Source organism: Terrapene carolina, unplaced genomic scaffold (assembly GCF_002925995.2).
Source record: "Terrapene carolina triunguis isolate 2854851 unplaced genomic scaffold, T_m_triunguis-2.0 Scaffold66, whole genome shotgun sequence".
NCBI lineage: Eukaryota > Metazoa > Chordata > Testudines > Emydidae > Terrapene > Terrapene triunguis.
In genome coordinates, this window is record NW_020664417.1 from 38,295,932 (window position 1) to 38,368,020 (window position 72,089).

A 72,089-nucleotide genomic window follows, 5' to 3' on the forward strand; every position below is an offset into this window, starting at 1 on the left:
GGTGGGTTTTTTCCCTTTCATACCATATTTATCAAATATGCTATCATGTCAGGTCAGAGGGACAAGGCAAGATAATCAGACAGCTTCATAGGTGAGAAGGAAAAGCCTGAGTGGAGATGAATCCTGCGTGGAATGGCTTTTGAATTTTTACCTTATGGCTAGCCTGCCTTTGAATCTTCCTCAGAGATGGAATTTTGTATTAATTGGATTAGGTTAAGTGCTTTGGTTTAAGTTATTAGAAACAGTGAAATTAAAACATTTTAAAGTGTCCTAGGATAAAACTTTCACAAGCAGCAAGGAGCCTATGTCATACTGACAGTCTTTTGGCTGCTTTCAAAAAATTTACCCCTCTCACTGATTTAATTTTAATATAATACATAAAACAAAAATGTTTTTAACATCTTATGAATGTGTTACAACATTTTTCTGTGATTCATTCAGTGTACTGTAGACACATTCTGAATGTCGAAGAGCAAAGAGAATATTTACAAACAGGCATCCAAATTGAAACATGACTTTTTGTAGAAGGAATCATGTTGTTTCTCCTTTACAAATAGGGCCCATACTCTGTATAATTTATTAAATTTAAAATACTAAAGTATGATTAATCCAAGAGATTTAGAGAAAACTTTGTGAGGTGCTTTTGTTTCATTATTACAATGTAATTTCAATATTTCGCATTAAGATTAGGTGTTTTCACTCTCTAAAGATTTATGCCAAAATTTTCAATAGGTTGCATAGGGCAAGTGGCTATTGCCTAATTGGGACATGGATTTTCAGAACAGCTTGCTAGTCAGGCCCAAATGCCCTGATTAATACAAGAGGGTAGTATCAGGACACGGTTAAGGAGCCATCTGCTCAATCTAGATTTTCAAAAGCCACAGGCTTGACTAAGTCAGCAGGTTCAGTTTTTACCATTCAGTAGTCTAGCCACTCATTTGTTCTGCAAACCTGGGATCATAAGTGCATTCTGATTAAACAACCAAACACACAGGAGAGAATGAGTGAGAGTGAATCTGTTAGAGAGCAAGCCAGCAAGATAGCAACGAAGCAACAGTTACTATAAGGGTCTTGGGGAGAAGGGTTGGGACAGAGGAAATAGGAGACTAGCAGGGAGAGTGGGGAGATAAGGGAGATGGTATATCTTGAGAAAATAAGGGAACACAATATCTGACGTGCTAGGATGGTATATCTTGAGGAGGAGGAGAGCCAAGTTTTCCCCAGAGATGCCAATACTGTCCATGTAACCCTCTGAGCCCAGGAAAACTTAGTATTACCTGACTGAAATGCAGGCTCACCCACAAACCATTATACACCTTTGTGATTAGTGAGGATGACATACAGAAGTTTTATCATCAAGATCATCACAACCTTGGGCATATTAGCCACTGGGTCCTCACAGAGGATACCATTGGCATCAAACCAGCTTCTTAGAAGCTCAATGACACGATGAAGCCAGTGACTGAAACACTGACTGAAACAAATGACTGGTGATTATGAAGGAGATGAGTTTGCCTGCTGTCCAGAATAAATGGCTCTTATGGCATACTGGCAATGGTATCTGCAGAAGAGTCAGATTGCTCACCATCTCCTGCAAAAGGCAGGGCACTAGGGTCTAGGGTGCCCTTTACATGAGTAAGGATTCAAGGCATTAGCAGGGGAGCCAATGGTAGGATCACGGTCAGGCAACAGTGGTGTCGATGTGAAGACATTTTCTGTTTCCTTTTCAGGGTTATGCCAAAAAATATGGCTTCTGGGTCTCCAATTAACTGTGGTAGTGGAAGTGGTGTTGGAGAGGAACGGGGAAATCACTTCACCTGTCCATATACTTGTTTGTTCTAAAACTGTGTGCTGGGGAAAGGGGAGGAGGGGGTTGAAATGAGTTCTCATCAGTTGTCATTTATGAATTGCCTATATAGGGAAAGCAAGAAAGAAAAATTGAGACCTATTTATTTTTCCAACTTATAGAGCGCACCTATTGCCATGTATTTCTAGACACAAACAACAGATGTTTACAAATATACAATAATAAATCCAAACTGACAAACTCACCAATACTTGTAAAGGAACTCTGTGAGGTTTCAGATGTATCAAACAGATTATAACATACAAATACAATTAATTATCAGCAAAATAGCTAATTAGTAAGTGTTAAGCTAAAGCTAGCTATACAATCATTTCCCAGAGTATTAGCACACTTCATCTTACTCAGTTGTATTAGCACCTTGGCACCGAGTCGTTCAAGGGCTCCCAAATATTGTTACATCACGACTCCTGGTGTCAAAGACTTAGTATAGTAATATGTAAAAGACTATTTCCTCAGAAGTTCTTCATGTGAACATTCAGTATACAGACAAAACAGTACTTGTTCAAGTTTCTGAAGGTTAGCCACTATTTTATCTATACTGTAAAAAATCCTTCAATATTGTTGGCAACTGAAGTTGGGGGATAAGATGCAGTCTTGCTCTTCCTATGCAATTTCGGATACATAGTCGGCAGAGTTGGCAAAGAGAGCATGGAGTAGCTACAAACAGATAAGAGATTTAATTAAGTAAATGTTCAGTATCCTTAGGAGTTTACAACATGGGGTATATTTAATATTATGGAGTACCTAATAAACATGCATTTTTAAAAATTCTATATATCAGTCTTATTGACCTTACACAGTATAGTTTCTCAAAGATATATAACAATAAAAATTATGCTACTCAAACTTTATTAATGATCAAAGAAACAGAAAGAGCAAGGAAACTTGTATTTAAACTAAATATCCAGAAGACTACATAGTAATTAACTCATGCTGTTGTGTTTATATAGCTAATACTTTTTAATTTAAAAAAATTGTTTTTGTGAAAGATCCTCTGCTGACAACTCCAGAGATTGAAGTTCTTTTTATTTATAGTATAGGTACAATATATGCTACACAAATGCAAGTTTCACCATCAATATATTTCAGCCCTTCCCTGTAGGGACCACTTTTAGGAGTTAAAGGGAAGTTCACCTTTCATGCCTATTCAGTTTTGCCCTCTTTGCAGAGGCTTCCAAAAATGCTGCTGGCTGTGATTAGTGTGTGTAAAGGACATCTGACTACTAAGAACTAGACCAACAGCCTTCAGATGGTGATACTGGAGTTGAATTAGTGCCAGGGACACAAAGCTCCCTCAATGGTCACCATTCAAAATGCATCAGTTTTCCCTTATAGAGTTAGCTACTCCTTTAGGGCACCGTGTTACGAAGAAAAGGTTGGGGGGTTGATTTGATCACAGTCTAAGAATCTGCCTGGGGAACTTATAGTTGGTAATGGGCTCTTCAGTCCAGCAGAGAAAGACATCACAAGATCCAATGGCTGGAAGTTGAAGCTAAACAAATCCAAACTGGAAGAAAGGCTTTTTTGTTTTGTTTTACAGTGAGAGTGATTAACCAATGGAACAATTTACCAAGGGTCACAGTGGATTCTCCATCACTAATAATTTTTAAATCAAGATTAGATTTTTTTAAAATAAGATGCTCCAGTTCAAAAGAATTATTTTGGGGAAGTTCTATTGTCTGTCAGACTAGTTCAGGGATCGGCAACCTTTGGCACACGGCCTGTTAGGGAACTCCGCTGGCGGGCCAGGCCGGTTTGTTTACCTGCGGATGCTGCAGGTAAACAAACTGTCCCGGCCCGCCAGCAGAGTTCCCTGACGGGTCACGTGCCAAAGGTTGCCAATCCCTGGACTAGATGATCAGTGGTTCCTTCTGGACTTGGAATCTATGACAGAGAGTAGGGAGAGCAACCCTATGGGCAAGGCTAGGAATTCCACCTGGCCCTCACACAGGCTATGCAGGGAGAAAAGTTGAGGCTACTTGTACCCTCTTTTCCACTGTTCTCCACATATAAAGGCTTGGCAGAATCTGACTCTGAGACATTATTATTATGACGTGTCACAGCTGGAGGTTCATGTTAGATTATCACCGATGTTTTCCCTCAGTTTTCTGGTTCCAAAGCAGACCTTTAATATTTATTTAATGTAGTATTTTTGGCAATGTTTTACTTGTATTTATTTAAGCTGTTAAAGTTAAGGTTGTATATATCAACCCTTCTTTCTCAGATAGTTAAATTCAACTATAAACATTTATTCCACAAAGAAAGTTAGAGTACAAGACTTTAATCTAAAATAATATTCCACACAGGACAGTTTTAAAGAAAAAAAAATATATAGGGCCTGATTTCCCCAAAGTCTCTCTCACATGCATAGTCTTTAAGAGTAATACATTCGGTGGTTTTAAAGCTACATAACAATTTATTAAAGTAATATTTTTGTGCCCGTATGACTCAAATAAGTCTGCTCTTAGATTTTTTTTTTTTTTTTTTTTTTTAACTCAGTACTACTTACTCAGTAATAGAGTTGTTCCTCTTCCCATTCTCTAAACAATTAAATGCAACTACTTAAGAATAAATTTCTAACCCATACGCTGGAAGACACCTGTACAATGCATTTTTTTTTTTAAACTGGGTTTTTATCTAAAAGAATACATAGTACTAAACTGTACTTTCAATCTCTTGGACAAATGATATTTAAAATTATTCTTTAGGAAATTATATTTTAAAAATCAATTAATAAAAATGGATAGGCAAATTGAAGAATTTGATGAAATAATATTCTATTTATGACACAAATCAATAAATGCTAGGACACCAAACAGCACATTTTCAAGACAGGAGGCCCAAAGCTTGTGCACAAATGCACGCAGAATATGCTTGAACTTGTTTGGGCGATGTGATTGCACACAAATAGCTAGGGAACTTAAATAACCATTTATAAGTGCAATCGTATGAATTGCACACACAAATTTAGGCATGTAAATCCATGTAAAACCCAGGCCTCCGGCTTTGTAAATATGCCCTAAAAATTAAGTCTGGGCACACATCTTTCCATTTCCATGAACTATTTTTTAAAAATGAAATTAAAAAAAAAATCCAAGTTTTTTTTGTTTTTTTTTTTTTAAATAAACTGCATGTTAGCCATAAGTTGAAGCTATTTGTTTTTGTTGGTTTGTACCATCACCTGTTAAAGCGAGGAGGCCACATCTTCAGCTGATATAAATTCAATAGTGCTCTGTCAACTTATGTCACCACCTGAAAAACTGGTCTATTTAAAAATATTTTCAATACTTTACATAGCTGGAGGTAGAATTTTTAACTGAGTGTAAACAATCATTTTATAAACCCATTATCAGACAACTTTTACTGATTCAAGTTTGTCCAAGAACAAAAACTATGTATAGAATGATGAACAAAAGTATATTTGTCCCACTTACCTTCATGCAGAAGCAACATTCTCTCCACCAAACCGCTTGGGGCAGCTAAATCTACGGGCCGTTCAAAATCTGTATTCTTGGCATTAATGTCTGCCCCAAATTCAAGAAGTAAATTTACTATCTCTGTACTGGGTTGCTGAGCCGCTGCATGTAGTGGCGTGTCCAAATACTTTCCTTTCTGTACATTAGCTCCTATATAAATATATTGGAGAGACAGAGACAAATAGATTAATTAATGTTAGTGCTAAAAGTTAATGCTTTAAAATCTGGAACAAGATTTTTAAAAATAAGTGTCTGAAGTTACATTCCTAAATTTATAAATAGATATCTAAATAAATGGTCAGAATTTCAAAAGTTCGAAGCACTCCGTGGTCAACGTGAGCTGCTGGGTTGGATCCAGGCCGGGTCACACAGCCCCTTATATTTAACTAGTTTAAAAAACATTCTATGGGTTTTAGAACCAAATTCCTTTTAACTCTCCTCTTCCCTTTCTAGCTCAGCCTCTGTTCTTTGTAAGCAGATATACTGGTATGGAGAAGGGGCCTTTTAAGGATAAAAAGAGAGGCAGACAAACTGCTGAAAAACATTGCAGAAAGGGCAATGGCAGCTTATGGCTCTATACCCACTTTAAACTTTCACTTTCATAGAATCAGAGAAATGTAGAGCGCAAAGGGACATTGAGAGATCATCTAGTCCTCCCTATTCTGAGGCAGGACCAAGTATACATAGACCACCCCGATAGGTGTTTGTCTAACCTGTTCTTAAAAACCTCCAGTGATGGGGATTACTTTTATCCAAGCTAATTTGGGAGCTATTTAACTTTACTACCTTCATTTTTACTATAGAAAAGAAGGAAGTGGCCACTGGTGCTGAAAATGCTTGATATCAGACCACTCAGAGTTGATGTTTTCTTTCTTCCACCCCACATACTGTAAATCAACAACCAAAAGGTTTCCCCTAACAAAAAATATGTCTTAGCATAAAGTTAAAATTAGAGTCCTGCAACTAGAAGCTGTGATAAATGAAGGTGGGGGGGGGGAAATAGTTCCCTTTTATGGACACCCAGCCAGCCAGTTAGCTATAAAATCCCTCTTAATAGCTGTTCTCTCTAATTACTTTACCTGTAAATGGCTAAAAAGTCTCACTGCTATGCATACGTAAAAAGAAGTGAGTGGGCACCTGGCCAAAAGAGCCAATGGAAAGGCTAGAACTTTTTAAAATTGAGAGAAAACTTCCCCTTTGTCTGTCTGTGGTTCTTCTCGGGGAGAGGCAGACAGGGAGTAGTTATGCTGTGAAAAGCTTGGGCCAGGTATAAAAATTTATGAGTATCATACCTAGAAACTATTCATCTAAAACTCCAGATATGTAAGTAGATCAGGAAATGTCTAGGAAGATGCGATTAGGTTTATCCCTTTTATTTCTTTATGGCTTGTGGCTTCCTTTGTGCTAACCCCAGGTGCTTTTGTTTTGCTTGTAACCTTTAAGCTGGACCTCAAGAAAGCTATTCTTGATGCTTAATCCTTGTAGTTTTTTTTTTTTAAATCTAGCAAAAGTCTAAGTCCCAGATGTATTTTCTTTTTTTATTAATAAAATTTAGCCTTTTTAAGAACAGAATTGGATTTTTGTGTCCTAAGAGATTTGTGCACATTTTGTTTAATTAGCTGATGGCAACAGCTGATTTCCTTTGTTTTTCTTCTCAGCTCTTCCTGGGGTGGGGTGGGGTGAAAGGGCTTGAGGGTACCCCACAGGAAGGATTCTCCTTGGAAGTTTAATACAAGCCTGGAGTGGCTACTATTAATTTTTAGAATCCTTGTGGGCCGCCACCTTCTGCACTCGAAGTGCCAGAGTGGGGAATTAACTTTGACAGAAGCCTAGTTTTGTTTAGCTGAATACATCTTACTGTAAAAGTGTGCAGTATCAGAAGATGTTAATATTTTAGGTAAATAAACTTGTACCTGCATAAAGAAGTTTTCGAATGCAATGGATCTGCTGTGAAACACAAGCTACATATAGAGGTGTTCCCAGATGAGGAATGTCTTGGTCAACATCTATGCCCCAGGAGATCAGCACTTCCAGACATTCACTGTGACCTGCCAACAGAGTATGACATAGTTTGCTTGCCTCTTCAGTTAGATGTTCCATTTACGAAACCTGATATATTTCTTAACCCTATATAATGTACTTTGTCAACTATTCCATGTATGCTCAGAAGCTAGTTTTTTACCTCTACTGGCTGCTTCGTGAGTCGGTGAAGGGAGACACGACTCCCACTGAGCTTTGGCACCATACTCCAACAAAAGCTCTGCACAAGATGCACTGCCTCTTGAACATGCATTAAATAATGGGGTCACTCCATCAATTGTTGTAGCATTTACCTAGAATAGAAAAGATATGTCTAAGATGGGAATGAAGTAAGGGATGCATTCTTAACTGATAGTGTTTTAAAATAAGATATAGCTGAAATATGCTTGATACATCAACAAATACACTATTTACCATAACATCGCTTTATTGCACTCAACTTCTGTACAGTTCTTATCTTCCCACCCCACCCCTCGTTATTTGCATAATGGTATGCTAATTTAAATATGCTAAACTATATCCAAGAAAACATAACTGACCATAATACTAAATCTAAATAAGTGGCCTGACTTTCAAAAGTGCTGAGTACTCAGCAGTTCTCATTGACTTCAAAGTTCTAAAGTTTTCTTTTCATTATGGAAAATTCCATTAGCACTCCCCAATCTCTATCATCAGATGATTCTTTCTAGGTGCTCCACAAGCTCTAAAATTAGCCTATAACCATGAAGAGCTAGTGTTGTACTCCACCCCCAAAAAACTCAATTTAAAATAATTAAATTGATAAGTATTTTTTAAAATGTTCCTCCTGTGCTAGTCCCCATTTTAAGGAAAGGGAATTTCTCTGGAAGCTTTACTACTGTATAGTTGTGTGTGTAGAGATAGCATGGTACGGTTGAGAAATGCAGAAGCATACCTAAATACTGTAATTGCATACGCTTTTATTTGTAAATCTTGTGCTCCCTTTTCCCTGTTCCCCTCACTGTTTGTTGTTCTCCCTTGTTGTGTCCTGATTCATATTTAGACTATAAGCTCTCTGGCACTGGAAACATGTCTTTTTCTCAGTTTTTGGGGAAACATGTATGGGTTCTGTAGAAACAATAAATGTTTATGTTCTGTAGAAATAATAAATATACATTCAATTTACAATGCTTACATTGGCCAGAGTGCCTCAATTTTATGTCCAATTTCATTCTTGCTTTCTCCCCTGGTTTTCTCATCTATTTTCTGTTCTCTGTTCTGCCTATCCTCTATGTGATCTTTTCTCTCTCCCCTCTACTTCTGCTGTCTTCTCTCTTCTCCATTATGCAACAATCCCATCAGTCTCCTTTGCTGTCAATCAGCAAAAACTTTTAAAAAAATCAACTATTACTTAAAAACCACAAAAGGCAAACCTACTGTTGTTAACAAACCAACATACTATGGAGCAGGAGAATGTGGAGAGCTTTGGATGAAAAATCAAGGAATAGATCCCTTTCAATGAAATAAGGTCAGTGCATATGAAAAAGATACTTACATTTGCCCCTGCTTCAAGAAGGATTCTTGCACACCCTACATGATCTCCCAGGCAGGCTTCATGTAGTGGAGTGACTTGGTCAATTGTCAGAGTATCCACATTGTAACCCTAAACAGGATAGGACCCACACATAAAGGTAAGACAAAAGCTATTCAAAGCTGTTAAGTCTTCAACATTGTTAGTTGTAAGCACCACAGTTTATTAGAGCTGGGTGAATAATGGATTTTTCAGTTCACTGGCAATTTAAAAAAAGAATGTTTAGCTTCAAGTTGAACCAAAAATGACATTTTTTAAATTTTTCAGTGAATCAAAAAGTAATTTAGTTTTGACTCAAAAATGCTTTATTTCAGTAATATTGAAACAAAATGTTTTGTTTTGTTTCACCCTGAACATTTGTTTCAATTTTCAGGCATTTTGATAAAAGCAAAAGAAAGGAGAACTAGATTTACAAAACAGGGAGAGGAGGAGATGCTGCTGCTTTCAGTATCCCTTCTCTTATAAGCTTTATTCCAGTGGTTAGGGCAGTCACCTAGGATATAGGTGACCCAGGTTCAATTCCCTCCTCTGCCTGATGTGGAGAAGGGATTTGAATTTAGGTTTCCCTCATAGAAGGAGAAAGTCCTAGCCACTGGGCTATGGGATATTCAGCTATGGTGGGGGCTTTCCTAATCTTGAAGCTGTTCCACTTTTTATAAATAATTAAATAGTCATCTGAGCAGGGACTTGAACTTGGTTCTCCCACCTACCAGGCAATAGTTGTTTTTACTATTTCTCTGGGCCAATGACTGTGCATTGCAATTCATAGTCACTCATAATGACAGTGGACCGTCATAGGGCCAGAAAGATAGTGAGAATGACTCAATAGCCTGGTAGTTAAGTGACCCATCTCCCAGGTGAATGCCAAAACCACTAGACTAAAGTCTATAAGGGAGGCAGAACTACCACCACCATCTCCTCCTGCTGCTGTTTCTGCTGCCACCATTGTTTTATGACTCTACTCCTCCTTTCCTTTGCTTTAGCCAAAGTGCCTGAAAATAGAAACAAATTTTGTGTCAAAATGAAACATTTTGATCTTACTAAAATGTTTTGACACTTTCAGTTTGGTCTAAACCAGATGTGGGCCAACTATGGTTGGCCCGCGGTACCATCCTGCCCGGCCCCTGAGCTCCTGCCCGGGGAGCCTAGTCCCCGGCCCCTCCCCCGCTGTCCCCCCCTCAGCCACGCGGGCCACACTCTGGCCTGCCGCTCCCATTGGGCAGCGTGGGGAGCGCAGTTGGCTCTGGTCGGGTGTCACGGCTGCGAGTTCCTGCTGCTGGCGGGGAGCGGGGGGGTTGGGAAAGGGAGTGGAGGCGGTTGGATGGGGCGGAGGTTCTGAGGGGGTGGTCAGGGGATGGGGAACGGGGAGGGTTGGGAGTGGGAGTCCCGGGGGGCCTGTCAGGAGGCGGGGCTGTGGATAGGGGTCGGAAGGGCAGTCAGGGGACAGGGAGCAGGGGGGAGTTGGATAAGGGGGTAGGATCCCGGGATGCAGTTAGGGGCAGGGGGTCCTAGGAGGGGGTGGTCAGGGGATGAGAAGCAGTGGGTGGTTGGATAGGGGGTGGGAGTCCCGGGTGGGGGCTGTCTGGGGGCGGGGGTGTGGATAGGGGTCAGGGCAGTCAGGGGACAGAGAGCAGGGGGGTTGGATAGGTGGTGGGGGTCCCGGGAGGGCAGTCAGGGGGCGGGAAGTGGGAGGGGGCGGATAGGGGACAGGGACCAGGCTGTTTGAGGAAGCACAGCCTTCCCTACCGGCCCTCCATACAGCTGCGCAACCCCGATGTGGCCCTCGGGCCAAAAAGTTTGTCCACCTATGGTCTAAACTATTTGGTGAACTAGACATGAATGTGTAAATAGTTTTGGTCGACCCAAACTGCATTTTTTGATGAATAAACTATTCATCTGAAAAGTTTCACCCAGCTCTATTTACAATATTCTATACATAATAAAATATACCTTGTGAGCACAAAAATGAATGCATGCAGAATCTTTCATTATTTGATTTAGAAAACAGTAAGAAAAATAGCTTCTAAACATTCACATAGTTGTCTACACTTCACATTTGAAATACTTAGACTTCCTAGAGCCACAAATTCAAATTCCAAGAGAGTAAACTCAGTCATTCTTCCTTATAAGATTGATAAAATGACTGAGCTCCGTGCAGTTTTCTGTGGATAGGTTTTTTTAGATTCTTGAAATCTGATATCTTTTTCAGAGTCATAGAGTTGAAGGCCAGAAGGGACCACCATTTAGTCTGACTTCCTGTATATCAGAGCCCATCAACACTACCCAGCACCCACACACTAAACCCATCAACCAAAATTAGACCAAAATATTATAACCCACAGGAGACTAGACTATTATGTGCCACAGGGAGAGAATAACAGGGACTGAGATGCACCAATGCCTGATGACCCTGCAAAGGCAGGAAAAAAGAGGATGTTTGGTGCCACCTGAGAGAACCAGCCCACTCCATCCAGTGTCCCATTTCCAGCTATAGTCATCTCTGATGGTTCAGAGGAAGGAAACAGAAAAACAAAACAAATCACCAAAAATAAATTGGTGGCGGGGAGGCTGGAGGTGGCTGGCTGAAGACCTGAAGCATGAGCTTTTAGGAACATAAGACATAAACCAGCAATGACCCCAGGGCTGCTCTGTCCTGCCCCCTACCATCACAAGCAACCCCATCATACAACTGCACTCAAATTTGTCCAGCTCTCTCTTAAAACTAATTAAATTGTTTGCCCCCACAACTCCTATTGGGAAGCCATTCCAGAATCTCACTCCATTAATGGTTAGAAGCCGTCTTCTAATTTCCAGCTTAAATTTGTTCATGGCCAGATTATATCCATTTGTTCTTGTGCCAGCAGTGTCCTTTAGCTTAAATTATTCACCCGCCTGATGCATTTATAGAAAGCAATTATATTGCCTCTTTAGCCTTCTTTTTGCTAGGCTAAACAAACCAAGCTCTTCCAGTCTCCTGTCATAAGATAGGCCCTCTATTCCTTTGATCATCCTAGTATCTCTTCTCTGCACCTGTTACAGTGTGAATTTATCTTTCTTGAACATGGGTGACCAGAATTGTACACAGTATTTCAAATGAGATCTTACAGTGCCTTGTACAATGGCATTAAAACTTCTCTGTTTCTACTAGAAATGCCTCATCTGATACATCCAAGGATTGTTTGTCTTTTTCATAGCTGCATCGCATTGGTGGCTCATAGTCATCCTGTGATTGACTCCCATACCCAGGTGTCTCTCCTGCATTGCTTCCAAATGATGAGCCCCCCCAATTAGCAGCAGAAATTCTTATGATTAGATCCCAGGTGCATGATCTTGCACTTTGTACTATTGAATTTCATCCCATTTCTGTTACTCCAGTCTTCAAAGTCATCCGGATCTTCCTGTATAATATTCCGATCCACCCTTGTGTTGACAATGCTACACTGAAGCCAGCTTTGCATCATCAGCAAATTACTACATTGGCTTACACAATATACTTTTTGTAGTACCATTTACCAATGTTCCAGAAAGGGCTCTTATTTGATACCATATTTTATAGTACCTAACTGCCAAATAGCAGGTTTGCTGTTACACCAACAGTAAAACTCCTGATTTTACTTTATCCCTTTGCTGTTACAAAATAATATTCAGTGTGTCTTTTATTATTATTATTATTATTATTGCTGCTGTTCACTGGGCTATTTTCAATGAATTTTTCTGAAGAACTCCCAAGTCCTTCTCCTGATCAGTAGACAGGATGATAGCTTTGTTTAGCATGTACTAATCCTTTCTCCCACAGTAAGGGCTAGATATTCAGTTGGTGTAAATTGGCATAGCTATATTGAAGTCAATGGATCAACATCAGTTTATATCAGCTGAGAAGGGACGTCAGTGCAACTATGCTGATTTACACGAGCTGAGGATAAGGGTTATGTGCCTGTAGGCACAGCAGAGAGTAAGGGCTGGTGTATAAATTGTACCATCCAAGGAGTAATCCCAGGGTGCACTGTACCTCTAAGGCACTATTCTTCCTTAATTCTCCAAAACAAGTGCTTTACTGCTCTTTTTTACAAAAACAAATAAATAGCGTCATTCTAGCCCTTAGAAGCAACCCTAAAGGAACAACAACATTTACAAGGAAACAGTTTTCATAGGTTTAATCTACCAAAGCTTCACAACAAATATATTTTAGAAAATGCCTTTAAAACCAGTGGGAAAATATCTTGAAATGTCTTTAAATTTTATAGTATCAAAAGCTCCCAAATGAAAATACATCTGCATTATTCACCTGGAGAGCGTAACAGAATAATCATGCTATATTTACCTTTTTCTGGGTTGTCATTAAATAAGATAAAAAAGGAAAATGTTTTAAGAACCACATGGGCATTACCTGTGACAGTAAAGTTTTTAGAGAAAGGAGACGTCCTTGACTGGCTGCCTCATGCAGTGGTGAACGATCTGCCCAAGAACCTACAGAATAATATTTATTGAAAAAATTACAGCAATTAGAGTGATTTTAGAATGCACAGAACAAAACAGAAGTGGTTATGCTAAAAATAAAGTAAAAGGTTCTATTAAATGAATTATTCTCATTTTGGACTAAGTGTCTTAAATACATGTATTCTTTCCTGGACACTAAAAAGAGCAGACAGGCTACACGGCTAATTTTAAACATCTACACTGAGTAATTCTGCAATATGAAGGCGAAAAAGTTTCTACATGGTATTTTTTATTAATGTATTTTAACAACTTCAGCAATATTAATGGTATTGGTCTACCAGAGCCTTGTATATTTTCTACAGAGTATTGTATAGGTATATCAAAATCTACCAGCTTCAACAGGAAGCACAGACATATTGGATTGAATATTTGAAGCAAAAATGAGGACCACACACACCTTCAGAAACATTCCTGAAAAAAAGGAAAAGCTGTTCTAAAAAAAAAAATTAACATTAAAATGTCTATGGTTGATAAGACCAAGCTGAAGCCTCCAACCCCCGCTTCCCTCATGAAATCTATATGTAAGTCCCTGAGAAGAGAGTTCCCATGGTAGAAATAGGTTTTTAGGGCTAAATTCTTCCCCATGGACCAAATCCAAGTAGTTGTGTTTCTTGATGCAAGGATATTTTACAGGGCTTGGAAAGAAAATCCTAGCTTCTGCTCCAGGCCACACAACCACTCTGCTTCTTCTATTGAAGCCCAGAGTGTGCCCATGCTGTTGTGACCCTGTTCTACAGGGTTCAGCTCTACTGCGTGGGCTTTTGCAGGGAAACCCATACAGGTGGACTCTCCAGTATACAGGCGATGAGAATCCCTGGCACAGGCTCTCAAAACTACTTGTTTTCCTCATCCAGCACAAGTAAACCAGTTCCACTATATCTTAGGCCCTTTGTGGCTGAAGAGAAAGAGGTGGGATTTGCCTCTTGGTTTCTAAATGGGAAGGAGTAATTGAGAACCCACTTTACCTTTTTTATGTATAATTTAGAGATGGTGCAAGTTTGAGGGTTCTGTGAAAATGATGCTCATATTCTTATTGAAGAAAGGCAGACCACTGACTTAGGGGCAAATCCAGCCGTCACTTCCACAGCCACAGAGGGCCCTGGCAGCAGAACTGGTTCCATTCTGTTTCTTTGTGTAGGGAATCAAGATTTGAGGGGCTCTGTAGAAATCCTCCTACACTTTTTTGTGGATCCTCTGCTGATTACTTCTATGAGAGAGCCTCAAGGTAGGAGAGCTGCAGAATGCTCATGTACCAACTGGCCTGCAGCAACATTGCAAACACTTACAACATAGGGAGAGGATTCTTTTCTGCCTAATTGTCTGGGGTAGGTGCAGGATTTAGGATTTGGTCATTATTCTGCAACATCTTGCAGGAAATTTAAGTTTGATTCTCAGTCCCATTTTCTTACTGCCTAGGCTCATTGCAGGAATACCACAAAAGCAGTATGCTCAGCACATGGGGTCAGAGAGACCACCATGTCATTGTCATTTAATAACAATCCCTTGATTGATTGATTTTATTGAGTAGATGCTGTGACTACTCAGAGAGTATTGCAATCAGTGTGAATTGCAATGGAACTTCAGCTCAACCCGCTGAACTATTCTATGGATTTGTTTGGTTATTGTTGTTATACAGTGTTGAAACCACAGAAAGTTTACAGCCTGTAGAAAATAGAGTTCCCTCTCCTCCATCACACTTTTTCCTCTTTCAATTCTCCCTCTGATCATCTTGTTTCTGAGTGATAAACTTGTTATTGGAATTAATTGTATGAGAAAGTAGAACACGAAGTTCTAGACACAAGGTTTTGTAATATTACTGTACTGCATCAGATATATTCCAGACATACTTTTCATCAAGCTGAATAGTTAATGTTGTCTGTCTTAAAATGGGAAGCTTCTACAAATTACCTGCCCATTTTTACTTTTTATGTAACTACTTAACAGTTGCAAAGGAGTATGGTGCCTTACCAGTCTGTTAGGATTCTTTGAATGTGTCAATAACGTAGTGAATAAAAGTAAACCGGTTGACATAATTTATTTAGGCTTTCAAATGACCTTTGACAAGGTCCCTCACAGGAGGCTATTAAGAAACATTGTAGTCATGGGTAAGAGGAAATGCATTACCGTGGATCAAGAACTGGCTAAGAGAGAAAAAAAGTAGAAATAAATTGTCAAATCATGGCAAAAGGTTAACAGCAAGATTCTGTTCTAGGATTGGAGATTAATATATACATTAATGATCTGGAAAAAGGCATGAGCAGAGATCTGGAAAAATGTGCATATAACAAAATTACTTTGGGCTTGTCTACACTTAAAACGCTACAGCAGCACAGCTGCGCCGCTGTACCGCTTCAGTGTAGACACGACCTATTCCCAACACTAGTGATTCTTCTGTCAGCATAGGTAATCCACCTCTCTGAGAGGCAATAGCTAGGTCAACAAACGAATTCTTCTGTTGACCTAGCACTGTCTACACAGGGACTTAACTACACTGCTCAGACGTGTGGATTTTTCAGACTTCTGATGGATGTAAAATCAGTTTCACACATACAGAATGGGAAGAGACTGTCTAGGAAGGAGTACGGCAGAAAGGGATCTAGGGGTTATAGTGGACCACAAGCTAAATATGAGTCAACAGTGTGATGCTGTTGCAAAAAAAGCAAACATGATTCTGGGATGTATTAACAGGTGTGTTGTGAGCAAGACACGAGAAGTCATTCTTCCGCTCTAACCTGCTCTGGTTAGGCCTCAGCTGGAGTATTGTGTCCAGTTCTGGGCACCGCATTTCAAGAAAGATGTGGAGAAATTGGAAAGGGTCCAGAGAAGAGCAACAAGAATGATTAAAGGTCTTAAGAACACGATCTATGAAGGAAGGCTGAAAGAACTGGGTTTGTTTAGTTTGGAAAAGAGAAGACCGAGAGGGGACATGATAGCAGTTTTCAGGTATCTAAAAGGGTGTCATAAGGAGGAGGGAGAAAACTTGTTCACCTTAGCCTCTGAGGACAGAACAAGAAGCAATGGGCTTAAACTGCAGCAAGGGAGGTCTAGGTTGGACATTAGGAAAAAGTTCCTAACTGTCAGGGTGGTTAAACACTGGAATAAATTGCCTAGGGAGGTTGTGGAATCTCCATCTCTGGAGATATTTAAGAGTAGGTTAGATAAATGTCTATCAGGGATGGTCTAGACAGTATTTGGTCCTGCCATGCGGGCAGGGAACTGGACTCGATGACCTCTCGAGGTCCCTTCCAGTCCTAGAATCTATGAATCTATGTAGTTAAACTGAACTAATTTTCTAGTGTAGATCAAGCTTTAGCAAAGTCAAGTCCAGAAAGGACTTTGAGAAATTTCAGAGGGCTCTACCCAAGCTTAGTGAATTGGCAACATGATGACATATGAAACTGAATGTTGATAATATGCAAAGTAATACACATTAGAGGAAAAATACAAGCTGCTGATCCATCTTACTGGGTTCTAAGTTAACTGTATCAACTCAGGAAAACACTTGGGTATCAGTGTGGACTGCTCAGTTAAGATCTTGGCTTTGTCTACACTAGCACTTTTGTTGGCAAAACTTTTGTCAGTCAGGGATGTGAAAAACACCCCCCCGACCAACATAAGTTTGGACAGTGCTTTGTCAGTGGAAGATGCTCTCCCGCCGACATAGCTACTGCCGCTTTTTGGGAGTGGTTTAATTATGCCAGTGCGAGAGCGCTCTCCCACTGGCATAGAGTGGCTATACAGGAGACCTTACAGTGGCACAACTGCAGCGGTACAGCTGTGCTGCTGTAAGGTCCATAGTGTAGACATATGTGCAGTTGTAGTGGGGGGAAAAAGCCAACAAAGTATGAGGATACATAAGGAATGGAATGGAGAATAATATGAAAAATATAATGCTATTATATAAATCAATGGTGTGCAATACTTATCACTCCATCTCAAAAGGATATTGCAGCTTTGAGGGAGTTTAGTGATGTGTGATGAGAATAATTACAGCCCTGGAAAAACTTATATGAAGAGAGATTGAGATTGCTTACTTTAGAAAGAAGATGAATAAGAGGGGACACGACAGAAGCATATGAAATGAGTGGTATAGAGACGGCAGATCCAGAGTTTCTGTTTTCCTCTCATAACATGAGAGCAAGGGTGGATAATTCAAAACTGATAAAAGGAAATATTTTTTCATCCAACACATGATTAGTCTGTGGAACCCTCTGCCAAATGATAGCACTGAGTCCAAGAACTCAGCAAGATTCAAAAAGAAATTGGATTTTTAGATAGTTGGCAAGAATATTGAGTTATATTAATAAATACTAAAAAACAAAGATTTACAAGTGATATAAAGCCTCATGCTTCAGGTCTTAAATTTGTCTTGAACTCGTAGGAATTAGGAGGAGACTCCCCTATCCAACATCAACCTACTGTGGGGCTTCTTGCACCTTCTTTTGGAGTATGTGGTGCTAGCCACTGCCTGAGACAGGATGTTGGATCAGATGGACCACAGGTCTGAGCCACTGTGGCCGTTCTGATTTTCCTATTAAGACAGCCATACTCTGCTATTCATTTTGGATGATTTGCTATAATTGTTGATACATATCCTCGCTCTATATTATTTGATTTAAAGTTAAACTCATTTTGCAATTTTTATTTTTAGTGACAATAGCCAAAGAGTTAAAAAAGATGACTAGTGATTTTAGGTGCTTTAACTTTTTAGTAACCACCTTGGAGACACCTTGAAGAGTTCTGATTTTCAGAAAGTGCTGACCGTTCACCCCCTCAAACTCAAGCTCTTGTAAGGTATTTAAAATAGGGTACACAAAATCGCCATCACTTTTGAAAATCTTGGCCAATATTTTTCTTTATTTTTTATAGAATAAATAACTAGCACTAAAGTGAGTCAAGATCTCAAATAATGGTTACACCCACAAATCAGGTAGTAAGTAAAAGTTCTCTTCTTGTGACTGCAAATGATTGTGCAAGAAAAATCAGAAGCCCGCATTTAGAGGCTGCTTTCAAAAGTCTGGCCTTATATCTCCATTTAAGAAAATTCTCTACTCTCTTTTGGTGGTCTATTCCATTGCCAATTTAAGATGAAAGAAAGAAGTAAGAAGTACTGCAGTACTGTAGAAAAAAAATCAGACAAAACCGTACATTGCACAAAGCCTAAAAACATATTAAAAATCTTTTAAGAGATTTCTGATTGACTGCTGGTGCTATGGACATTTTAGATTTACAGCTGGACACAAAACAGAATATGGATATGCAGGCAGAATCTCTTTCTGCAATCCATGTTTATCCCCATCTTTGCTTCCCTCACCTCCCTCTTCACATGTGCCCTCTTGGATTGCTTAGGAGAATGCCTGCTAATGTCATTACTTCAGTGACATGTGAGAATCAAATGATACTAGATTACATTCCAAGTTCTATTTTGCACCTAGACCTTCCCTCGGTTGCTGCCCACAAGAACAGTGAAATCCAACAGCTGATGGCTTCTGCTAAACCCATTAAATATAGAGTGCTTAGTTATGTGATTGCTTCCATTATAAACAGTGTACAGATATTAAAATTACTGCAGAAATATTCTGTGCAAATTAAGTTTAGAAAAATTCTTCCACTTTCCAAGGATCTGCTTCTGCTTCCATTGAAGTCAATAGGATTTTTGTCTTTAAGTACGAGGACAGAATCAGCCTCCAAATCACTATCAGCCCAGCAAAATTGGGCCTTCCAAATAAAATATCAGAAGATATCTTTAAAAAGCAACATTCTAACTTATTTAACTTATTGCTTTCTGCTGATTTCCAGTTTTGCAATTTCTGTTATCTAGAAAGTGTTAAGAACACGAATAAATGTACTAATTCATAATGCTGTCTACGAGCAATATTAGCATATAGATCCTATTCAAAACCTGTTAATCTATCAGGTCTCTACTGTTGTGGTCTTTTTTGATGCTAAACACAAGCTACCTCTCACTATATTTAGAAACAGCACTAGTTCCAAGCCATCTGGTATATAATTTACAGGGAACAGCAGCCTACGCTGTTCTGTAAACATGAGAGAGAAATAGAGTAAAAAAGAATTCATATTATTAACAGAGAAGAACAAAGAATTATTTAAAAATTTCATACAGTACCTAAATCTCCATCTCCCCATGGCACTTCCAGCCAATTGCAATTATAAATTCTACTCATTTCTTTCAGTGTGAAAATAAAAATCCGTCCCCACTAGCTGGGGACTATTCTAAATACACTTCAGCCATGTTTGCAAGGAGATCAGCAGCTCCTTGTAATATGAACTTTCACCTCTAAAACCTATGGCGTAAACACAGTTCTGAAGGCATCAGCTTATGTGGCCACCAACTTTTTTTCTTATTAAAAAGCAGCAACTGCCATTTAATATAACTATATAAAAATGTTAACATATTGGGAATATTGTTTTCCATTGGCCCTGGTCCTGCAACCTCTACACAAGTGAAACTCCGAATGAAATCAGTGGAAACTTTGCCTGAATAAGGACTGTAGGATCAAGCATTAATTACGCATCTTTTACCTTGTGGAATGAGATGAACTTATGAATAATAAATTATTTTACAGATATCCACTCAAATCATTATAAATATATAGCCTAGTGCGTGAAGATAAAGGCAGTGATCACACAGGCTGCTTTATTATATTGAATTAGTACTTTTAAAAGCAGATAAGAAAATTGCTGCTAGTTTGTGAGCTAGCACAAGCAAATGTTGTTCTCATCAGTAAGAAAAACAGGATTTTGTCCCCCCCCGGCGATCTTCTTGCAGCTCACTACTGACTGGTAGAGGATCTTAATTATTAGGTTGTTAAATTGAATGTAGAGCTACATTTAGTATTCTTTTTCCAACTTTGAATGAACAAAGCAGGTTGACTTTTTAAGGAACCTTTTTCACATACCAAAGCTTGAAAAAAATTCAAGTTAGCCAGTGTGGCATTTTTCAAAAATTATCATTATGATTATTAGCAATCTGGTGGTACCCACAATGTGCTAGGCACTGTCCAGACACACAGGAAGGAGCATTTATAATCTAGTAATAAATTTAAGGAGAAACAAATTTATTTTTCAGTGGAATCTGCTGTAGCAAGCAATCTTGGTCTAAAATGTTAGTGAACAAAAGGTAGTTGGAGGAAAAATGGGATTTGGTTTTATGAAAAACAAGTGGCAGTTCTGAAGCCATTCAAAAGCTAATGGCAGAAGCACTATGAAATAAATCATCACTACTTGTTCTAATGTAAGGCCTGATCCAAAGCCCATTGAAATCAATGGAAGCCTGTCAATTGTCTTCAACAGGCTTTGTGTCAGGTTCTCACTTCCAGTCATTGCAGTTCAATATATTCTATTATTCTGTTTTATGGTTTATTAAAATGTGATATCTAAAACTTTCATATCTGGCTTATGGGTTCTCATATGCAGGGTTCTCATATTAAACAGGATGCTGCTTTAATGCACAAGGCATAATTTTAGCATGGAGGCCAGGAAGGTCACCGCCTATGTTTTTCTTCAAAATATTTGTTGGATTCCTCATAAAAATATTTTGCATGGTAGGGCTAGCCACGTCATTTTAAACCTTTTTTCATTTGTGGACCCCTAAAAAATTTCAAATGGAAGTGCAGACCCCTTTGGAAATCTTGGACATAGTCTGCGGAACCCCAGGGGTCCACGGATCACAGGTTGAAAACCATTCTATGGTAATGGGACAACCTTTGCAGACCTCTTAGACATAGCCATCCGTGGACTGCCAGTTGAAAACCATTGGGCTGGATCATGAATTTACCACAACCCCTGGGTAAGGGGCAGCAAGGCTCTTTCCACTCCCCATGTCTGCATGCCCACATGAATGGGAGTAGTCTTATCACTGGGGCTTTGCTCCCCACTGTGGTGTGAGCAGCCCAGATAGGACATAAGGCGGCACCAATCCCAAGCCAAGGTTTGGCTTTTAGTGCCTTCCATTAGAGTATCTCAGTCATTTTACAAGCATAGACCACAAAACTCACAATAACTTGCATTATTATACACATTTTTAAACAACAGTTAAAGAGATAGGCATAGAGAGATTAACTAGTTTGTCCAAAATCAAACCAGAGGACTGTGTCAAAGCCAAAAATAGAATACAGGTCTCCTGACCTCCAACTCTGTGCCTAAACCACCAAGACTATCCTTTCTTCCCCACCAGTACCTGCTGATTCTTCCTAGTACTGGCAAAACAATGGATTCCCCTTAATCCTGATGTAGACTATCCAGATACTCCAGATAAAATTTCCTTATCCTAACCAAACCATGTTTCTGTGTTTTGGCCTTAAGAGATTAAGACTGGATGGACAGCCTGCAACTTTCTCTGCCTCTTGCCCACTCCTCAAAGGCCACACCTAACCTGGAGAATGCAATATCCCGTCACAGAGATGGGTTGAAGTAGCAAAGTCTGTGTCTGAACTTCCCCAAACTTAAGAGATGTTTGGGTACAGGATTTTGATTTGGTTGATTTCAAAGTTTTCAGTCTGTGATCAGAGCTCATAAGATATGAAATGTCTTGCATTTGGGACTCATTAGAAAGGGGCTCATATGTGCTGCACTCCACTAGCTGAGCATTGTGGGGCAATCAGGGGATTTGCTGGGGGGAGGGCAAAATGGCCTGAGAAAGTACAGGGGAAAACAGAGGTGCAAAAGAAAGTCACAGGGATATCTTCCATGTAAAACACTTTGCTTTACCATTATTATAATTTGTAGTGATGTAATTACTAAAGGATCAGGTCACAGCCCCACTGTGCTAGGTTCAGTACAAATATAGTAAACAGCAATCCCTGCTCCAAAGAGCTTACAATCTAAAAAGTAGTCCGTCTTAGCCATAGCCATAGTGTTTAAGGCCAGAAGGGACCACCAGATCATCTGGTCTGACCTCCTGTATATCACAGGCCACCAACACCACCCAGCACCCAAACACTAACTTATCTAAAGATGGGCCAAAGAAGTAGTGTTTGGATCTCAATTAGTTTGAGCTAATGTTTGGGGTTCAGGATGAAGACCAAATTAGGGCTGTTTCAAATATGGATCTGACTGTGCTGTTCTTACAAGATGTTGGCACTGAATGGTGGAAATCTCACAAAATCAGATAATCTAGAATGGTGGAATTCTCATGAGATTAGTTATTCTTGTAAGACTTCTGCTATCTTAGTATGAAATCTCCCTAGAACTACTGTTTTTGCAAGACGCCACATTATCCAAACTGAACAAGAGAAAAGAGCCCCTTCTGCTTTTGGATCCAAACTGTTAGGCCAATGCTAAGCACTTAAAAAAAATCCCGTCCTATTATTATATAAGTGGTGTCCGTAAAGTCAGTAGAAGATAGTACAATATAAGAGCACAGAAAAGTATAAGTGGGCTATATAGTTTATTACCATGGGATAACAGTGTGATGCTGGCAGACCAGGTGCCAGCTCATACCAAAGCCGTAGGCCTCTCTGACCACTTACAAATGCATAGCTGAAAGCCAGGCTAATTCACTTGTGTACTACATAAATAAAAGTGATTGCTAAATGAATAAGAATGTATTTGGTGTTTAAACTTCATGAAAACTATTGGGATGTTACGTGCATTATTTTCACTTATCTGTATCCTGCTATAATGTAATAGCAAACATTTCCCTGTAACTAAACAACTCAGCAAATGAGAAATAAGTCTTGTATAATGCAAATGAAGAACTTTAACAGGAAAGTATTAATTCTTGTGCATTTGAAGCAAGTGGTCATTGTGTGTGATGATCAGAGATCAAAGTCTCTGAATATGCTCCTCTCTCTGCCAATCAAAGAAAGAGTCTAAGTGGGTAGTGACCCAGTCAGTTTGTTTCCTGTGAGAAGAAGCTGTAAGTATGGACTCAAGGGGAAAATTCTTCATCTCTGGACTGTTTGGAGTCTAACAGGGCAGAATAACTGAGCGAGAAGATGAAGATTCCCAGAGTTATTCTGGATAGCCCCTCAAAGACTTTTGGGAAACTGGCAGATTACTACATCTCTGCTACCATTTGAAATGATAGACTGTGACTCACCTGTACATATATTTTACCTGCTTTAACTGTTCAATAACTCTAATTTCTTTTTCTTAGATAAAAACCTTTAGATAGTTTAGTATGGAATTGGCTACCAACATTGTCTTTGATGTGAGATCTAGGATGCAACTCGACCTGAGTGAGTGATTGGTCTCTTGGGACTGTAGTAACCTGGAATATTTGTGATTTTTGGTGTAAGTGACCATTTATCACATAGTCCAGCTTGCCTGCATGGCAAGATAGACTGGAGAGTCTAAGGGGACTGACTATGACTCCATTATAAGACTATTGTGGTACTTTGGGAGTTTGCATTTGGTGCTGGGTTGGCAAAATATAAATATAGAACATACCACCAGGTTAGGGTGTCTGTCCTGAAGTAGGCACTCATGGTCATGAGCCACTCTGGACAGCGTGACAAACAGTATACAATATTTTGGGGTTATGTAGTTCAATGTTTCTTTCTACATAATTAACAAATAAAAGCTGGTATTCAGTTTATACTTGCCATTTTTTCCTTTTATCTCCTAGGAAAAGGAAAGGTGTATTGCATTTTTCAATTTGTAGAAAACAGAAGTAGTGACTATAGCAGAAACAGTGAGTTGAACTACTGTAGTCCATAAGAGATCAATGGAATCGTATTGGTGAAACTGTTAGTTGAAGTTGGTCCAATATTTTGTACTTCAGTTTGTTGGAATTAATTTACTGCAGGTTTTACTTTATTACAATTGCACCACATACATTCAAAATTACCCTTCTCAAAAATATCTTCAGCATATATTTGTGATTGAGTTTACTTATTTTATATAACTATTACATCCACAATCTATGTTAAAAATATTAAGGTTGCAAAGTCAAACAACCAAAAATTAGAAAATGCCAGATTGCCTGTGTATTTCTTAATGCAGTTCTACTGTGCATATGCATTGAGATACAGTCTTTAATTGCAGCATCACATACTGTACTATTTTTTCCACAAGAACCCTGCTTCATTCAGTGAATAAGTAGGTTTTTTTTTTTAATCCTCTACATTCAGTGTGTGGCCCCAGGTTTTATTTAACACACACCTTCCCTGAATACAGAAATATTTATTTTCTCCTGGGTGTTTCTATGGTGCTCTCCCCATAATATCCAAGTCCTTCACAATCATTATTGAATTTTACAACCCTGAGAGAATAGATGGTGTTATTTTCCCTATTGTACAGGTGGGGAAGTGAGGCAGAGAGAGATTATGGCCAAAATTGCCAAAAGTGTCCACTAATTTTAAGAGCCTCACTTGAGATACCTATGGTCTGATTTTTTTCAGAGTACTTAGTATTATGTTGCACTTTATATATTCATCACACAGCTCCAATCAGTTTCTATAGCACTTTGGCAAATCTGGACCCAGGTATATCCTACTGGGCACTCAGAAAATGAGGAACACACAGTTAGTGGCCAGCTGTGAAAATACTGCTTTAAGAGACTTGCCTAGGATTACTGTGGCAGAGGTAGGGATAGAATCCAATTCGCCAGGATGGCATTCAACATCCTTAACCATCCTTTCTCTTCCAGCAAAGCCCTTCTTCATTCTTTATGCACCTTCCAAATTCTTCAACAAATGAGGCAAGACTACAGACTACAGCCTCTTTTACTACACAGTCCTGATTTGTTTCTAGAGCACTATCCATCCTGTGCACTGAATGAAGTAAACGTCCTGTGGGGAAAATAGTATGTGATCATGTAATTAAACACTGTATTAGAATGTACATGCTCAAAGGTCTCAAATTAATGTTGTACAGGCAACCTTAAAACTGGCATTCCTAATTTATGAGTGCTTGGCTTTGCAACCTTAACGTATTTTTAACATAGTGTTTTTTTTTTTAATGTAATCTATTTTTTAAAACCCTGGAAAATAAAGAAATTCCATCCTGTGGAAGCATACTGACCCCCAGCTTGGGTCATTAGTAGGATTGGGACCTTTAGATCCACAGTACAGACCTTAAGCTAATGGAGTCACTGCTAGCAATATGGTAGTAGTAGGCTGTTATCTTCTATGCAGACCAGTCATTGGAGACACTTTGCCTGTGTATTTCAAAGCTACACCTCTACCCCGCTATAACGCGACTCGATATAACATGGGTTTGCATATAGCGCGGTAGCAGCAGGGCTCCGACCGCACTTTAAAGGGCCCCGGGCTCCAGCTGCTGCGGGGAGCCCCGGGCCCTTTAAATCACCGCCGCAGCCCTGCCGCCCCTACCCTGGGGCTGCGGCAGCAGGGCTCCGCCGGCGATTTAAAGGGCCCGGGCTCCCCGCAGCGGCCGGAGCCCGGAGCACTTTAAATCACCGCTGGAGACCTGCCGCCCATACCCCGATATATCGGGGTTTCAGCTATAACGCGGTAGGGATTTTTGGCTCCCCACGACCGCATTATATCGGGGTAGAGGTGTATTTGCTGATAGCAGAGACAAGTTGAGACTGAAGACTCCTAGGTTCAATTTCAGGTTCTGGAAGGGAGTGTGGACTCATGGTTATAGACCCTTCGGCCCCAGCCCCCATCTGTCTCTGTATCCCTCTCCTCCTATCCATCCTCCCATTGTGGCTCCTGCCCCCTTATCGGTTTGCTCCTATCCAATCCCCACCCTGACTCCCTCCCCTTCTGTTCCTATATACTCCACATCTCCTGGATCCTGTCCCTCTCCCCCACTGCATCTATATACTACCCTGCCCCCTGGACTCTGCTCCTATCCAAACAACTCCACTGGCTCCTGTCCCCCTCTTCTTCTGCTTCCACCCAACCTCTGGCTCTTGCAAACTCTCCTTCTGCCCAATTCCTCACCCCTATGAATTCCACTGTGGTTGCATCTTCCTTCTCTTCCTCACTACCTGGGCACCAGCAAAAGAGTAACAAAGGGCAGTGGTCCTGCTCTCAGTTCCAGTGTCCATTCTACAGTGGCCTAGAGAAGCAATTGTTGGGAAAGTCATGCTCGGCCCCTGTAACCCTAGGCTGGAGCATTCACTCTATGGAGATGGCACATGCACAGTCCCTCATATGAACTGTGAGGGGATGGATCATGCTCAGTGTAAATTAAATCTTCAGAATATTTAGCTGCCAAACTATAACTAGTGTCTACTGAGCATGTGCAAACTGCAATTTTTCAAAGACTTATAACTTGGCCAAGTTGGGTGAATTTTCACAGTGATTGCAAAAGGTACACCCTCCCATGCCAAACTTTAAGTCTCCGCTCCAAACCATGAGGGCAACTAAATTGTTGTGAAATTTTTTTATAAAATATATTTTTGCTAACCTCATTCTTAATCTTCTGAACCATTTTAGCTGAAATTTTCATAAATAAGTCACCTTGAGGCAGATGCCCAGCATGGGAAATTTCAGCCCAAATGGTTAAAGTTTGGCAAAGTTATGAGCAACTGAAACAGGGTTTCATAATGGCAAGTGTCAGACAACCTTAAGTAAAAGCATCCTTACCAGCTCTACTTGGTGGGAGATAAATCTGTGTATAATCTGTGGCAGCATTATGAGATGTAATAAATAAATGGATGTTTTTCTGATGTGTTTGTGACAGACACGGAAATATCCTGGACAAATCTTATTGAATTAAGTTAAAGATGTCATGCTGTCTGGAGTGGCTCATAACTGTGAGTGCCTGTCTCAGGGCAGACTGTCAGAAAACAAAAGCAGCCACCCAAAACTGGTGGTAAATTATAATATTAGATTTCACGAAGCCAGTAACAAATGTGAACACCTGAATCACTATACCAGTCTTACCAAGGAGTCACAGACAGTCCCCATAGCCTCTCCAGCATATCTTGCCACCCAAACAAACTGAACTAAGTGATAATGGTCATATAAACCAAAAAATCACACCACATCAGGTTTCTTCCAGTTTCAAGACACCAATCACCTACCCCTGATCAACTGATACTCCAGATCTTATACCAGAGACAACGCTGGCTGCCAATTCTATAGTAAACTTATAGGATAAGTTTATTAGCTAAGAAAAAAGAATGAGAGTTATTGAGAGGTTAAAGCACGTAAAATATAATAACAGGTGAGTCAAAGTTTGTAAGTCCAAAATGATAGCAGAGATGTGGTAATTTGCAAGTTTCCCAAAAGTTTTCTCAGGGCTACCCAGAATAATTACGGGGATCTCAGTTTTCTTGTTCAGTTATTCTACCCATTAGAATCCAAATAGTTCAGAGATAAAGGATCTCTCTTTGAATCAGTACTTATAGCTTCTTTTCATAGACAACAATCTGACAAGTGTCTGTACCGACACAATGGCCAATTGATTTGAATTCATTTGCATTCAATGAGTTATTTAGTCACAGGGATATCCATAATTTAAATGCCTGCCATTATAATAGGAATAGATAAGTAAAAACAATACAAGTAACATTCCATTAGTTTTCGTGATGTTCTAATACACTTTGATCTAGGGTTATTTAATTACTAGGCATGCATCATATAAATGTAATGTAATAGTAAACAACAGGATATAGATCGGCGAAAACAATACAAGTAACATCTCCTTTGATCTCTATTAACACACAAGTAAATTAGCCTGAACATATTCTAATACATTTAACTTCTTTGATATTCACACACAAGTGAATTAGCCTATGGGTCTGGCCTGAGCTGGTCTGTCAGTGTCATAAAAACTATCTTAGGACTATCTTAGGTCATTGTATTAAAATGCAAGTGTTTAAGTATTATCATGGGATCATTCAATGCCATGTAATGGCAGATAGCTAAAAAGTGACAAGTTCTACCAATGCTAGAAGTCTAAATAATAAGATGGATGAAGTAGAGTGCCTTGTATTAAATGAGGATATTGATATAATAGGCATCACAGAAACTTGGTGGAATGAGGATAATCAATGGGACATAGTAATACCAGGGTTCAAAATATATTGGAAGGACACAACAGGTCATGCTGGTGGGGGAGTGGCACTATATATGAAAGAAAGCATAGAATCAAATGAAGTAAAAATCTTAAATGAACCAAACTGTACCAAGAGGTGAATATAGCTGGACCGCTTGGTAATAGGGACCATAATATAATTAAATTTAACATCCCTGTGGTGGGGAAAACACCACAGCAGCCCAACACTGTAGCATTTAATTTCAGAAAGGTGAACTACACAAAAATGAGGAAGTTACTTAAACAGAAATTAAAAAGTACAGCGCCAAAAGTGAAATCCCAGCAAGCTGCATGGAAACTTTTTAAGGACACCATAATAGAGACTCAACTTAAATGTATACCCCCAAATAAAAAAAACAGTAAGAGAACCCAAAAACTGCCACCGTGGCTAAACAACAAAGTAAAAGAAGCAATGAGAGGCAGGAAGGCATCCTTTAAAAAGTGGAAGTTAAATCCTAGTGTGGAAAATAAAAAGGAGCATAAACTCTGGCAAATGAAGTGTAAAAATATAATTAGGAAGGCCAAAACAGAATTTGAAGAACAGCTAGCCAAAGATTCAAAAAGTAATAGCAACAATTTTTTTAAGTACATCAGAAGCTGGAAGCCTGCTAAACAACCAGTGGGGCCACTGGACGATCGAGATGCTAAAGGAGCACTCAAGGACAATAAGGCCATTGCGGAGAAACTAAATGAATTCTTTGCATCAGTCTTCATGGCTGAGGATGTGAGGGAGATTCCCAAACCTGAGCCATTCTTTTTAGGTGAGAAATCTGAGAAACTGTCCCAGACTGAGGTGTCATTAGAGGAGGTTTTGGAACAAATTGATAAACTAAACAGTAATAAGTCACCAGGAACAGATGGTATTCACCCAAGAGTTCTGAAGGTACTCAAATGTGAAATTGCAGAACTACTAACTGTAGTCTGTAACCCAGGGGTGAAAGTAACTTAAAGGACTTACTGGTACTCCGGAGTCCTTAGGAGGGGCGGGGCCTCAACCGGAAGAGGTATGGCCTCTACCGGAAGAGGCAGGGCCTTTAAATACCCGGGTGCTTTAAATCAGGATTTAAAGGGCTCGGGGCTGTGGTAGCAGCAGCTGGGAGCCCCGGGCCCTTTAAATCACCCCCGGAGCTACCAGCTGCAGAGGTGGCTGGGAGCCCCGGGGTTGATTTAAAGGGCCCAGGTCTCCAGCTGCTACTACTGCAGTGGAACCCCAGGCACTTTAAATCACCATCAGAGGGGGCCCCGGCCTCTGGCGGAGCTTTAAAGGGCCCAGAGCTCCGCTGCAGTAGTGGCAGCCGGGAGCCCCTGGCCCTTTAAATCACCGCCAGAGCCCCGCAGCTGCTCCCCCAGGGCTCCAGCAGCGGGGCTTGGGTGGCGATTTAAAGGGCCCCAGAGGGTAGCAGCAGTGGGATCCCTGAGTCCTTTAAATCGCCACCCGAGCCGTGCTGCCAGAGTCCCAGGGTAGCAGTGGCAGCCGGGGGCTCGGGTGGTGATTTAAAGGGCCCGGGGCTCCGGCTGCCGCTACCACCCCGGGCCCTTTAAATCGTCCCCAGAGCCCTGCTGCCGGAGCCCTGGGGTAGTGGCGGTGCTCCGGCGGCAAGTTAAAGGGCCCGGGGTTGTAGCAGTGGCCAAGCCCCCGGCCCTTTAAATCGCCGCCGGAGCCCCGCCGCCACTACCCCAGGACTCCGGGGATGATTTAAAGGGCCCGGGGTGGTAGCTGCAGCAAGCGCCCCGGGTCCTTTATATCGCCGCCCGAGCCCCCAGCTGCCGCTGCTACCCTGGGACTCTGGCAGCGCTGCTACCCTGGGATTCTGGGGCGTACCGGCTTACTTTCACTTCTGCTGCAACCTATCATTTAAATCAGTTTCTGTACCAAATGACTGGAGGATAGCTAATGTGACGCCAATTTTTAAAAAGGGCTCCAGAGGTGATCCCGGCAATTACATGCCGGTAAACCTGACTTTAGTACCGGGCAAACTGTTTGAAACTATCGTAAAGAACACAAATAGTCAGACACATAGATGAACATAATTTGTTGGGGAAGAGTCAACATGTTTTTTGTAAAGGGAAATCATGCCTCACCAATGTACTAGAATTCTTTGAGGGGGTCAACAAGCATGTGGACAAGGGGGAACCAGTTGATATAGTGTACTTAGATTTTCAGAAAGCCTTTGACAAGGTCCCTCACCAAAGGCTCTTAAGCAAAGTAAGCTGTCATGGGATAAGAGGAAAGTCCTCTCATGGATTGGTAACTGGTTAAAAGATAGGAAACAAAGGATGGGAATAAATGGTCAGTTTTCAGAATGGAGAGAGGTAAATAGTGGTGTCCCCCAGGGATCTGTACTGGGACCAGTCCTATTCAACATATTCATAAATGGTCTGGAAAAAGGGGTTAACAGTGAGGTGGCAAAATTTGCAGATGATACAAAACTACTCAAGATAGTTAAGTCCCAGACAGACTGTGAAGAGCTACAAAAAGATCTCTCAAAACTGGGTGACTGGGCAAAAAAATGGCAGATGAAATTCAATGTAGATAAATGCAAAGTAATACACATTGGAAAACATAATCCCAGCTATACATATAAAATGATGGGGTCTAAATTAACTGTTAACACTCAAGAAAAAGATGTTGGAGTCACTGTGGCTAGTTCTCTGAAAACATCCATTCAATGTGCAGCGTCAGTCAAAAAAGCGAACAGAATGTTGGGAATCATTAAGAAAGGGATAGATAATAAAACAGAAAATATCATATTGTCTCTATATAAATCCATGGTGCATCCACATCTTGAATACTGCGTGCAGATGTGGTTGCCCCATCTGAAAAAAGATACATTGGAATTGGAACAGGTTCAGAAAAGGGCAACAAAAATGATTAGGGGTATGGAACGACTTCTGTATGAGGAGAGATTAATAAGACTGGGACTTTTCACCTTGGAAAAGAGACAACTAAGGGGGGGTATGATAGGTCTATAAAATCATGACTGGTGCAGAGAAACTAAATAAGGAAGTGTTATTTACACCTCATAACACAAGAACTTCTCATAACCCAAAACACATTTCACCAAATTAAATTAATAGGCAGCAGGTTTAAAACAAACAAAAGGAAGTATTTCTTCACAGAATGCACAGTCAACTTGTGGATCTCTTTGCCAGAGGGTGTTGTGAAGGCCAAGACTATAATAGGGTTAAAAAAAGAACAAGATAAATTCATGGAGGATAGTACCATCAATGGCTTTTAGCCAGGATAGGCATAGATGGTGTCCCTAACCTCTGTTTGTCAGAAGCTGAGATTGGGAGACGGGGAATGAATCACTTGATGATTTCCTGTTCTGTTCATTAGCTCTGGGGTACCTGGCATTGGCCACTGTCGGGAGACAGGATACTGGGCTAGATGGACCTTTCGGCTGACCCAGTATGGCCGTTCTTATGTTATGTTCTTATGATGGTATGTAACTTCTTTTAAGAGAGAGGCAGGACTAATGTAAACACTAGGAAGTATTATGTGCTTCAAAAGACTCTTTAAAATAGTGGAGCAAAGAAGACTGAACTTTCAGTTGAGTGGGGTTCCTAGGAAATACTTTGGAAGAAGGGAATGGAAATTACTCACTTTCTGAGCCATCCTTTTGAAGCTGCTCCTTGAAGAGAAACCTAATTGTCTGGCTGATTACCTATTCATAATCTCTTCAAAGGCGCAAACTGGATACAGGAAGGATACAGTAACTCATGGGGTAGCTAGTCCTGAGAGAAAGCTGTTATGAACTGGTGACCACAGGAAAAATCCCTAATCACCAACCAAAGCCCTTCTTGGAGTTAGAGGGTGGTCTCTGGTTATGTTATTCACATACAAGTAGGTTCTTTTGTTGTTTTTACTGTTTTCTGTCTAATGCTTTTGCCTTTAAGAATAAAAGTGCTCACTTAGGAAGACCTGTGTGGTAACTTATAACTGTTGGGAATTATACCATTATTAGTCTCTGAAGAGAAAGCATAATGCAGATGCAGGCCATGCAGGCAGTGTGCCTTGCTGGAGGATGTCACGATATAGTCGGAGGCCTGTGCAACCTGAAAACACTCTGGTCAAGAGGCAGAGAAATGCAGATCTCTGACTCTACCCCAGAGAGGTGATGGCTGAGGAGCCTATAGTGGGTGCCCTTGTTGAACTATAGAGGGGGAATACAGGTACATTTGCCCTGAATTGCCCTGACAGTGTTTATATACCTTGGTCCAAACTATCTATCAGGAACATTGAATTCCCTTTTCCAGGTTTCTATATATAAAATAAAATAAAATAAAATAAAATAATGGAGATATCCTATCTCCTAGAACTGGAAGGGACCTTGAAAGGTCATCAAGTCCAGCCCCCTGCCTTCACTAGCAGGACCAAGTACTGATTTTGCCCCAGGTCCCTAAGTGGCCTCCTCAAGGATTGAGCTCACAATGCTGGGTTTAGCAGGCCAGTGCTCAAACCACTGAGCTATCCCTCCCCCCACCAATGGGCATATTATTAGTAAATACTTATTAATTATTATTATTATTTATTTTATTTATTTATTAGTATGCTGTTGATCTTAAATAAATTAGAAAGCTTTCTTTAGTATTTAGGGAAAGTATAGTAGCTGCTACTTTTATTCTTGAATATATCTTAATTCTCAATATCGACAGTAGTGAAGGTTATCACCATAACACTATTTTAAGTATTCTTCTTACCTTTTGCTCCACTTCACAACTAATATATATATATATATATATATATATCCCAAATGTATTTGATATCCCTTTCAAGGTGTAAATTAACTGTGAATACTTTCCATTTTCCTTTTGTGTCCTTTTTCTCCATTTTTTAACGTATTCTGTTCTATCAAACACTTGCTGATTTTTTTCTAAAATCAACACTGCTAAATTTTGATGTCCTTATTCTCCTTTTTTACCTCACTTTGATCCTAATTAGAGTATTATTACTATTTTAAAAAAATATTCTACCATGTTTATGCCTCCAATCATATATGTCAGTCCAGGAACTCTCTGATAAGTGTTTTATTTTTCTAATTTCTGCTTTAACTATCATGTAACAAAGCAGTTCTATAATATTCCCATCATGTCCTGAAGCTTATTGTTTAAAATATCCCTTCTTAAAATGTTCCAGTGTATGTCCAGGTAATTTTAAATGCCTCTACATTCTATTTTTTTCTTTTCACAATTTTTCTTTTAATTTTAGTATTCAGCATCTTGTTACCTTTGAACAGACAATCTGTGGCAAATTCCTAAAATTAACATACTCTCTTCGGTATCTTTAATCTCCAAAGTGTTCTATCTTTTAGTTACTCCAAGCCTCTCTTTACATGTAGTTACTTATCCCTTTACATTATCTGATCTCTTGTAAACAGTCAGACCCTCAGCATTTAGTTACATTGACTTTTACTTCCCTGCTACAATTTGCATTAAGCCTTGAACACCTGCACCACAAATAAGGCAGATAAACAAGAAAACATACGGTGGATGAGTTTACAACATTTCAAAATGTACAATCAAAAATTATAGCTGCATTATCTCTGTAGAAACTCATGCAAGTGTAATACACTACTAGTAATTAATATAAGCATGCCTTTACATTACAAATCTGATTACTGAAAAAATTCAGTTTAAAGTTAGTATGCTGCAAAACTCGGTCAACTTGGTATACTTTAGTGCACTGTCAGCTTGTGAAATGGCTGCTATACTAACCTTGGCTGGTCAGAATACCCCAGCAAGCTTTTCGTTTTGCAGGACACTCCCCTATACTTTCTAGGCTTCTTTTTAGGAGATTCTGGTTAGTGCAGCTCCTCTGAGTAGCAGTACTTGTGATCATAATTTGATATTTTTTTCTCCAGCAAAGTCTGTGTATCATTAGTGCAGGTGCTCTAGTCAGAGGAACATCCACTGATGGATTTGTAGCTACTTTTCCCCCCCTTCAGATTTTCACAAAGGATCTTGTTGTATTTACTGTAGAAGGCTACAACACTGAAGTGCACAGTGGGGGAAGGGAAAGATAGCTCTAGCATTTTCTATTTTTAAAATGGAGAAAGAATCAGCTTAGCTACAGGATGAACCTCAACTATTTACATGATTTAAATAGAAAGAAGATGTTCCTTTTTTTTTTAGTTAGACCAGAAAAGCAACTGATTCTTAAAACACAACACAGTTCATGCTTTAATATGAGGTTTGCATACTCAAAATAGAAAAAAATTATGAGTATCTTAATAAAAAAAATATGGTTCTGATAAATGACAGCCTAAAACAGTGAACCCACCTCCCTCGTAATAATACTGCCTTATGACTGGCTTCAGTCACCTACAGCTCTGCAGTTGGTAAAGAATTTACTTAGAACTTGGGAATTATCCAACTAGTGCAACACTAATTGTGTATGTAGAGCACAGTATTGTACTGACGTGAACTAGAAAACACTTCCTGCATAAACAAATGCTTTCATATGGCAGCAGAAACAGTGTAATTGATTATTTTGCAGGTTGTATCCAGATATGAAAGTAAGGTTGTAATCATTTCAAGGAGTCCTGAGTCACTAGTTTTTGACAACAGGGTAAATAGTAACAAGGACAACAAACTTGGAGCAAGACTACTTTATAGGTACTGGCTTGTAATACTGGAAACAAATCTGCATGGACAAGCAAAAGGACGCAACTGATCCCTAATAAAACGACAGCATGGATTAACTAGAGTAGTGCTCTTATTACAGTAGTAATATGTTGACATGCTGTTTAAAAAAAAAACACTTTTCTCACGGTCTTGTTTTATTAATGTACAGACTAACCCATTCATCAACACTTTTAAAATAACACTACTACTTTGCATTAATATTCTGTCTTTTATCTGGGAATCTCAAGGTACTTTACAAATATTAATTAATTAAGCCTCAAAACACCCCTGAGATGTTGGAATTATACCCATTTTACACATATATTCACAGAAATAAAAATAATCAAGCAAGTTAGCACATCACAGTTCTATATCAAATGTAGAAACATAAGATCATATCCAAATTAAAGTATATGTGAATGTCCCACTACTCAATGAGCTGTTCTTATCTGTCTTGAAATTAAATTGAGTTTAGAAATATCAAATTTAATTTTTGCCTCTTTTTTTCCTATATTCCCCTTAAACAGAACTTCTAAAAATAATAAAAATGAAGGGCTAGATTAAAGGTATCTGGTACAAGAGAGTAAGGGGTAGACATGGCAGAGGGCACAAGGGATAGATCCACAAAGGTGACTGAGGAGTGGGTCAGTCTGAACTGCTGTGGGGAGCCCCGGACCCTCCACCTGACTCGGGCACCCAGCCCCCCCGCCCAGGCTTATTCCTACGTTGTTGTTGATGGTGGCACTGCCTTCAGAGCTGGGCAGCCAGAGAGCCACAGCTGCTATGGGAGGGCTAAGGCAAATTTTGGGGTGGCTTCCGCAAGCCTCCCCCTAGCACCGCCCGTGGCTGCCTTAGGCACCCAACAGGAAATTGGATTTCTAACCATCCAGGATTGTCCTAGAGTCTCCCAGAATTAAAGATTAACCTTTAATTAAAAAGTATGTCATGTGATTAATACATTCAACCAAAATTGGCAACCCTAATAGGTAATGCAAAGGGGGGGAACCAAATTCCGACCCCCCCCCCCCAAAAGGAGTTAGGCATGTACTAGAGGTGCCTCCCTCTGTTTGGGATTCACAGCTGTGAACCTCCTCCTGGTCTAAGGTGCCTAAGCCAGATCAGCCCTTTTCACAAAAAAACAAGGTAGCAGTAATACCTGCCCATAGCCCAGTGGTTACAGCCCTGACCTAGCATAGAGGAGGCATGGGTTCAAATCTCTCTTTTGCCTGATGTGGAGCAGGGATTTGAACACTGGTCTCTCACCTCCTAGGAGAATGTCCTAATCATGGAATTATAGAGTATTCTGTGGTAGGTCTCTCTCTCTCTCTGTCGCTCCTGCTGACACTGTTATGTTTTGTATAAAATATTTAAATAGTCATTGGGCCAGAGAAAGTGGAATGAGAGTGACTATAGTCTGGTGGTTAGGGCACTCATTAAGGAGGTGAGAGACCAAGGTTTAAGGCCCTGATCCTCACAGTGCCATAACAAGGGCGATGCGAGTGAGGCACTTGCCTCGGGCACACAAAGAGGAGGGGTGCAATCACCTCCTCTCCGCCTCCTCCCCTGAACGCTCCGCCCCTGCTTCTCTGAGCCCCTGCTTCCTGCAAATCAGCTGTTCATGTGGGAAGCCTGGGAGCACGGAGAAACAACCGGCGGCGCGCTCAGGCCCAGAGAGGTGGAGCAGAGGTGAGCTGGGGCGGGGAGCGCAGGGCCGGGTTTAACTTTTTTGCTGCCGCCCCAAGCAAAAAAAAAAAAAAAGCGAGGGGGGGAGGCGCTGCCGCGGTGTGACCAGAGGAGTGAGGCACGAGGGGCGGGGCGTGGCCGGAGGAGCGGGGGGGGGGGCACGGCACAGCCAGAGGAGCCAAGGGGGGAGCGGCACGGCCGGAGCAGCGAGGGGGGGCGCAGCATGGCCACAACGTGGCCGGAGGAGCCGGGGGCGGCGCACCCGGAGGAGGCGGGGGGGGACGCGGCCGGAGGAGCCAAGGGTGAGACTATAAAAGCCAGAACAAAGCCCTACACTTGAAGAAGGGTAGGTGCATTATAAATTTAATTTTAATATGAATAAAGTTTCTTGTTAAATTGTCAATATTCTTCAACAGCTAACTGAATTATACATGAGAGAGAGAATGTCAATAATTTCCCCATATTTCATGACTTTGGGACTCTTCTCGCTTTCACAATCACTTTTGACAAGTGCTTTTGGGAGGAAGAGGGGACCTGCAGGTGAATTTGTCATCTGGGATGGGATGCTGTTGTTGAGGGGGGGCTGTTGGTTAGGAAGGAAATCCAGTCTTACATGCTTTGGGGGAAGTATTGAGTGTATTTGTCAGCTGAGAATGAGGTTGGCTAGCTTCTCAGTGTGGTTGAGCAAGTAGATTTGTCAGCTTGGAAGGAATTCAGGTTAGCTTGTTTTCCATAGATGTTCTAACCCTCTGCTATGTTATCTATGTCATCATCAGCAGAGGGTGTGGCTAGCAGTAGCAGCAGCAATGAAGTCCACAGACACTGTCTACAGATAGCACATGTCAGGCAGCTGCTGCTGCTTCAGAGGAGTTGACTCAGGGGAAGTCAGAGAAGCACCCGCTCTCTCCCCCAAAGAATTTGGGCAAAGGAGTAGGAAGAAATTATGTGGGAAGGGAGGCAGGATAGCTCAAAAAGCTGGCATCCTGAAAGCAGGGAGGCTGAGAGGGCTATCTCCTTCCCCATAGATAATCGATTAGTTAATTGATATGACAGTCATTATTTTCTACCAACTTTATCCACATATTTTAGGTACTCTGGAGCAGTGGTTCTCAAACTAGGGCCGCCGCTTGTTCAGGGAAAGCCCCTGGTGGGCCGGGCCGATTTGTTTATCTGCCGCATCCGCAGGTTCGGCCGATCGCAGCTCCCACTGGCTGCGATTCGCCGCTCCAGGCCAATGGGGGCTGCTGGAAGGGCGGCCAGCACGTCCCTCGGCCCACGCCGCTTCCTGCAGCCCCCATTGGCCAGTGGGAGCTGCGATCGCAGCCAGTAAACAAACTGGCCCGGCCCGCCAGGGGCTTTCCCCGAGCAAGCGGTGACCCTAGTTTGAGAACCTCTGCTCTGGAGGACATGAGAATATAACACAGAGAGAGATGCAGGGGATTGGGCTAGATGACCTCCTGAGACCTCTTCCAACCCTAATATTCTGTGATTCTATGCAAATATTCTCCTTATTGCTTTACAGGATACAGAGTTCATCTCACACAGTATCCTTGATGAAACTTTACACAAGACCAAATGGGTTAGCGTACAACTGTTTTGCTTATGGGCAACAGCCATATTGAAGTTGTGAAATGGATCTTTCGAGACTGGCATCACACTCTTTTCAAAAATAAAATTTAAAAGGAAATGACTAAAGTCTAAAGTTTTCAGTTGGAAACAAAAAAAAAAGCACACAGGTGATACATGTATAGAGGAGAGATGGGCTTGTGGTTAAGCACTGGGACCCAGGACACCTGGATTCCATTCCTAACTCTGCACACACTTCCTGTATGATCTTGTGCAAGTTCCTTCTCAGTTTCACTGTCTTTAAAACAGGAATAATATTTCCCTTTCTCATAGGGCAGTTGTGAAGATTAATTCATGAATGTTTGTGAGGTGCATAGATACTACTATGAAGAGTGCCATATAAAAGACCCTTAAACATCTTTGAAATCCTTTAACAAAAGCATTTAATTAAAAATCCATTTACTAGTACTATATGTTCAGCTGTTGTGATGGACAAGCAATTAACTAATTATTTTTATGGCAGGGTTATCTATGACAGTGATGCTGTATCCACCAGAGCAAAAGAATCTAGGGGAAGGGGCAGAGACTATAACATGTGAATATGGAAACTGACTAGAGGATGTTATTCATAGGTGTGGAATTTTGACAGTATTGATTTTCCTTATCTAACTTGTAAACATGATATAATTCCCTGGCTCATACTCCTCTCAAAATTTTGGCTTCATTTCATTTTCTTAACCCAAACATTAAACTATTAGAAAAAAATGAAGGCTTCTTTTATCAAGCTTCTTTTGTATAGATTGTTATGAAAATGAAATGCCAGTGCCAGTTTCAACATTTCTATGGAAGCAGAAAACTCATACGTTTATTTTATAGATGCAATTGTGTTCCTGTCAACAACTGCAAAGTTGTAAAGAAATTATTTCCCATCCATTTCAGTGGGAAAAGCATTCTAGTTTGAAAGAAGTATTTAAGACAAGCTTCTAAAAGTGTTTAAAAATTCAAATTTTGTCTTGGTATAACTTTATACAGTAGGAAAATGGGATCTTCTACTGTTTTTAATAAAAATAACAAAGGATGAATCCTGTAAAGTTTTGTGCCTTGGTACATGCTGGAAAAAAGCAGGTTTCTAGCATGCAAATTGTTGCCTTATTCTAACTCCAAATGAACAAATGCCATTGAAATAAAGTGAGCTTTCTAAACAGAGTCCTTTAGACGAGCTATTAAGATCAATGCAAATATAATTTAAAATACTTTGAATGTTTATGGTATACTCCTTGCAAAAATCTGAGTGCTTTATAGATATTCAAGAATTATGCCTCATAACATCCATGCAAGGTAAGTATTAACCCAATTTTACAGGTAGAAAAACTGAGGCAAGGAGACATTGAGTCTTGCCTGTGGTCACACAGAAAATTTGAGGCACAGTTGGGAATAGAACCTAGGTTTCTCAACTCCCAAAAGATCATTCTTCCTTCTTAATAGCAATGACTCATTGAATTTACATACCACCAGCATTGTGCCTAGCCAAGGAGTGAGATCTCCTGATCCTGGGGTCACTGGGCACTGGCCCACATGGCTAGTACATGACAGACAGCCTTAAGGCTTTTGGGGATCTGTTGGACACAGGGTGCACTGGCCATGTCCTCTTTTTCCAAACTTATTTATCTAGGTATTTATATGGCCTCCATGACCATTTTGTCTGAGTATCTTGTGGGCTGACCCCTGAGGGAATCAAGCACCCAGTCTACCTGTGCCAGGCTCTGCTAAGGAGAATGAGCCAACTTAGATCCACCTATAGCTGAACAATAGTTCATTCAGTAAGGAGCACCTTCAGTCAGGAAGCCCCAGAACAGAGGAAGCTCTTGAGGAGAGAGAGGGGAGCTGGTTAGGAAGCTACTCCTATTGGTGTCTCCCTGGAGAAGAGAGGCTCATGGGGAGAAGGAATGGGCCCAGAGAGAAAGTGTTCCCAGGCAAGGGACCAGAGCAGCTCAGGAGAAGTAACTGAGCATGGGACCTCCTGGGGATGTATGACGGACTGGAAGAGCAAAGAGGGATGCACTGTCAAGGGAAGAGTGGCATCCAACCAAATGCCCAGCAGAGGCCCAAGCTCCAGGCAGGGAATTCAGCCTGACAGTGCTTCAGTCCTAACACTGATTAACCCAGGGCAGAGAATTTAGGATGGAGTAGCTTACTGAAGATTTTATTTGTTTTCATATTATTCCTTTCCGATAAATACATGAGACCCTCCAAAGGGGGTGCTCTTTAATAGTAGAAAAGCCTGCTTGGACTTATTTATACTGTGGGTGAGGGGAAACTGACCCAGTTGCTCACCTGCAGTGCCATGCCTGACCACTCGGAGTGTGCTGAGGTGACCTCAATGGCATTACACTAAGTGATTTTATCCTCACAACATCCCTGTGAGGTAGGGAAGTATTATTATTTCTACTTTGCATATGGATAACCAAGGCACAAAGAAAATAAGTGATTTTCCAGGGCAACAAAGGAAGTCTATGGGAAGGAAGTCTAGAAATTAAACTTAGATCTCCAAGTACCTTAACTACAAGACTGTCCAGGAAAGGGATAACATAGAAGCCAAAGATCTCTCTAGTCGAAACATAGGGGAAACCTCAAGTGTTCAGATCGTTTAATTTAGGGCCCCTTTGTGCTGCTGGATGAGGACAAAGTGACTAGGGCCTCACTCTGCAGCTTAGAGGGAAGAATTTCATGAAAGCCCAAAAATTAAAATGCTGATTATAAATATTTTATAAAAATCTCTGACACCCCATCTGCCTAGAAAATTAGCAAAAACAGGTTTTGTAAAAGCTACACCATATATTTAAATAAACACACAACATGAGCTTTTTCCAGTGAAATCAATGGTAAAGAATTTTTTTCTTTCTTGCTTTCTGGAACTCCTTTCATAATGACAAATACATGGTTGTTTCTGTAGAACAAGTTTTTTTTTCCAATACGTAATTGGAATGTTTTATTTTAACAGGCCTTTGTCATTGTTGGTAATGCAAGAGTGTGGGTTCTGTAATTTATAAAATTTCTGAAATTTTCTTTTAAGCATACAATAATACATAAGATTTAAAGTTAGGACAACTGGCATACATTTAATTTTTTTATTATATGGGGGGAAATTAAAATTCCAATAAATGAATGCATCACAGTTTTGACTCAAATGCTAGCAGGCTGGGTTGTATGTTATAGAAATAACCCAGTGATCAAATCGGTCAATGAATCAGTGAATTACTCCCAAATTGTAGTATCTACATTTCAAAGTACTAAATTTAAAAACAAGAAATTAATAACTATGCATTTTACATTTAAAATCATATCCTGCATGGAGCAGAGTTTTCAGAGGGGAAAAAAAAAGCTTTGCCTTGACTGTTACACATTTAAACATATATGGTATATGATGGCTTATTTGAAAATATCATTCCTAAATTCCTAGTACCATACAGATTGCATTTACTGTTCTCTCCCAGTACTGAATCAAATTAATAAAAATTGGAAAAGACAAGACAAATCTGTGAGTGTTTGATATAGTTACATTTAAAAAATCTTATTTAGCTCTAGATTATTTACATGGATGTCGGATGCTAAAAGTGGCTAAATAAGATAGCAGTAGCTTCTCAGGACAAACTGAAACTTCCTATAAATAAAAATGTTCTGCTGTCGGAACTGTGATATTCTTTCTTTAAGTATCATATTAAGATTAAAAGGGGTAAAATCAGAAATCCTTTCAACTGTACAGTAAATCCTGGACATATGGGCCTCAATCACAAGGCTTCTAAATATATGCAACAACTGTATAAAATCTCATCTTCACAGTAACGTGCTACCAATGTTTTGTCAAGGTGGTCTCTCATAAACTTTCTCCCTTACACCCAGATCCAGCAAAGCACTTAAGCATACAAGTAAACCAATTGAAGTAATGGGGTTATTCATGTGCTCCCATAGGAGCTGCTTCATACATTGATTTTAATTGTCCATATAATGCCAGGTCTACACTACGGAGTTAGGTCGATGTAAGGCAGCTTATGTCAACCTAGCTCTGTAAGTGTCTACACTACATTGCTCCCACCACTGTAATTGCCCCACTACACCAACCTAATAACTCCACCTTCATGAGAGGTGTAGCACCTAGGTCAATGTAGTTTGGGTGACACAGTGTCTGTATAGACTAGACACTGCGCTACTTACATCGCCTGTCAGCTCTGCATCCTGCCTGGCGCTGAGAGCCTTGGCTCTCATCTTGGCACAGAGCTCCCACCTGCCTAGTTCTGAACACCTGGGCTCTCAGCTCCTCGCAGAGCTCCCAGCTGGAAGCCTGGCTGCCAGGCACTGAAAGCTCTTAGCAAACGCTCCTGGTGAGGACATGCACTTAGGGTTGCCAACTTTCTAATTACACAAAACCGAACACTACAGCCCCGCTCCTGCCCTGAGGCCCACCCCTTCCCGCCCTTCTCCGAGGTCCCGTCCCTGTTCATTCCATCCCCCATCATCTGGGGTTGGGCCAGAAATGAGGGGTTCAAGGTGCAGGAGGGGACTCCAGGCTGGGGCAGGAGGTTGGGGTGCAGGCTCTCGGGTGGGGTCAGGGATGAGGGGTTTGGAGTGCAGGAGGGGACTCGGATGGGGGGTGGAGCCGAGGAGTTTGGAGTGTGGGAGGGGGCTCCGGGCTGAGGCAGAGGGTTGGGGATGCAGGGGAGGTGTGGGCTGTGGGAGGGAGTTTGGGTGCGGGAGGGGGCTCCGGGCTGAGGCAGAGGGTTGGGGATGCACGGAAGATGTGGGCTGTGGGCTCTGGGAAGGAGTTTGGGTGCGGGAGGGAGCTCCGGGCTGTGCCAGGGGGTTGGGGTGTGGGCTGCGTGAGGGGGCTCAGGACTGGGGCAGGGAGTTGGGGTGCAGGCTTGGGGAGGGGGCTCAGAGTTGAGGCAAGGTGGCAGTGCGGGAGGGGATGCGGGCTCCAGGAGGGAGTTTGGGTGGGGGAGGGGGCTCCAGGCTGGGATAGGGGGTTGGAGTGAGGGAGAGGTTGCAGGAAACGGGCTCTGGGCAGCACTTACCTCGGGGGGCTCCCTGGAAGCGGCGACATGTCCCTCAGATCCTAGGCAGAGGGACCAGGCAGCTCTGCGTGGTGCGCACTGCCTCCGCCCGCAGGCGCTGCTTCCACAGCCTCGGTTCCCAGCCATTGGGAGCTGCAGAGCTGGTGCTCGGAGCGGGGACATATTGCCGCTTCCGGGAGCCATGCAGAGCCAGGTAGGGAGCCTGCCAGCCCCACCAACCAGATTTTTAATGGCCCAGTCAGCAGTGCTGACCGGAGCCGCTAGGGTCCCTTTTCAACCCGGCTTTCCAGTTGAAAACTGGACACATGGCAACCCTACATGCACTACCGACAGTAGGAAGGCAGTGTGGACATGAAAAATTGAAGTAATTACTGCGGTAGCTGTAAGTCGACCTAATATAGGTCAATTCAGTAGTGTAGTGGTAGATAAGGCCTAAATCCATAGAAAGATTTGTACTTTGTTCCTAATGTATACAAAGAGAATATTGATAATATAGCAGAGTGTTGAACTTGTACACTTTGAAATGGATTGTGGTGTGGGAAGCCCTTTTAGGGTTGTCTGGCGTATCTTCCCCAGGGGAGTTTTGTTTTGTTAAATGCTTGATACTTGTCGCAGTCTGGTTCACTCCAGAAACAGATTGCTCTCTTAAGAAGTATTTTTGAGTGTCTCCTTGTCTGGCAGGAGTGATTTAGCAGTGTCCAGAGAGGGTGATGAACTCCATTAAAAAATCTCCCTATTTCAATGTTTTATTCAATTTGGTGTCAGATTTGTAAAAGGGAGCAGCCCCCAAGAGCCTCATTGTTCATCAAATCACTGATTCCTAAACTACATTAAATACTTCGACACAACTGACTATATATAATCTATGAAAAACAAAATGCCAAATGTCGGTGCCTTACACTGAGCAGTGTGATGAATAGGTATTCCATACAACATTCCTTTCATTACCAAATGAATCTCTATTGTATCTAGGAAGCTAGTAAAGGTGTTATATGGCTTTTATTAATAGAATTATGATCTGTGTGGAATGTGAATTGAGAAGATGCCTTGTGCTTATTTTTCTCCCCTACCAGCTGTTGCTAAATGACGTTATCAATTGCAAATTGTTAGAATAGGGTAGTAGGACAACATTATCCTGTTTTAATCATTCACTATGGTTTAAAAGCAGTCAACCTTACCTTTCCAGCAGTGGATTTCCAAAAATGAATCACAACATTATTTCTGATTTATGACCTACAGGAAGGGACCTCAGGTGAGTTTACCTTTTAAAATATAAAACATGGTTTAAAAGCAAGCGTTTTTTAATGATTAATTTGCCCTGAGGACTTGGGATGCATTCGCGGCCAGTACAGCTACTGGAAAAGTCTGTTAACGTGTCTGGTGATGGAGCGGAAATCCTCCAGGGACATCTCTATGAAGCTCTCCTGGAGGGACTCCAAAAGCCTTTCCACAAGGTTTCTGGGCAGTGCAGCCTTATTCCGTCCTCCATGGTAGGACACTTGACCACGCCATGCTAGTAGCAAGTAATCTGGTATCATTGCATGACAAAGCCTGGCAGCGTATGGTCCCGGTGTTTGCTAGCAGTCAAGCAACATCCGTTCTTTATCTTGCTGTGTAATCCTCAGGAGAGTGTTATCGCTCATGGTAACCTGGTTGAAATACGGGAATTTAATTAAGGGGACAGAGGTGGCCCTTCCTACTGGGCTGTTTGCCTGTGGCTGAAAAGAAATCCTTCCTTGTAGTAAGCCAAGCACAGGGCGCGGGGAGGATTGGCGCTGAGCTTTTCACGTTTGGCTAGCAGGGATCTTCCCTGATACCAGCCACGCAGTGGGGGGAGGATTAAAGCGATCATCCCAGAGAATTGGATGGGGGTGGGGGTTAGTTTGTTTTCTGCTGCTGCAGGTTAATAGGAAAACCGCAGCACTCAACGGGCTTTGCTTGGTATGTGGGAAAGGAGGGTGCAGAAGCCGAAAGACAATGGCTTACCACGGCCGCATGCAAGCTGAATTCTGTTGCCCGGACCTGCGTCTGTGATCTCTAACAGCAAAGCCACAGGCACTCAATATTAGGATGCAAAATGCGACCTTTCACAGAAATCACATGTGCTATGTAATGTGAATAGTGTTGTTCACCGTGAAAGAGTATAAGCATTGTTCTGTAAAATGTATCTTTTTAAATACTTCTCTCCCTTTTTTCCCTCCCTCCCTCCAGCAGCTGCAAATTTTTCAAGCCTCCCTCCTCCGTCCCGAAGGCTATCTCAGGTAAGGCGTCGGAAAAAGAGGACGTGAGACGAGATGTTTGCGGAAATCATGGAATCCACCCGCAATGAAAGAGCTCATCTGAATGAGTGGAAGGACACGGTATCAAAGTACAGGAAAGATGCCAGTGAACGTGAGGACAGGAGGGACCAACGCGAGGACATGAGGGACCAAAGTGAGGACAGAAGGGACCAACGTGAGAAGAGGAGAGACACTCGAGATGAGAGGTGGCGGCAGGAAGATCAGAGGAGGCAGGATGCAACGCTGGGGCTGCTGTGTGAGCAAACAGACATGCTCCGGCGTCTGGTGGAGCTTCAGGAATGGCAGCAGGATCACAGAGTGCCGCTACAGCCCCTGTATAACCCCCCTTCCCCCTCACCATGTTCCATAGCCTCCTCACCGAGACGTGTAAGAACACGGGGGGGGGCGGAGACTCCGTGCACCCTCCCATTCCACTCCAGTGGACAGCCCTAGCAAAAGGCTGTCATTATTTTAACCTTTTTTTAGTGACCTTTTCCTTCCCTCCGATCCTCCTCCCAAACCCCACCCGAGCTACCTTGGCAGTTTTCTCCCTCTTTTTATAATCAATTAATAAAGAATAAATGATTTTTAAACGATAGTGACTTTATTTCCTTTGAAAGCAAGCTGTGATCGAAGGGGGAGGGTGGGTTGCTTACAGAGAATAAGTCAATAAAGGGGGCAGGTTTTCATCAAGGAGAAACAAACAGAACTTTGACACGGTAGCCTGGCCAGTCATGAAACTGGTTTTCAAAGCTTCTCTGATGCACCGCGCTTCCTGGTGTGCTCTTCTAATCGCCCTGGTGTCTGGCTGCGCGTAATCAGCAGCCAGGCGATTTGCCTCAGCCTCCCACCCCGCCATAAAGGTCTCCCCCTTACTTTCACAGAGATTGTGGAGCACACAGCAAGCAGCAATAACAATGGGGATATTGGTTTGGCTGAGGTCTGAGCGAGTCAGTAACGTGCGCCAGCGACCTTTTAAACGTCCAAATGCACATTCTACCACCATTCTGCATTTGCTCAGCCTGTAGTTGAACAGCTCCTGACTACTGTCCAGGCTGCCTGTGTATGGCTTCATGAGCCATGGCATTAAGGGGTAGGCTGGGTCCCAAGGATAACTATAGGCATTTCAACATCCCCAACGGTTATTTTCTGGTCCGGGAAGTAAGTCCCTTGCTGCAGCCGTTTAAACAGAGTAGTGTTCCTGAAGACGTGAGCGTCATGAACCCTTCCCGGCCAGCCCACGTTGATGTTGGTGAAACGTCCCTTGTGATCCACCAGTGCTTGCAGCACCCTTGCGGTTTATGTACTGGGTACCCTGGTGCTCCGGTGCCAAGATAGGGATATGGGTTCCATCTATCACCCCACCACAGTTAGGGAATCCCATTGCAGCAAAGCCATCCACTATGACTTGCACATTTCCCAGAGTCACTACCTTTGGTAGCAGCAGCTCAGTGATTGCTTTGGCTACTTGCATCACAGCAGCCCCCACAGTAAATTTGCCCACTCCAAATTCATTCCCGACTGACCAGTAGCTGTCTGGCGTTGCAAGCTTCCGCAGGGCTATCGCCACTCGCTTCTCAACTGTGGGGGCTGCTCTCATCTTGGTATTCTGGTGCTTCAGAGCAGGGGAAAGCAAGTCACAAAGTTCCATGAAAGTGCCCTTACGCGTGCGAAAGTTTCGCAGCCACTGGGAATCGTCCCACACCTGCAACACTATGCGGTCCCACCAGTCTGTGCTTGTTTCCCGGGCCCAGAATCGGCGTTCCACGGATAGAACCTGCCCCATCAACAACATGATCTCCAAAGCGCCGGGGCCCGCAGTTTGAGAGAATTCTGTGTCCGTGTCCGTGTCCATGTCCTCATCACTCTCGTCGCCGCGCTGCCGTCGCCGCCTCCTCCTTGCCTCGTTTTTCTGGTCCTGGTTCAGCATAAACTACACGATAATGTGTGAGGTGTTTACAATGTTCATGACTGCTGTCTTGAGCTGAGCGGGCTCCATGCTTGCCGTGGTATGGCGTCTGCAGTGTTCACCCAGGAAAAAAGGCGCGAAACGGTTGTCTGCCATTGCTTTCATGGAGGGAGGGGTGAGGCTGTACCCAGAACCACCTGCGACAATGTTTTTTGCCCCATCAGGCACTGGGATCTCAACCCAGAATTCCGATGGGCGGGGGAGACTGCGGGAACTATGGGATAGCTATGGGATAACTACCCACAGTGCAACGCTCCGGAAATCGATGCTAGCCCCAGTACATGGACGCACACCGCCGAATTAATGTGCTTCGTGTGGCCGCATACTTTCGACTTTATACAATCTGTTTCCAAAATTCGAATTCTGTAAATTCGGATTAATCCCGTAGTGTAGACATACCCTAAGACTGCCAATCTAAAACTGAACCCAAAGAAATGTGAGGTGTTCCAAAAAGAAGGAACTTACCTTGGATATACAATCTAAATTTCCACCACTAAAAAGAAAACGGAGACTGTGCATAATGGTCAACCCGTCAGCACTCACAGACATGCAGAGTTTTGTAGGCCACTCTTCCTATTACGGAACAGTGGTTCTCAACCGGGGTACATGTACCCCCGAGGGTACACAGGGGTACATCAACTCATGTAGATATTTGCCTAGTTTTACAGCAGACTAATAAAAAGCACTAGTGAAGTCAGTACAAACTAAAATTGTCATAGAATGACTTGTTTATATTGTTCTATATACTATACACTGAAATGTAAGTACAATATTTATATTCCAATTGATTTATTTTATTATTTTATAATTTCAGGTGGTTGAAAGCAACAGATGTCTGACGAAGTGGGTATTCACCCACGAAAACTTATGCTCCAATACATCTGTTAGTCTTAAAGTTGCCACAGGACTCTCTGTTGCTTTTTACAGATCCAGACTAACACGGCTACTCCTCTGATACTTGAGGTGGTTGAAAGGAGATCAGGCTGGGGAAAAAAGGCCCAAGTAGATTTGGGTGGGAGTAAAATCATTTTGGGGTGGTGATGTGAAAAAATCTTGACAGAAAAACAATCGGTAATTATGTAAATAGTCAGGTTTGTATACATTTTAATTAGTTACCTTTATCTTCTTTCTGTCTGTCTGGCATGAGTCATTCAGGGTGTCATCTTTTTAATGGTATTAAAGGTTGCCATTGAGTGGGCTTTTGATCTATAAACAGTCATAGATCTGGCCAATGGCAGTGCTAAGCACCGAACTTTCAGATTAAATGGAAGGAGCAATTATGCCTCTATATGTAGTGAGATAGCTGGAAACAAAGTCTGACAGGAAGCTAAACTCTGATGGCTGAGGGATTCCCTGGTTGCAAATGCAGGATTAGTGTGTGTTAGAAGCAGAAAAAACAGAAAAGCCAGTAGAGCAGGAGAGAAGCAGTTCTAAGGGCTTGTCTACACTACAAAATTAAGTCGACTTTATCTAATTCGACCTCGAGCCTCCGAATTAATTAAGTCGATTGTGCGTGGCCATAGCATGCTCGTTGTCTTGATGGAGTGCATCCTCACTAGCAGTGCCTGCATCGATGCACAAAGCAGTGCATTGTGGGTAGCTATCCCAAAATGCAACTTGCCACAGTGTGTTTTGGGTAGTTTGTGCAATGCGTCATGGGACCAAAACATTGTCGCAGGGGAGAATAGGAACATTCTGTAGGCATCCCATGATGCACTGTGCTCCCCCCCTCATATCAATGGCAAACAAGCCAGTGGTTTTCATCCTTAAAACCGCTGCGCATACGCCATAGCCCCAGAAGCATGGAGCCTGCTCAGTTGTGCACTCTTGCTGTGAGCATCTCAAACGCCTCGTGCCTTCTCCTGCAGTATTTCCAGAGCCGAAGTAGTGTCCGCCGTGTGGAACATAGCGATGTCCTGCAAGCAGCCCTGCTGCAAGCCATTTAAAAAAACAATTCACAGTTGCTGCTGGCAGTCACAGAGCAGCTGCACTCTGTTGAGCGCCATTTCTGGTCCCGTGAAACAAGCACTGACTGGTGGGACCGCATCGTTTTGCAGGTATAGGATGACGAGCAGTGGGTGCAGAACTTTCAAATGCGGAAGGCCACCTTCCAAGAACTTTGTGCAGAGCTTTCCCCTGCCCTGCAGTTCACCAACACAAAAATGAGAGCTGCTCTGACAATGGAGAAGCGAGTAGCAATCGCTATTTGGATGCTTGCAATGCCAGACAGTTACCGGTCAGTGGGGAATCAATTTGGAGTAGGTAAATCAACTGTGGGAGCTGCTGTGCTCCAACTGTGCAGGGCCATTAATCGACTTCTGCTACGAAGGGTAGTGAGTCTGGGAAATGTGCAGGACATAGTGGGTGGTTTTGTTGCGATGGGGTTCCCTAATTGTGGTGGGGCGATAGATGGCACACATATCCCCATCTTGGCACCAGACCACCTTGCCAAAGAGTACATAAACTGAAAGGGATACTCTTCAATGGTGTTGCAAGTACTGGTGGATCACAGGGGGCATTTCACTGATATCAATGTAGGATGGCCAGAAAAGGCTTATGACACGCGCATCTTTAGGGACTCGGGTCTGTTCAAAAAACTGCAATCTGGGACTTTCTTTCCAGACCACAAAATGAACATTGACGATGTTGAGATAATGATAGTTATCCTGGGGGACCCAGCCTACCCCTTGCTCCCATTGCTCATGAAGCCATACACTGGCTGTGTGGACAACAGTAAGGAATGGTTAAACTATAGGCTAAGCAAGTGCAGAATGGTGGTTGAATGTGCCTTTGGTTGTTTAAAGGGGCGCTGAAGAAGTTTACTAACAAAGTTGGACCTTAGTGAAGAGAACATTCTCATGGTTATAGCTGCCTGCTGTGAGCTCCATAATATCTGTGGGGAAAAAAGGGGGGAAATTTTCCACAGGGGTGAGCAGGTGAGACAGATTGCATGGCAACCATTTTTGAGCAGCCAGACACCAGGGTAATAAGAGCACAGCAAGGGGCACTGCATATCCGCGAGGCTTTGAAAAGCCATTTCAATAATGAGTCACAGTAATGTGAGCTGCTTGTCTGCACTGTGCTTTCCCAAACCTTGACGTGGCTTGTATCACTGTCCCTGTAAAGCCAACCCCCTGCCCAAGCCCACTGCTTCTACTCGATAAAGAACATTTATTTATCGAATCCCTTTACTTTATTTAACAAACATAAGTAAAGAGAGAGAACAGAAAAAAAGGTAATCTTGAGGAAAAGGGGTTGTAAAGTTGGAATGGGAGAAACATTTTCAGCTGTGTAACATAACACCGCATTCCAGACCATCAAAGCTCTGTGAATGGGTGCCTTCTGTTCCTGGTACCCTCCCCCTGAGTTAAGTGAAAGAGATAATGGACTTTTCGCCCATGCCTCAGGGAACGCTGGGGTAAGGGTGATTCTGTGCCAGGCAATGCTGGCTGGCTGTCTACCAGGGTCTGCAGAGGGACTCTACCCTCCTGCTTCTGTTCCTGCAGTTCAACCAGATGCCTCAACATGTCTGCTTGGTCCTCATAATCCGAAGCATCTTATCCTGCGCCGCTTGCTCTTGCTCATTGGAAGCTTTCCTGCTGTCCATTTCTAACTTCTCGGACAGTGAAATCCTCCATGCTCTCAGCTCTGTGTCAGCTGTCCCAGAGGCGTTCATTATCTCGGTGAACATGTCCTCCCACGTTCTTTCTCCTCCTAATCAGCAAAAGTCTGCTTTCAGGTGTTGATGACACGCCGAAGGACACATTTCCAGCTGTCAGTCATGGGAAAAAATAAAGGAGCCATTGTACATGAATAAAATGTTTCCAAAGCAAGGCCGTTTTCATAAAAAAAAAAAAAACCTTTATTACACTAGGTGTAAGCCATAACATAATCAGAATCCGTAACCATTCACTGTGACATTTTGCTACTCCAGCCCTGGTGAGTAGCACCTCGCTTTTGGTGTCGTGTCCTACGACCCACAGGGCTCCAGGGTTAAAAATATTTCCTGGCTCTCGGGGAGAATGGATCCACCGCTCACCTGTCTCCCATTTTCCTCCTCCTCTTCTTCCTCATTCACCATATCGTCCTCCTTGTTGTCCCTAGACTCACACAGCTGTGAGATGTCCACTTTGCTTGTGGGGGTGCTGGTAGAGAACTGCATGCAGCTTATTGTAGAACCGGCATGTGTGGGGTTCAGCACCAGAATGACTGTTTGCCTCCCTTGCCTTCTGGTACACTTGGTGAAGTTCTTTTATTTTCACAGGGCACTGCTGTGTGTCCTTCGTGTAGACCTTCTCCCCCATTCCATGAGCAATCTTTGCATAGATGTCAGCATTTCTTCTCCTGGATCGGAGCTCTGCCTGCACAGACTCTTCTCCCCACACAGCAATGAGATCCACCACCTCCTGTTCAGACCAGGCTGGAGCACGTTTGGGGCGTGTAGTCTCCATGATCAGCTGTGCTCAAGCTGGCATGCTCCCAGTGCTGATCAAACAGGAAATGGGAAATCAAAAATTCCTGGGGCTTTAGCAGGGGAGGGGCTGTTTCCTGTGTACCTGGCTTCAGTACAGCAGAGTTGAGACTGATCTCCAGAGTGGTCTCAGATGAGCATTGTGGGACACCACCTGGAGGCCAATTAAGGTGAATTACACAACACTGCGTCTGCACTACCTCGCAGTCTACCCATGAAAATCAAATTAAGTGCTATGCTCTCACAGAGGTGGATTACAGAAGTCAACATTAGAGGTGACTTAGGTTGGTGTAAAGGGCCCGGTAGTGTAGACACATATATTAACAGGTCAACATAAGGCGGCTTCCTTCTACCTAACTTTCTAGTGTAGATCAGGCTTAAGTATGGCCCTGAGAAAATGCAGAGAGACAGAACTCCTCAGGGCACAAAATTGACTGGAGAGGCTGACTGCTGTAGCTGCTGTTTGCTTGTACTGTGTTTAGGAAAACAGGACTTTATATATTGTGACAGGGTCAGGACAGATGGTTACAGGAGAGTGTTAGAAGGCAGATATATTAGTCCCAGATTAAGTAGATCCCTTTTCTCTGGGTAAGGGAACAGGGGCAGTTCCAGAACAAGCAGGAACTTGCTGGAACCAATTAAGGCAGGCAGGCTAATTAGGACACCTGGAGCCAATTAAGAAGAAACTGCTAGAATCAATAAGGACAGGCTGGCTAATCAGGGCACCTGAGTTAAAAAGGACCTCACTTCAGTTTGTAGTGTGCATGCGAGGAGCTGGGAGCAAGAGGCACTAGGAGTTGAGAGTGGGAAGGCGTTTAGCTGGAGGACTGAAGAGCACAAGCGTTATCAGACACCAGGAGAAAGGTCCTGTGGTGAGGATAAAGAAGGTGTTGGGAGGAGGCTCTGGGGAAGTAGCCCAGGGAATTGTAGCTGTCGTGCAGCTGTACCAGGAGGCACTCTAGACAGCTGCAGTCCACAGGGCCCTGGGCTGGAACCCGGAGTAGAGGGTGGGCCCGGGTTCCCCCCAAACCTCCCAGCTCCTGATCAGACACAGGAGGAATTGATCTGGACTGTGTCTTCTACCAGAGGGGAAGGTCTCTGAGCTGTTTCCCGACCCACAAGGTGAATCTCTGAGGTGAGTAAATCCGCCAATAAGCGCAGGACCCACCAAGCTAGAGGAGGAACTTTGTCCCAATATATATTTTTTGTAAATAAACGGGAATGCACCAAGAATATACCTGACTTCTATCATCATTTTTTCCTCTTAGAAATAATCCTGCAAGGTCCCAAATACTGGCAACTGTTAAAGCCAAAGGAGCAACAATATCTACACACAAGGTAACTGAGGTCGCATATTAGTGACACCCACGTCCTTCTTGAAAAAAAGTCATGAATTAGTATTTTTCATAAAAAGTCATGGCAGTCCACTAATGAGCAGTACTTTTTCCATGATTATTATTATACAAAAGTGGCTCAATTATGTCAATTTGGTGGAATATGAGATTTTAAAATGGGGTAAAACTTTGTGTGCTATGACTTTTCCTCTTCTTTTGTAATTAGAATCATGACTTTACACATTTTTGCCATGAAAAATAACCAACCTTAGGTACACTTCAGCATGAGGAAGAGGAAAACTAGGCGTAATCATCTAAACGTATAGCCCTTGGCCCTGCAAACACTTAACTAGTTAGTGCTACACACCTGAGCAGTCCCATTGAGTTCAAAGGGACAACTATGAGTATAAAGTAAGCATGTGAGTGTTTTCATGATCAGGACCAAAGTTAAAGAATAATCCCATTAATGGGAACTTTATAATAGACCTGATCCTTCTTTCATTGAAGCCATTTTTTGAAACGGGAGTTTTACCATTGACTTCACTGGGAACAGAACTAGGCTCTTAAATCTTATTTTAAGACATGAACTTTGCAATTTAAAATGGATGACTCAGAAAAAAGTATTTTTAATTTCTTATTCACATTTGACTTCTAGAAATAGACATTTGTTCAGTCTGTGACTATTGTAGTTTATACATGCATATTTATTTTTTTGAAACTCTGATGCTGAGCACCCAGATGAAGCCCAGAAGTCCCAAAGCAACATACGTTACACATTTGTTATTTTTAACTCAGAGACTACCTTCCATTTTTTTAACAAGAGACCCGCTCTCTTTACCACAGCCCCTCACCATCTATCTCCTTTCATTAAAACAAATCCACTTTCACCAAATTTAACATCATTAAACTTAAATTACAGAATTCACATTCTCCCCCACCAACCTCCTGGAAATTATTATTTTTTTAAATCAACCCAAAATCACAGCTAAGTTGTGTTGCAGACAAGAGCTAAGAAATCCAAAGTTAAGGATGACATATTGTTCTTAATAAAAATCAATGTTATATAAAATAACTGCTCAATGCAACAATGTGAATTAAGGACATAATCATCCTTAACCTTAAATATACATGTTCCTTCAGGCCTTTTTTTTTTTTTTTTTTTCCATCAACTAGTGACATATAAAAAAATAAACTGAAAAATAGAAATTCCATCACGTAGAACCATATTGACACCCCCACCCCCAGGAGTCACCTGCAGAACTGGGACCTTTACATCAGGACAGACCTCTTTGCCAGTTGAGCTAACAGTCAGTTTCAGCAGTAGTAAATCCTTATCCTCTATGGACCAGCCATATAGGAAGATGAGACCCGTATTTTGCCAGCCGATTTCACAGATGTTTGCTTATAGCAAAGGAAAAATAAGACTCAGGACTCTTGGGTTCAATTCCAGATTCTGTAGGGGAGTGTGCTATAATGGTTAAATATTCTTACCCTATTCCTCCAAGCCTGATTCCTTCTACCCCTATGCACTCCAGCCTGTCCTAGTCCTCTCTCACCAGCTCCTGTTTCAGTCTCCCTCACAAGCTCCTCATCCCACTGGATTCAATTCAGGGTACAGTACTTCCTTTTCCTCCATGCTACATGGGTGCTAGGAGTGACCCCAGACAGATATAGGAGCATTGGAGGGAAACTTCATCCCAGAAGTCCTGAGCTGAGCAGCAGCATGCTCATTCACTCTGTAGGGATGCTGCATATGCAGTCTGGTTGGCACATAGAAACAATGTGGAGATAGAACATGCTTAGAACAGATGGACTCTTTGGAGAATAATGCTGCCAACTAATAAATGTCTGCTTGAGCACATGCACACTGTAATTTTCAGAGGCTTACAACTTGACCAAATGTGGGTGGATTTCTATGAGGATGCCAAAAAGCCCATCTCTGACACCTGGGTGACCTTCCTGCCAAATTTCAAGTCCCTATTCTAAAGCATGAAGATTCTAGAGCGTCTCAAATAAATGGTTGTAATAATTTTAACATGGGCAAAGCAACATATTTTTCCTTATTTTGGTTCTCAGAAATGTATGAACTGATTTTGTTGAAATGTTCTAAAAAACTCTTCCTGAGTCAGACTCCTGGCATAGAAAATTTAAGCTCAATAGTTGAAGTTTAGGAGCATGTATGCAACTGAAAGTAAGGTCTTATAATGGAAAGTGTTAGGCAGTCTTTAACTATAGGAGTCACTAGCAATGCTGCCTATAATAATTCAGTTTTATACAGTACCTCACATTAATCTACAACTTATAAACCATGTTTTCTAATAGATATGTTTCTCTGGAGCTTTCCTCCTTATAAATTTTTTTGTTATAAACTATATCAAAGATATAAAGAGAGCTAACAATTAGATTTTCTGATCATAGTAGAACAGATTCCACTACCCATACTCATAATGTGTGGAGCTTTTCATGGAGAAAAATTCTACTTAAGGTAAAGATGGAAGAATATGGCCCAATATAAACAAACTAACACTGTTGTAATACGAGCTATCTTATATTGGGGGTGGGGGAGGGAAATCACACACAACTTGGCTTAACTGAAATATTTTTTTAAATCACGAGCAGTTAAATAATTAACTACAACAAGAATAAACCAATGGCAATAAACTAAGATACAGTAATAAGTACACACATACCTTGCCCTTGAGGAATTCCATAAAATTCATCAGCTATCCTTGCTGCTTCCTTACGGTTTCCTTTTACAATGTAGAAGTGACTGAGGATGGCAAGGCTGATTTTCACAAAAAGTTTAAAACAAAAAAGTGAAAGTATAGTAAAGTAGACGTTGGATAGTTGCTGGGCAAAAGGGCGATTTTCCTCTATGACAGTCATTGCTGCACCAGAGTGTTTGTCAGTGTTTCGGTACAATTCTCAAATGTGTTGATAAGATCATATGGCTCCAGTTAGGCACTCCTCAGTGCCAGGAACAGCTGGTCCCGAGGAAAGAAAATATCAGCTGGTCATGATGCTTGCTGCTCAAAATATGAGGATTATTTATACTGTACATAGTATTGAGTTCACTACAGCTCGTGCTGACCTGATGGTATTCAACTGGAGCGGAATATCCACAAATACAGTTTCTGACATTCACAGTTTCCAAGCTTCTTCCATTTAAAAGGTCTATTTCATTCCAGAATTTGCATTTTTATTTGTCTAGTTATTTCTATTTTTACTTATTAAAAAACACTGTCAAAAGTATTATTTTAAGATTCTTTTGTTACTCAGTGTTGCCAACAAAAGCTCTTTGTATCCTTGAATATGAAATCAATTTCCCCCCAGATATGTTCTCTCTTTTCCTCATGTACATTTATTTATTATTGTTAGATTTTTCTAACAAAAACATATCCTAACAGTAAAGCATTTTTTCTGAAATACATGGATTTTGCAAACAGATAAGAAAATGAAAAGTAGAATAAATTTGGGCCATACCAGTTTAGTGTCTCTTTAATTCAGGAATGACAGGAATAGTGACATGCTGCTCCAAAGTACCTGCTATGCATCTAGTATGTATGGTTTACATAACTGTTAACTGAAATAATATCAAATAGCTGACAGGAGAAACAAATCTCACGTTGCTTTTACGGTTAGATCTGTTGCACAGAATATTTAAAAATTCACAGGACAAAACCCCAGTGAATATACTATAGGGAATAATTCTGCACTGGCAGAGAAACTAGATGAGCTAATAAGTCTTTTCTATCTCTAATGTCTATGATACACATTTTTATTATGCTGTACCATGTTATTTTATATCGACGATGTGGCAAATTTACATCTTGACCTGTTTTTAACACATTCCTTACATTCTTCAGAGAACTGATTTGCTCATATACCATAAACCCATTACTCACACTGATCAGCAGTTCCATTAGTGTGAGTAACTGCTCACAAGGAAGCAATGACTTCACAATATGAGACAAACTGAAGAGCAGCAGGATAGTTCAAGATTTTTCTAAGAGAGACACAATCCAAAAATAACATACGAGGACAGAACAGCTGAGGATCTCACCCTACTTTCTCTTTGTAAATTTTTGAATAAAAAAATGAATTAATATCTTGAAATGTGGTATGAAATTATCAACCCAAATATATACTGTAACTTCCTACTCTTTCAGAAATTTTAACAAAGACCTTTTGTTAAAGATATCCGGTCAGGCTACTCCTTTAATTTGCTCTAATTTGATGCACATAATATGGAGAGACTAATACCACTGACTGGAATCTGTCACACTGTAGTATGTGTGAACTTCCTCATATGATCTGCCAAGCTATATTAATCTTAAAACTGAAACACCTGTCTATTCCATTCCTGGCTCTTTTTCACAACAATTACAAATCATGCAGAATTCTGTATGAATTTTAGAATGGTGGCAAATGTGGAGGAGGGACTAATGGCATGATCCAAAGCCCACTCAATTCAGTGTAAAGACCCCCACTGACTTCAGTGACCTTTGGATCAGGCCCTTCGGCAGAACCACCAAACACATTGTCATGTGCAACTCAAAATAGGATTTCAATGCATATTTCCAGACGAAAAATGGCAAAATAATGTATCTACCATACCACCTAGCTCCCGGACTAAGTTGTTAAAGTGAAAAGTGTAGTGGCTTCTGAAATAGCGTTGCCAATTTTCTAATGGCAGAAAACCAAATGCGTTTGCCCCACCCCTTCCCTGAGGCCCCGCCCATGTCCTGCTCCTTCTCTGAGGCCCCACCCCTGCTCACTCCATCCCCCCACCACCCTCACTCACTTGCTCATTTTCACTGGGCTGGGGCAGGGTGATGGGGTGTGGGAGGAGGTGAGGGCTCCGGCTGGGGGTGCCGGCTCTGGGGTGGGACCGGGGATGAGGGGAGTGGAGTGCAGGAGGGGGCTCCAGGTTGAGGCAGGGGGTTGGGGAATGGGGGGGATATGGGCTCTAGGCTGGGGTGTCACTCCAACTCCTAGGCAGAGGCACGGCCAGGAGGCTCTGCACGCTGCCCCTGCCCCCAGACGCCACCCCCCGCAGGTCCCATTGGCCATGGTTCCCAGGGCAGCGCGTGGAGCCCCTGTGGCTGCCCCCGAGCCGGAGGGACATGCTGGCCGCTTCTGGGAGCTGTGCGGAGCCGGGCAGGGAGCCTGCTAGCTGTGCTGTGCCGCTAACCAGACTTTTAACTGCCCGGTCAGTGGTTCTGACCGGAGCCAGGGTCCCTTTTTGACCGGGTTTTCCGGTCGAAAACTGGACACCTGGCAACCCTATTCTGAAATCTCATGTGTGAAGAAACCTCTGTGGAAAGAGGAGTTGGAGGAGAATGTCTGTTAGAGAATAAATATCAAGCCCTTTCTCTGCATGTGCTTTTAATTTTATCTTAAAGAGCGCAGAGTTTTATGTTTTTTTCTGAAGAAATTTGAATGTATGCAAAAATCACAGGAATAATTAGAGAAAGTAATGTACAAATAGTGCATTTTATATAGAAAATTATACTCTGAAAATATACTTCAGTTTCTTCTTAAAGTTTGTTCATAAACATTTCAGCAACCAGCTAGCATAAATATTGCTTTCCTAATAATATAGTGAGAAGTATCGGTAAGTATTTGGGAAACTGCCAGATGAAAATCCCTCTTTATATTTGGCATATTGTTATCTGACACTGAATTGAAGTGGCATGTTTTCCATAGGGATAAATGTGCACTATGTTCCTAACCACAGCTGCCAATTTCCGCTTCAATCATTAAGAAACAGAAATTATATTTTCCTTAATCATACATCCAGTGTTTGATGTTTCATACTCTCCTCCTCACCTTTTCATAGTGTTAGAAAGAATGTATTCAATCAGTGCTTATCAGTAAAGCTGTGAGTCTGTCACGGATTCTGTAACTTTCTTTGACCTCCGTGACTTCTGCAACGGCTGCTGCTGGCTCAGGGGCTGCCCGAGCTGGGCAGCCCCTGGGCCAGCAGCAGCAGTTTGTGGGAGGGAGGTGTGTAGGAGGGAGCTCAGGGCTAGGGGCAGGGGTTTGGAGGGGCACTTACCTAGGGGTAGGGGGCTCCCCAGCTCCACTAGCATGGCCCCCCTGCAGCTCCTAGGCAGTGGAGGGGCCAGGCTGAGTCTCCACGCCACATGCTGCCTGCGCCCGCAGGCCCCACCCCCAGCTCCCATTGGCTGCGGTTACCAATCAATGGGAGCTGTGGCAGCCGGCGCTTGTGGCAGGAGCAGTGGAGCCCCTGCCCTGACCCCTGCCTTCACTGCCTAGGAGCTGCAGGGACGTGAAGCCAGATAGGAAGTCCCACCAACCCCGCCAAACCCCGCTCCTCAGCACCAGTGAGGGTCCCGGGTCACCTCCCCCAGCACCCGCGGCGCCCCCAGACCACCACCCCCCAGAGCACCTGCAGTCCCCCACCCAAGTTTTAGTCAGGGAGGGTATTTGGGTAAAAGTCATGGACAGGTCACGGGTCCGTGAATTTTGGTTTACGGCCCATGACCTGTCCATGACTTTTACTAAAAATACCCATGACTAAAACATAGCCTTACTTATCAGTGATTAATCATTTCAATGTTTTGAAGCACTTCTGTTTTTCCAATTCTCCATTCAGAACAATGAAGAAACACAATTTGTGATGAAGAGGATCATTTTCCTCCTGGTGAAGCTTTTCACTTTACACTATAAAGTTGCACCCCATGTACTCTTTATCATCCCAACTTCTCCCTAATTTCAAGCTATACAAAAAAACCCAGAGTATTCTGTTAATAAGCAAAAACCCAACCCCAATAGCTACTAACTATAGATGGAGCTAGCAGTGACATCTATAAAGTTTCCTAACACTTTCCATTATAGCACCCTGTTTACAGGTGCCTGTAACTTTTCCAAATTTAAACTGTTGGCTTGGAATTTTCCATGCTGGGTGTCTGCCTCAGACTCAATTTTTTGTGACAGTCTCAGCAAAAGTAGCTTAGCCCATTCCAAGAATAAGGTTAGGGAAAAGATAATGTTTTGCCCATGTTAAAAAAATTCTTACAATTGTTTCAGTGAGAAGCTCTACCACCTCCTCGCTTTAGAGCAGGGACTTGCAATTTGGCAGGAGATTGCCCTAGTGTCAGGGATGTGCCTTTTGCTCTCCCCATATATATTATGTAAAAATCCAGCTCAATTTATATGCCTCAGAGATGTAGTTCACACATGCTCTGTAGAGGTTTGTTATAGGCTGGCAGCATTACTTGCTGAAGATTTTGTCTGCACTGAACATGTTCCGCCCGCACCCCGTCCCCCTCCCCGCAACTCCTACATACTAGCTGGACTGAACATACTCCAACTGCATAGAACACCTGAACTTGCTCCAACCCAGAGCTGCTGGGGCTAAGAAGAACTTTCGCTGCAATTGCTTCTCTTGGCTATCAGGGTCTGCTGTGGCAGCCGGTACCAGAACTGAGAGGATGGAGACAGTCTCTTTTAAGCTTTCAGTGCTCCCTCTCCTGGTGCCCTGGCTGTATGGTGGAAGGGGTAACAGTCTGACTTGAAAAAAGAGGAGACGATAGGAGCAGAGAGTGACAGATACTTGGAGGATAGGTGTAGAGCGGGACAGAGAATCAGAGGATTGGAAGCAAAAGCCTAGGGTGACAAGAACAGGAACTGCAGAGGAGGAAATAAACAGGAGCTGGGGGAGAGAGATAGGAACAGGACAGGGATAGGCTCAGGGCAGGAATGGAAGGATCTGTGACCACTAGAGCACCTCCTCTACAGAATTTGGAACTGAACTAAGGTGATCAGATAGCAAGTGTGAAAAATCGGGACAGGGGGTAGGAGGTAATAGGCACCTATATAAGACAAAACCTCAAATATCAGGACTGTCCCTAAAAAATCATGACACCTGGTCACCCTAAACTGAACCAGGATTCATTAATCTAAACATTCCTTTTCTGTCTAGCAAATAGCTGTGAGTCACAGAGATACCCACTACCAAAATAAGTCTCATCTCCCTCTAGTCCTCCCAGATACTCTGTTAGTTCCTGTGGTAGATCTGTGTAGCAGATCCTACTGATGAATCATGTGGAAGTAAATATGATTCCATATGATAGAATTCTTTTTAGTTTACTTTTCAAAAATTTAGTCTTTTTAAATGTAATTTCCTATGTTAAAATAATATAAAGGTGCAAAGTCAAGTGTTCAAAACTTAGGAAATGCTAGAATTAAGGTTGCCTTTACAACCTTAATTTGTCCCCCTTGTGCATATGTACTCTGCCTCATTCAGAGTACAGGATGGACTGTGCTCCAGCAATGAATCAAAGTTTTGGAGTTAATGAGGGTGTGATGGTACCTCCCATAAGGCTCTATGGAAATATGCTTAGAATGTGTTTTATGCTACATATGCCATGTAACATATCTCTGTTAAGGTTATGATCTACTGAATGTATTAATCCTATATGCATGCATATATCATTTTTGTATTCGATGTTATGAATATTGGCTGTGTACTGACTTGATTTCTAAATAATCTTAGTAGAGCATTTGGTCAGTTCCTGGAGAAAGGAATGTTGAAATTACATACCTAATCAAAAAACACTTAAAGGACAATGGATCTTGGAATGCTCCAATCCACATAAGAAGTCTACTTGAGGACTTTCAAGGTAGCATGTGAACAATGAATGCTACCTGTAAAGACTGTGAGTCATGCATGGACATGTGACTTGCCCAGGTGACTCCAGAACTCCATCTTGGAGCTGGACTTTGCATAGGAATGAAGAGGGGGGTCTCCACCCACAAAAGAAAGTCTATTTAAAACCATGGGAGACCCCTCCATTTTGTCTTCAGCTGGCTAAAGAAGGAGCCTCTCCACCCCCCAGGATACTTGAAGGAAACTGGAACAAAGGACAGTAACTACAGGGGGTGTGAGTGATTGCTGGACCCAGGCTAAAAGAAGATTAGTCTGTAAAAGGGAGCATTCTGGAACTGGTGAGGATCTTATCTGTATTTAGTTTGATTAGACATAGATTTGCGTATTTTATTTTATTTTGCTTGGTGACTTACTTTGTTCTGTCTGTTACTATTTAGAACCACTTAAATCCTACTTTCTGTATTTAATAAAATCACTTTTTACTTATTAATTAACTCAGAGTATGTATTAATACCTGGGGGAGCAAACTACTGTGCATATCTCTCTATCAGTTATAGAGGGCAAACAATTTATGAGTTTACCCTGCATAAGCTTTATACAGGGTAAAACGGATTTCTTTGGGTTTTAAAATGGGTTATAATAATATCACCTAATCTCACAGAGGTTGTTTTGGTGATAACTTTATTAATGTCTGGCCATAGAACAGTGTCACCAACCGGTCGATCATGATTGACTGGTCGATCCTAGAGAATCTCCCAGTTGATCGCAATCTCCGCTGGTGTAGCGGGGCTGCCGCTAAGGCAGGCTCCCTGCCTGCTCTGGCCCCACATCGCTCCCAGAAGCAGCCAGCACAGCCCCAGGGGCGGGGAGGGGGGCAGGGGTTGCCTTCTGCGCGCTGCTCCCGCCTGCAAGCACCACCCCCGAAGTGCCCATTGGCCGAGAACGGGGAACTGTGGCCAATGGGAGCTGTGGGGGTGGTGCTTGCAGAGAGGAGCAGGGTGCAGAGCCATGTGCCTCCCCCCCAGGGGCGCGTTGGCCCCTTCTGGGAGCGGCGTGGGGCCGTGCCTTAGCCTCGTTGCACCGCCGACCGGGAGCCACCCAAGGTACATGCTGCCTGGCGGGAAGCCGCACCCCAACCCCCAGCCCTGAGCCCCCTCCCAGAGCCAGCACCCCTACCCCTCCTGCACTCCAAGCCCCTGCCCCAGTCCTGAGCCTCCTCCCATAGCTAGCACCCCAAACCCCCTCTTTCGCCCCAAGCCCCAGCCCTGAGCCCCCTCCCAGAGCCAGCATCATGCACCCCCTCCTGCACCCCAACATTCTGCTATAGCCTGGAGCCCCCTCCTGCACCCAAACTCCCTTCCAGAGCCCACACCCGCTTCTGCACCCCAACACTGTGCCCCAGCCTGCAGCCTCCTCCTGCACCCAAACTCCCTCCCAGAACTTGCACCCCTCATCCCCTCCTGCACCCCAACCCCTTGCCCAAGGCCTGGAGCCCCCTCCCATACTGCGAACCCCTCACCCCAGCCCAGAGCCCACATCCCCTCCCAAACCCCAACCTCCTACCCTAGCCCAGTGAAAGTGAGTGAGGGTGGGGGAAGAGTGAGTGACGGGGAGGGGAGGATGGAGTGAGTGGAGCGGGGCTTTAGGGAAGGGGCAGGGTAGATCTTGGGTTGCCCTTAAATTCAAAAAGTGATCTTGGGCGTAAAAAGGTTGGAGATCACTGCCATAGAAACACAGAGGAGGAAATTAATGATTTTGTATACAGTGTAGGGGTATACACCAGATGTCAAGGATAAAAATAAATTAAACAACTACTTGTTCACTGACTGTGCAGGAAGTCTATGGAAAAAATAGTATGTGGTCATGCAATTAAAGACTGTATCATACACAAAATAGGGCTGAATTAAAAAAGTTGCATGGGCAACTGTAATTCTGGCATTTCCTATCTTTTGAGTGCTTGTCTTAACATTCTTTTAACGTAGTTTTTTGGGTATGTAATTTATAAAAAGGTTGATCTAATCAGGTCATGTAATATAGCAATATTGTCATTTGCAACATGAGTGACAGAAGTAATCAGTTTCAAATAGTGATCCTTGCACCTATATGTGACAGTGTACCCCATAAGGCTTTATGGGGAGGGGGTGCTTATAAATGTATGTATGACATAACTGGAATATGTTTGGTGCTGCCTGTGCCAGGTAACATATCTCCGTAAAGGTTATGGTCTACTATATCTATTCATCCTATTTGTACATATATATATCATTTTCTACTTGAGGTTAAGAATATGGTCTGTATGCTTGCTTGGTTTCTAAGTAAGCTTTGGGAGGCATTTGGTCAGCTTCTTTAGGAAGGAATTCGCCAGGTTAAGTACCTGATCAGGAAACACTTGGGGAACAATGCATCTTGGAATGCTCCAATCCACATAAGAAGTCTTCCTGGAGACATGCAAGATACCATGTGGACAATGGCTTCAGCCTGTAAAGACTGAGTCATGCAGGGACATGTGACTTGCCCAGGTGACTCCAGAACTCCATCTTGGAGCTGGACTTTGCATAGGAGGGAGGAGGGGGGTCTCCTCCCACAAGAGAGAGTCTATTTAACCCTGGGGGAGACCCCTCCATTTTGGTCTTCAGCTGGCTAAAGAAGGAGCCTCTCCAACCTCCCAGGATGCTTGAAGGAAACTGAAACAAAAGACAGTAACTACAGGGGTGTGAGAGATTGCTGGACCCAGGCTAAAGGGAGATTAGCCTGTAAAAGGGAGCATTCTGGAACTGGTGAGGAACTTATCTGTATTTAGTTTGATTAGGCATAGATTTGCACATTTTATTTTATTTTGCTTGTAACTTACTTTGTTCTGTCTGTTACTACTTTGAACCACTTAAATCCTACTGTCTGTATTTAACAAAATCACTTTTTATTTAGTAATTTACTCAGAGTATGTATTAATACCTGGGGGAGCAAACAGCTGTGCATATCTCTCTATCAGTGTTATAGAGGGCGAACAATTTATGAGTTTGCCCTGCATAAGCTTTATGCAGGGTAAAACGGATTTATCTGGGTTTAGACCCCATTGGGAGTTGGGCATCTGAGTGCTAAAGGCAAGCACACTCCTGTGAGCTGTTTTTGGGTAAACTCGCAGCTTTGGGACAAGTAATTCAGACCCTGGGTCTGTGTTGAAGGGGACTGGAGTGTCTAATTCAGCAAGACGGGGTGCTGGAGTCCTGAGCTGGCAGGGAAAACAGAAGCAGGGGTAGTCTTGGCACATCGGGTGGCAGCTCCCAAGGGGGTTTCTGTGATCCAACCCGTCACACTATACTAATAAAATCATGACAAAGGGGATCAGAATCTGGCCCTATGTATACAGATGAGCCTAGAGTTAAACTTCCCTGAACTCTGAAAATATTGGGCACTGAGCTAGATTTTATGCTAAAAATCTCTGATTAGATAGTGTGGTCCTTCTAGATTTATTTTCTTTTCCATTCTGTATCTTTCATTAATGCAACTGTGCAGTGTTGTTGTAGCCATGCTGGTCCCAGGATATTAGAGAGACAAGATGGGTGAAGTAATATCTTTTATTGGACCAACTTCTGTTGGTGAGAGAGAAAAGCTTGAAAGCTTGTCTTTCTCACCAACAGAAGTTGGTTCAATTAATGTAACCAGGGCCGGCTCTAAGTTTTTGGCAGCGTCCCCCCCCCCCCCACACACACACAAAAAAACCTCTGAGAGATCCCGGAATGCCGCCCCTGAAATTGTGCCGCCCCAAGCACGTGCTTGATTTGCTGGTGCCTAGAGCCGGTCCTGAATGTAACTGATTCACATCTGAAGCTAGTGACAAATTAAGGAAAACAGGTCATTCCTTAGGATGTTCTCTTATTATATGTTCAATCCACTTGTATTTCCTTCTTCATTTTATTCTGTTGTGTTTGAAAAGGCCAGTGTGGCAATCTTAAGGCTCAGTAAGGTGAAACATGAAGAAAATAACTGAACAGACATAACATTCATTCTCTGAAGAAACTTAGGAACACAAAAACAGCCCCTATAAATATCCATTTATTAAGGAAAAATATTTCTCTGTTCTAAGAGCTCTTTCCTCAGTTCTGGAAAGGTTTCTTCAATTGTAATTATACATAACAACAAAAGGGCTCTACTTTATAATGCAATTACAGCTGCTCTGAGGATGCCAGTTTTGCAGAAATGAGGCTCCTCAGACATTTTGCAAGTTCTTTAAAGATGAGCTTTAAATGTTGTTTAAATATTTTTGATACATAACTAAAAGGTTTGAAAGTCAAAATATCCACACACTAAAAATGAGAACCACAAAAGGAGTTTTATACAAGTAATTTTAATTGCAAGCCTTCCTCCTCTTGATAGATTGTCCGGTTTTTTAAAGTCATTGTTTCTTGACAAAGAGTTTGATCCTACAAGGTGCTGAGATGCCTCAACTCCCACTGAAGTCAATATCTAGCCTAGTAGGAACTGTTATCTCTGCCTAATGACTTGCTGACTTGTATTTTATTATGTGTATGGGATGTTAATCCCTGATACTTAACACCTTATCTGACTTATTTAATGCCATAGGAATGTGCTTCTCATTTACTTTAATATATTTTCTTGCAGCTATTTCCTCTTTTGCTATATTTGCTTTTTAAATGTTTGTCTTGACTATATTACTTTTAAAAATTGCATTTGCACCTATGTATTGCAGCTTTGAGAAAATAACTTCCATCATCCTCAACTGCTTTAAAATTTCTTTTCTTTAAGTTGATACTAAGTTTAAATGAAGAACCACAATATGAGTTGAATATATTGCCATTTTCTAGAATAAGTTTTTTGTTTTCTGTCTCTCATAAGCAAACAGCCACGTCTTCTTGTTCCCTGGGCCAGACCAGGTGCCTGTAGGCTTCATTGAACACTGACAAATGTGTACCTGGAAACCGGTTTGGCTCACCTATGTGTTAGTATTGTTAAAATAGGTATTAGATTTATAAAAATGTCTTTGGACTTTATGAAATGCTTGTAGTTTGCTGCATGTATTACTCTTATTTATAACATCTGTACCCTATGTTATAAGCTAGTATTTAAGTGTTTGCTCTAAAACTGTAAACCTCACAATCAGGAGAGAATAGGGTTGCCAGGCATATGGTTTCCGTTAAAAGTCCAGCTGGTGGCACAGCAGGGGCCTAGGGCTAAGGCAGGCTCCCTGCAGCTCCCAGAAGCAGCCACCAGGTCCTTGTGGCCCCTAGGCACACGGGCAGCCAGGGAGGCTCCGAAAACTGCCCCACCCTAGTGCCAGCTCCGCAGCTCCCATTGGCCGGGAATTGCGACCAATGGGAGCTACGGGGGCAGCGCCTGTGGGCGCAAGGGCAGCGCGCAGAGCCTCCCTGGCTGCCCTGCCCCGAGGGACCGCCAGGACCTGGAGGCCGTTTCCTGGGAGTCACAGTAAGTGCTGCTGGGACTCCGCACCCCCCACAAACCCCAACCTCCTGTCCCAGCCCTGAGCCTCCTCCTATACTCCAAATCCATCATCCCTGGCCCCACCCCAGAGCCCACACCCCCAGCCAGAGCCCTCACCCCCCCCCTCTGCACCCCAACACCCTGCCCCAGCCTGGAGCCCCCTCCTGCACCCTGAACCCCTCATACCCCACCCTAGAGCCCACACCCCCAGTCGGAGCCCACACCCCAACCCCTTGCCCCAGCACAGTGAAAGTGAGTGAGGGTGGGGCAGAGCAAGCGACAGAGGAAGGGGGGATGGAGCAAGCGAGGACAGGGCCTCTGAGAAGGGGCGGAGAAGGGGCAGGGCAGGGCGGGGCCACAGGACAGGGGTGTTTGGTTTTGTGCCGTTAGAAAGTTGGCAACCCTAGGAGAGAAGCATTACCAAGTATGAAATACTAGCTCAGGGGTAGGCAACCTATGGCACACGTGCCAAAGACAGCACGCAAGCTGATTTTCAGTGGCACTCACGCTGCCCAGGTCCTGGCCACCGGTCCAGCGGGCTCTGCTGCAGGCCTGGGGTCCCAGCCGCCAGCCCAGGGCTCTGCAGCCACCCCCAGCTGTGGCCCACTGGCCCCAGCCCGGCGCAGTGAGGGGTGCAGACAGGGGCAAGAGGGGGCGCAGCTCAGCACCCCCACCTTAAAAATTGTTCCAGCGCCACTGTACTGGGATATTTTAAAGTCCTGATTTGCTGCTTACATCACTATCATGCCACGTGGAACAGCGCACTGCGTTTGACATTGTGCGTACCATCTGTCACGATTTTTTTCCCCACTGTAAGTCGAGGGGTACATTTGACAAAATGTCAGCTCTTAAGAAAGCAAAGTTAGATGACGGTTAATTTCAGCCTTTTTGGACAGACACATTTGGATTTATTCAAAGAAGGATCGTGCTGTTTGTGCTTTCTGTTGTGAAAGTGTTGTTTGTTGCACATCAAGTGTTCGATGACATTTTCAAACGAAGCACGAGAAAACCTTTCTTGATGAAGCAGACAAGACTGAATCGATCAAAAAGGCAGTAGCAGGATATGAGAAGCAAAGCAGTGTTTTTAAATGCTTAAGTGTAAGTAAAAAACAAGCCACAGAAGGAAGATACAAGATTGCACAGTGCATTGCAAAAAACAGAAAGCCGTTTACAGATGGGGAATATATAAAAGAAGTTTTTTTTTCAGCAGTTCAGAGGTTTTGTCAATGATTTGTCAAATAGGATCATATCTTTATCTAAAATAAAAGAACTGCCTGTCTCTGCTAGAACAGTTGAGAGACGTGTATGCGAAATGGCAGAAAACATTAACAAAAAGCAGATGACTGCATTAAAAGACACAATAGTGTTTAGTGTTGCAGTTGATGAGAGCGTGGATATAAACGACGTTCCACGTTTGGCAGTTGTAGCAAGATATTGTGCTTCTCTTGAAATCCAAGAGGAACTTTGTTGCCTAAAACCCGTGCATGGCACAACAAAGGGGGAAGATATAGTGGAAAGTTTTGTAAACCATTTTGAAGAATGAGGAGTTGACATCAGAAAAATATTTTGTGTGACAACAGATGGTGCTCCTACCATGCTCGGAAAACAGAAGGGATTTGTAAAGTTACTTGAAGATCAAATTGGCCGCCCGACAGTCAAATTTCACTGTTTCAACCATCAAGAAAACCTGTGTGCTAAAATTTCTAATTCAGAGCTTAATAATGTGATGAATACAGTGGTGCGAATTGTGAATTTCCTTGTTGCTCAATCTGCTTTGACTCACAGACAGTTTCAAGCACTGCTAGAAGAGATGGACAGTGCTTATAATGACATTCCACTTCACAGCAACATTCGGTGGTTAAGTCGTGGCAAAGTTTTGGTGGGCTTTGTAAACTGTTTTCATTAAATCAAGGCCTTTTTGTCAGTAAAAGGACAAAACTACCCCAAACTGGATGATGACAAATGTATGTAGGGTGACCAGATGTCCCGATTTTATCGGGACTGTCCCGATATTTCCTTGTTTGTCCCGCGTCCCGACCAATGTTAGGTTGGGACACTGGACAAACAAGCAAATGCTCCGGAGCCCGGAAGTGCTCGCGCCTCCCCCACCCCGACTCCGCCCACTCCTCCCCCCATTGGCTCCCTCCCCGAATCCCCACCTCTTCCCCAGGCTCGCCATTCCTCCTCCCTCCACAAATGCTGGAGGGAGGCCCGGGAGACGCAGGGGAAGTGCGGGGCTGGGGTGAGTGAGAGTCCGGCCTGGCCCCGAGTGCAGGCAGGACTCAGTCGGGCGGTAGGGAGAGTAGGGGGGGCGGCCCGCGGGGCCAGGTGGCGGCTGTTCTCCCCCCCGGGCAGCGGGACTCGGGAGCAGCCGCTGCTGCAGCTCCCACTGCCGCAGGGGGAGGAAGCGGCCAATGGCCAAGCTTGGCGGCTGCGGCTCTGGTGCCCGGGCCTGAACCCCCCGAGCCCAGGCCTGTTGCGGGGACCCAGCAGTGCGCACACTGCGCCCAGCCCCTGGCCAGTCACGTCTGGGCTGCTGCCCAGCTGGTGCTATCCCGAGGCGGCCCCAGAGTGGGGGCAGCAGGCCCCAGCCCCCTGTCCCGCTAGGGTCCTGCAGGGGAACGAATGGGTCTGGGCTGCCGATGCCTCCGCCCCACGGCCGCCGCGGGATAGCACCAGCTTGAGCCAAATGGCTGGTGCAGAAATCTTACTCCTGGGGGAATTCTGCACCACTTCGTTCATGCAGAATTCATGTCCCTCACAGATTTCTTTGCTTCCCCACAGAAAAAGACGGGGAAACAAAGGGAAGCTGCAAGAGCGGTCATGCGCCCCTCTCCAGCAGGGTGCATCATTTCCAGTGCCCGGAGCAGCCAGCAGAGAGGTAAATAATCGCACAGTGGGGTGGGACTTAGGGTTGCCAACTTTCTAATTGCAGAAAACCAAACACCTTTGCCCCAACCCCACCCATTCTCCCAAGGCCCCACCCCTGCTCACTCCATCCCCCCTCCCTCCATCACTCACTCTCCCCCACCCCCCTGCTCAGAGACTGCTCTATCTGCCATGAATCCTGGACAGATGGCTCGGCCAGCACACTGAGGACAAAAGTTTTTCTGGTTCTCTGGAATGCAAGGGGTGGGGGGAGGGGGAGAGAATTCCCCACAAGTGACACACACACATATACCCCACTGCTGCTCCTGGCTCACTGTGCCCCCAGTGTAGCCCAAATCATAGCAGCACCAGGGAGAGAGCTGCTGCAGCCCCCTTCCTCCTCCTCCTGCCATTTGCAGTGACCCCCAGCCCCTCTCCTTCGTCCCCCCCAGTCCGGCCGTTGGCTGGGGCCTCCGCGCCCAGCTGCTGCTCGACTCTGCTCAGACCCGTTCCTGGTGACAGCAGCCTAACTTTAGCCTCATGCTTCCACACAGCCCATTCATCCCCGGGAGGAGACTGACAACCTCACAGCCCCTTACCTGCTGGTCGAATGGTCCTGAGATGAGCCTTCCCTGGCCCCCTCCCCTGACACGGGCTGCATGCAGCCTAGGAGGAGCTGGACTGGCTCCTCCTTCTGCTCCCACCAGCCTGGGAGCAGCAGGCTGGGCGAGGGGGAGGGCTGAAGGCACTTCCTAAAGGCCACAATGCCAGCTCAGCAGGAAGCCCCCGGCCACCAGGGCGGCTGTTGCCCAGGGTTAACCCTGCTGGCCCCAGCCTGCAGCTGAATGCCTTTCCCAGCCCCTCCGCTGGGATCCACCCCCTGCCCGCCGGGGCTCACATTGCCCCTGAGCTCCACCAAGAGCGCTGCTGCAGGCCCCCTCCTCATCTTTCCACCACCAACCGGACTTTTAACATCCCAGTGCTGACCGGAGTGCCAGGGTCCCTTTTTGACCGGACGTTCGGTTGAAAACGGGACACCTGACAACCCTAGGCTGGGAACATCCATGGGCATAGTTTGAGAAGACAGGGAGGACATTGCCCCCCAACAGAGGCGAGGTGCCATTGCTCTCCCACCCCCATTTGTGTGAGCACAGAGATGCCCGGATGAGGGAGGGTGCTGCTCCAGCTCGTTAACTCTGCTGCTGGCATCCCTTCTGCAGCAGCAGCGGGGGCTTCCCATTAAGCAGGTCCAATGAGAGCCCCCCACACCCAGGCTCCCACCCCACTAAGACCCAGACAGCTGCACCCAGACCACCCCAACTGAGTGCCCCACACCCAAACCCTCTCTGCTGAGCCCCATCCCCCCCACACCGACCCCCCACCCCAGAGCCCCAACCACTTCACCTGGACCCCCCTGCAGAGTCCCATTGCCCCTATACCTGGACCACCCCGATGAGCCCCCTGCACCCAGACCCCCACTCAGGACCCAGACAGCTGCACCCAGACCCCTGCCCCACTTCCCCAGCACCCAGAACCCCCAGCTGAGCCCCCCCCACCCAAACCCTCTCTGCTGAGCCCCATTCCCCCATACCCAGACCCCCCCCCCACTGAGCTCCAAGTACTTCACCTAGATCCCCCTGCAGAGTCCCATTCCCCTGCACCTGGAACCCCCCAAAGAGCCCCTGTGCATCCAGATCTCCCACTGAGTTGCCTGCAC

At 43.2% G+C, this 72,089-nt stretch overlaps 1 protein-coding gene across 2 annotated transcripts; it reads right to left on the reverse strand.

Annotated features, from left to right (window-relative positions):
* Window positions 1–2,122: 2,122 nt before the first annotated feature.
* ASB5 (ankyrin repeat and SOCS box containing 5) lies at window positions 2,123–56,318 on the reverse strand. Of its 2 annotated transcripts, none has more exons than XM_026647891.2 (7): window positions 56,100–56,318; window positions 13,320–13,399; window positions 8,897–9,004; window positions 7,526–7,676; window positions 7,257–7,391; window positions 5,302–5,493; window positions 2,123–2,524 (listed from the first exon to the last, which is right to left on the reverse strand). In XM_026647891.2, exons 1-7 carry the CDS (start codon window positions 56,293–56,295, stop codon window positions 2,397–2,399), a joined length of 990 nt encoding a protein of 329 aa, XP_026503676.1. In that variant the 5' UTR covers window positions 56,296–56,318; the 3' UTR covers window positions 2,123–2,396. The 2 variants fall into 2 exon arrangements, with proteins under 2 accessions (XP_026503676.1, XP_026503677.1); XM_026647892.2 differs by lacking the exon at window positions 56,100–56,318 and adding an exon at window positions 19,557–19,672.
* Between the last annotated feature and the right edge of the window lie 15,771 nt (window positions 56,319–72,089).

Coding starts and splice junctions, on each gene's coding strand:
- ASB5 (XM_026647891.2), bottom strand. CDS start 56,295: ATGACTGTCATAGAGGAAAATCGCCCTTTTGCCCAGCAACTATCCAAC. Junction 7,677..8,896: donor TTCTTGAAGCAGGGGCAAAT/GTAAGTATCTTT, acceptor TTTCTATTCTAG/GTAAATGCTACAACAATTGA. Junction 7,392..7,525: donor TCACGAAGCAGCCAGTAGAG/GTAAAAAACTAG, acceptor CTCTGTTGGCAG/GTCACAGTGAATGTCTGGAA.